The 72,089-nt window shown below is 39.0% G+C and overlaps 1 protein-coding gene across 1 annotated transcript; it reads left to right on the top strand.

Moving 5' to 3' along the window:
* The first annotated feature begins 30,206 nt into the window (after positions 1 to 30,206).
* On the top strand, positions 30,207 to 31,382 carry LOC134287458 (uncharacterized). The gene is made up of 2 exons (XM_062849294.1): positions 30,207 to 30,426; positions 30,493 to 31,382. Exon 2 carries the CDS (start codon positions 30,503 to 30,505, stop codon positions 31,373 to 31,375), a length of 873 nt encoding a protein of 290 aa, XP_062705278.1. The 5' UTR covers positions 30,207 to 30,426; positions 30,493 to 30,502; the 3' UTR covers positions 31,376 to 31,382.
* Positions 31,383 to 72,089: the final 40,707 nt, after the last annotated feature.

Below are 72,089 nucleotides of genomic sequence, written 5' to 3'. Positions count from 1 at the left end.
TGATATAATTTCAGCCCATTACAAGCCAATTATCAGCATTCCTAAACGGGGAAAATTTCCTAAAAGACTTCGTAATTCAACATTCATGAGTGCTAGAAATATACCTATTCGTGGAAGAGACAATAAAACGAAGCGGGCAGTAGCGAAAATGCAAGTATTTAGCAACACTATGCATGATCTATCTGGGTTTAATTACGGGTCAGCCCAGGAATATCTACTTGGCTTTTATGGCCATAGAGAATCTTCGAACTTGCCACCATAGAACAGATAAGCAGAATTTGTGTCAGTTGAGACATCAAGTAAAAAACAGATGTTGTACCAGAGTTGCAAGGATGTCAACAAACTGTTGCATCGAAATGTTAAAGAAAAAAAAAACTTGTTAAATTTGTAAGGACACTTAGCGTAGAGAGATCACTTGAATAAATTCTGGTACATTTTCCAAACAATCTCCTGTCAACTTTCTAAGTATATTCCATAAATGACCAACGAGACACGTGTGGTTCATTTTCGGATAAATGTTTACAAGAATTTTTAACAGTACAGTTTCCAAAAGGATGACTTAAAATATCAAAAAAAAAATCTTGATAACATTCAGAAAGAGCATTTGAAGGACTTTATTGTAAGTTTGCGGAAAGATATCAACATCATTTTTTTTTGTTCAAATCCTCGAAAGATTTTAAGGAAGAATTATACGAGAAATATTTGGCAAATCTATCGTGAAATATTGGGCCAGTGTTGTGAATTCTCAAGATCAGTCATTAATTTCATGTTAAAAACAAACTATCTGGCAAGTCATTTTTTAATTAATTTCCGAGCTTAATAATTATGGGCAATTTTTTTATTACCGTACAAATTGGGCCGAAGGGTCTCAGATTTTCATGAAACTTAATTTTCGTTCTTGAGTTGTGGCAAATTTTGTGAAAAATGATCATATGATATAGGCTTACGTGGTCATTTTTACAAAATTGACCATAACTTAGTTACGCTTATAAAATAACCTTCTCAAAAAAAAATTTTCAAAAATTTTCCTCGAGTTCGGGCATAGTTTTTCCGGCTTTTCTTGACAAATTTTCTCAACCGTGGTAAACTTTTTCCAGTTCATATTTTTTTAAGATTTCTGAGAAAATTTGCTTTCATTTTCTAAAAAAAACTTTGTTTCTACGATGCTTCGTTCTTGAGTTATGATTTTTCAAAGTAAGTAGTGTCAGGGAAAAAAATTCCACCTGAGTTTTCCGAGAAAATAGGCGACCCTGAATTTTTCTCATTTTTTTTTGTTCATATATCCATGAGCCCTGCCTGTGGAAAAAAACTTCATGAAAATCTGAGAACCTTCGGTCCAAACCCCTATGGTAATAAAAAAAAACCTTTTATGATCCCTATGAATACAGCATTTTTTTATTCCTCTTGAAGAAATTCTTCAGAAATTCGTGTGGATGTTCCTTCAAGAGATTCGCCAGAAATTTTCCCAGGTATTTCTTCAGAAGAGATTGCTTAGGATTTGCTCAGATCAACATCCATCTTTAAGTAGAGGGGGGAAATTTACTCTCAAATATAACAGAATATCGAGGAAAAATGAAAGTCTGACGAGTGGGAGGCGTGGTAAAATCGGAACATTACTGTGTTTCAAAGATGCCACTAATTTTTATTTTTTTTTCCAGTGGTTTTTTAAAGAACTCATCCAGGTTTTTTATTTGTTTCAGTACGATTTTTTTCAGCAATTTCTCCTGGCTATAAATTTTAATGTACTTATCCCTCCAGAAAGTCTATAATAAATTCTTTTAAGAATTTCTCCGGATGCATCTTCAGGAGTTCTTCTAAAAATTCCTTCGGATTTTTTTTGTGTTTTTTGCTTGTACCTTTATCCGCAATTTATGCAGACATTTTAAAAACATTCTTAAATTTCTCTACAGATTTTTTTTTCCAAAAATTTCACATGCAATTTTTGAGGTACTTTCAATGTTCCTCAATAAGATCCCGTTCCTGTGCTTTTTCTGAAATTCTCCAAGCCATTTATCCAGGAATTTCTCCTGAGATAATTCCAGAAAATTTGCAAAATTTCTTACACGTATCTCTAAAGGAATCACCAGAATTCCATTTGCAAGTTCTGGAAAAGCTTTATAAGAAATCCCTAGAAAAATACCTAAAACAATTCCTTCAGAAATCTCTACAAGCAATCCAAGATATATTTGTGACAGAATCACAGGAGTAATTTCTAAAAAAATCCTTGTAGGAACTTCTGAAGGAATCTCTGAAGAAATTTCTGTAGGAATCTCTTTAAAGAATCGGAAGGAGTTCTTGCAGAAACCTTTGAAAGAATTCCCGAAAGAACATTCAAAAATTTCTTGGAGAAATTCCAGAAAAAAATATGAAATAAATTTTGAAGAATCCCCCTACTGGAATTTCTTAAGAAATCTCAAAATATCTGAAGAAATTTCAAAAGGAATTCGAGCATGAATTTCTGTAGAAATTTCTAGTGGAATCCTTGTAGAAAGCACAGAAAGTACTATTTCATGAATTTCTACAGGAATATTTAAAAGAATTCCTAGGAAATTTTTAATGGAGACATGCTTGGAGAAACTCCTCGCAAAACCCTTGGTGGAATTCCTGGAAAGTTTAATGTGGATTTTTTTAGGAAATTTACTGGATAAATTTTCAGCAGTAAACCCTGGAGCAGTCTGTGGATATATTTTCAGAAGTAATTAATGTAGGAATACCCGGAGAAATGCCTGAATAAGCTATTGCAAATATCCGTAGAAAAAAATAACTTGAGATTACAAAACTGAAAAAAAAATAATTCCTGTACAAAATATTAGGAAAAATTTAAGAATAAAAAATACTCAAAAATCCCGTAGAAATTACTGGCGCCATTCTTGAAAGAAATTCAGAAGTAATTTCTGGAGAAATTTCAGAGTAGAGGAATATCTGGAGGAAATCCTGAAGGATTATGGATGAATCCCTGTAGAAATTCCTAGACGTATTCCTACGGAAATTTTCAATGCAAACTCTAGGGATTGCAACAAATCTCTGGTTAACTTCTAGAAGAAATGCCTATTTGATTTTTTGTAGGAATTTCTAGAACTTTTGCTGAAGAAACCACTGAAAGAATTTTGAAATTGATTCTCTAGAAAACTGCAGAAATTCGCGAAGGATTTTCTAAACCAACTGCTTGAAGAATTTCTAAAATTATTATTATTATTATTTATTAAAGAGGTTTTAACTTGGGTCGGCAAAAGTCGTCCATACACCGTTTCTTGGTAGCACGCTTCTCAGCTGAGAAAACAGCGAGTGAGTGTAACTCTTTGCAAGTGAGTGTTCCCATCCCTGTGTATCCCATACAAAATTTGGGTGAAAAACATGTATGCCATTGAAAGTTTGTAATTATCAAAGTGTTTATGATAGAATGTACCTCCAGCAAGCTTGAGTACAAGCAGATGGAGGTGATCATTGCGATTCACATACGTGAGAATGTTTTGAGTAAGTAAATATTCTTGAATAATCTTCACAACATTTGCCATTCTTTGCATTAGTCGACTAAACCCCATAAAATTATCCAAACAGTGCATCTCTGTAGGTATGTCTGCAATCTGAATTATCGAACAAGTGAATTATTGTTATATTATTATTATTAGTATTAGCTTTATTAGGGTGATTTTCAGCACGAGTCTGGTTCATCTCCATATTGTTATATTGTTGGTTTATAGCATTCAATCTTGTTCACAGATTGTTTCTGTCGTTTAGGTAAACTTTTTCCCATTATACTAACCATGGAAAATAAGTTCGCCCCATATCATCCTAAAATGATAAAACTCATGTCAAAATAAATTCCATATGTCGAAAACATCACAATAGCATAAACCAAGAAGCAAAACGTGTGAAAATTTGGCGAAATTTTCAAGTCTCAGATTTAGTTGCTAAGTGGATCAATTTTTCTGTCATACCCAATTTTTAAGCTATTTTCTAAATCTTATCAGAAGTCACTTTATTCTCCAAAAATCAAATATTTCTCAACACAGATTACTAAAATCATGTAAAATGTTTGTAGTGCATTCATTGAAACGTACATTTTATCATTTTTGCATGTAGTTTTTATTAGAAACTGTAATCACTATTTGGTAGATCTTTTTGTGCCGGTCACTGTATGTGGAAGACTTCCTGGAAGGAATTCTTGGAGGATTTTAAGGAATCCATGGAGCCATTTCAGAAACGGTTTAATAAAAGAATATCATAAATGTTTCAAGGGAGATCTCTAGAAAACATTGAAGAAAATTTATAAGAAAACCATGATTTTTACAGAACCACACGGAGGAATTTCTGAAAATATTCATGGATTGTTTTCTAAAAAAATCCATTAGTAAATTTCTCAAGAAATCGTACATTTTTTTTAATCGCTAAGAGATTTTTCAAGAAGTTCATGTATCAATTTCTGCAGCAATCCTTGCAAGATTTTCTAAAATAACCTATAGAGAAGTTTCGGAGAAATATAAAGTAAAATATTAGAATTACTCTTTGTAATTAACTGTGGAAATCCCTGTAGAAATTTACCGAATGAATCTTCGATGATTATTTTTAAGAGTCCGTAGAGATAGTTCTTGTTTGAAATACTGAAGAAGGACAAATTTCTGAAAGAATTCTACAAATGTTTCTTTATTTGGAGGGATATCTGAAGAAATCCCTAGAAGAAGCCTCAATAGTCTTCTATGCAAGAAGGGACACAAAAAATTAGGAAAATTCACAAAGGTAGCTTTTTACTTGTATATGAGGGCTCAAAAAACTCTTAGGCTATTTTCTTGAGTCAAGGATGATTAGTAAATTTTTCATAAGGATGGAAACACAAACATTGTTATAGGGAGACTTACGTATTTTCGACAGTTTTGTTGTCTTGGTTATGGGGCATTTTTTGACATTTGTTAAGAGTTGGCCTCAAATTTTTCCCAACCAAGATGAGTTAGGGGAAAGTGGGGCAAAATGCCATTTTTCAAAAATTCATTGTTTTCAATGATGTATAGCCTCATTTGTTAGACTTTCAAAGTGGTAACAGCAACTAGACAATATTTGCTCGATGCTTCAGCAAAGATATTCACTAAATTATAGCATTTTCATCGACTTTTAGCAACGATTTCAACAACTGGTAAAACGGAAGTGGTGCAAAACGGCCATCTGCTATGTGGTAAGATGCCACTTCATGAAAATATTCATAAATTACGTTCATCAGTTTTCTGGCATTTTCGACTCACTCACGTTTTTTTTTTTCATATACTCAATACATGGAGTGTCACCCCCTACCCCGCTAAACGATGGTCGTCATATTTGAATGACCCCTAACATGGATTGCGTAGACATCAACAACCATGCGCTTCCATGGGTGCTTCAATCTCATTGCAAACACTTGGCTGGTAATAAAAACACCCGAAAACCTTAATTACAAGCACGAAAAACCGGAAGTTGCCAATTTTCATTGGGAAATCAAAAGATTTTCCGTGGGTTTGGCAGCCTAGCTTCTAGAAGAATTTTTAATGCAAACATATCTTGACACCATTCACCTATAGCAATGATCAAGTCCCATTCAGAAATGATTTTATGAGTTGGGCCATTTTACCCCATCTTGGCATTTTGGGCTCTGTTCCCCTATATGCCCAAATTTAAGGAAATTTGGTCCACAAAAAGCCCCCATGACAATGAGAACAAACCTGCTGATAATTCCCTTCGACACTCTATTCATATAAATATTACTTTATGTTTGTGAGAGCGCAGACAATTTAGAAAATCATATAAGTGATTTTATTATAAAAAAGATGGCAGAATAAACATTTTCCAGTATGAAAAAGGTGACCTTTTACACCTTTTTAGGTTTTTTTTTCTTATATTTATGAGAGCGCAAACAATTTCTAAAAAAAATCACATGAGCAATCATTATATGTGCATAATTAAGGAGGTTTTCTGCCCTTCCTCTTAAGGCGAAACTGGAAGCATTTTCTCATTTTTTCGGTTTTTGATTTTTTATTAAATAACGAAGCAATATTTTCAAAATCGGTTTTCGTGCACATGTAGAGTATGGGTCAAGGTATCTTCTGATTTTTGTTGAGGTAAAAAATGTTTTCCATTTTTGCAGAAACCATTTTTTTGTAGAATTTTGTTCAAAAATGGTTTCTGCAAAATCGAAAAATATTTTTCACTACAAAAAAATTCAGAAGATACCTTGATCCATACTCTACATGTGCACGAAAACCAATTTTGAAAATATTGCTTCGTTATTTAAGGACAAGGTGTTTGGAGTATATAGCTCAAAATTTCTAGAGCACCGTTTTTTTAAAACCCTTGAACGGATTTGGATGAAAATGTATTACGCTAGTTGTTCAGTGGTTGTCAACAGCGTGATGCATTTTAATCCAAATCCGTTCAACGGTTATAAAAAACGGTGCTCTAGAAATTTTGAGCAATGCACTCCAAATAACTTGTCCTTAATTAAAAATCAAAAACCAAAAAGTGAGGAAATGCTTCCAGTTTCGCCTTAAATTACACACATATAACGATTGCTCGCTCATGTGATGTTTTTACGAAATTGTGTGCGCTCTCATATATATATATATAATATATATACATAATATTAAGATTTTTTTTAATGTTAAAGAAAAAAAACCTGTGCCATTTAAAAATGTCGTGCTTCCCCAAATTGCTAAACAATCATTGGACGAAATGAGGAATTCAGCCAATAGGGGGAACAAAAAAGGCCATCTCAAATCGTTAATCATCTAGAATGACTATGAACACAAGCTCTTCGGAAGACTCAATATAAAACTACTGAAGGTAAATTTTCGTAAATGGAAACTGCAATCCTGGATATGTAACCGATTATAAACATTCAAGCACTTTTACATTTTAAAAATATCAGTCAAGCGTTTTATTCATCATCCAAAAAACAAAATCATATCCTAAATTTTCAAATTCTGTAGATTCTTCAGCGCGGCCAACAACTTCTCATGTTCCGATGCCAGCTCAGAGTCCACTTCATCGGCGGTTGGTGCCGTGCTCGCCTTGGTTGGTTTCACAAACTGTTCGGTTTTCTGCAGAACATCCTCGTACGATGGTGTCCGTTTCTCCGTAGACTCCCCCAGCGCTCCAGCCCGTAGCGCCTCAATGACGGCTCGCTGTTCCTGCAGTAGCTGTTTGGCGTAGTTCAGTGTGTAGCTCTCCCGGCGGCCAACGTCCAGATCCCGTTCGACCTTTTCGCTCAGGTCCTTGAGTTTCTTCTCCAGTCCTTCGCTGGAACGACTCAGCAGCTTGAGGTAGGCCACCATGTCCGTGGCCAACTTTTTCCAGGAGTCACGTTCCTTTTGGGGTTCCTTCGGTGGTTCCTTATTGGGCTTGCTCGGCTCTTTTGGCCTTTCGGCGGCGGCGTGCTGTTCGTGGGAATCGTCTATCCCGGCGATGGTGGCCTGGGCCCGAATGCTCCGGTAGAATTCATCCTCGATTGAGCCGGCAAGGGCAACGCCGAGAAGCGCACCCAACAACACCAGAAATAACGTACTGCGAGAAGCCATCGCCTGTTTCGGGGTGACGTGTGGTTGGATCGGTTTTACGAGCGGTTCTATTTGGTGCATCAGAGAGGAAAGGTTATTTTATATCGCCTTGTGGTAGGCCTGCGATATCGGTGGATGGTGAAAAATGAGAGAAAGTCATTCTTCGATCGGGTGCATCGGGTGTGTATGCAGAGATGTAGTTAGGATAGGGCAATGAATTATCGTTTTAAATTATTAATGTGACTAGTAAGATTGAATATTTTTGTCACGTTTCTTTTTATTTTCTTTAAAAGGTCACTTTGTTGAGGCAGTTCAACCATAACAAGTCACTTTGTAGATCCAAAAACGTTTATTTCTACGACTTGTTGTTATATTACCATTTTCTGAACAGTGTTAACATTATTGAAAGCAACTAATACAAATGATGATGAATTGAAAACTTTACAAGAAGCCTGTATTAGCATCATTGGAGATGTGAGGGTCAATGGTTATTGCGCGGTCAATTAAGAGCATGTCAGTTCCTGAATAGCACTCCAGTACTTCCCAAACTGTGCGCCGCGGCGCCCTGGTGCGCCGCGAACCTTTCCCAGGTGCACCGCAGGATTTTGGCTTTTGTGACGAAACAAAAAAAAAAAACAAACTCTCTGTTTGTATTGCGGAACACCTTTTTTTTATCTTATTAGTAAAACTAGTGTCGCTCACATTTTTTTTTCAATCTTTCCTGACTCTTCGATTGTTCCATAAAGTTTCTGGTATCCTTTTTTAAACATATAAATTGAAACCACATTTTAAAATTTCAAGTTTTTGAAATTGTTTTTGGAATTCTTAAGCTTTAGCTCAGCTTTTGGTTTTACTATAACTTGTCCGAAGATTTTATTTTCAAGAACATTATTTACGTTCTTTTCAGAATAATTACAAGGCATTCGGAACAGCTTAGCCTGCCGCTAAGGTAGTGTGAAGAGCTAGCTTTGACCTTTTTGAACCAGACTGTTTCAACAGTACTGCCGCATCCTCGCTGAACTCGAATAAGTTTGTTATGCTCGATTTCATCAATGGGGTTATATATGGCCAATCCAGACCCAAAGGGTTAAGCTGAAATTTATGAAAATATATTCAATCAAAGCTTACCTGGCAGGTCTTTACAATCTCCTCATGTGTCCCAGTTTGCCGAAATTTTCCAAAATAAATAAAAGTGTTGCTTTGCAATTTCCGCAAAAAGTTAAAGATTTGGTCAAGTTCTGTGTAGTCATTTTCATTTGATAAGAATTCTTTAATTATTGCAAACGCTTTAGAATTTTTGGCTGAATTGTTGAAAATTTTTGAAACTTCTATAATGAAATTAACATGATTTTTGAAATCTTACAAATATTTACATAAACTATCTTTGAGAAATAAATTTAAAAAAATAGTTAGTTTTCCAAATATTGATTTCTGAAAACATGATATTAGAGAAGTGTTTCACGATTTTGTCCTGCACACTGTAAAGTGAAAGTTGCTCAAAAGAAAAAAAAAAATTAAAAACTTTGGTGCGCCGCGAATTTTTTGAAATTGTCAACGGGCGCCGCGATAGCAAAAAGTTTGGGAACCTCTAAAATTTGTATAGTGATATTTATTAGTTCAAGGCGGAAAATAATGCGATGTGATAATTTCGGTAAACAGATGTCAGGCTTTTGTAAATGTATAGAAAGATCAACATTTAATCCACAGTCATAATTGTGCATAACATTTTCTATATAATCCAACAACTTGAACTTGAGTGAATAACTTTATTTAGTAGTGTACTGTAAATAGGTTTGTATCCTTGGGTACGAAAGTGACCCCGTTGGCTTCGTATCCTTCCAGGGTAACATTGGATGCTACGTAGCTAGACCCAGCCAGATTATCGAGGGGCCTCTTGTTGCTGCAACAGAGAAAGCAGACGCTTCTGTAGACACTCCTTGAGGTAGATCTTCCCGTTTACAGTACCGGTAGTCACGGACTCCGTATACCATATAACCAGGTTAAAGTTTAAAGCTACATAAAATCTTTCATCATAGCATTTCCAAAATGCAAAAAAAAAAATTAAACACCACTAGCCATTAACGTGGTTTTTGTTATTCTGATGAAAATCAGGTTAATTTTATGAATTCTGGTTTTTACAATTCATATTTATTTACTACTTTGCCATTAAAAATACAATTGATTTATCTTTTCTTGAAATTGTATGTGAAGAATTATGAAAATAAGTAAAAACGCAAACATTGTTTATCCACCCCCAAACGGATACATATTACGATTCAAGCGCGTTTTATACAATTTTACTGTGTGTTATTTGTTATAAAATGCACAAAAGTGCATAAATATTGATCAGGATCTGAAACCTGATTGGTGAACATCACAGCTACCGTGCTATTGCCGATATGGTTAAGCTTCACACAAGGATACAAGGATAGTTTTCAAAGATATTCTAGGACCTCCAAGAACTTCCGTGAGTACAGGCCTGAGAAGCGTAATCAATTAATTGTTGCAACATTACTGATGCAGTGTATCATCCTACAGATCCATGTAGAATGGTTCTGTAGGAAGCTAATTTCCAAAGATGCTCGAAGTCATCCAAGAGCTTCTGCAAGTAAAGAATTAATCTAAAAGCGTATAGACTTTAGTTACATTACCGATACGGTGTAACATCCTACAAGTCATTTCTGCAAATGAAAAATCTTTCTTTCCTAAATCTTGACCTAATCGCTAAGATTCTCATTCTCTTCTATTACACTAAACGAAAAATCCACCCTTAAAGCGACTGAGAAGCGATACCTTCTCCATGTGCTCAGCAAGCTTGAGGGCTACCACGTGTGCAGTGCTTGAATCCGAGTGAATGTGAAAAATACGACCAGTTATCAGCGCCAACCATCACTACGAACGAACACGCACAGGAAGCATAGAAGATCCGAACCAACCTCTGTCTGGTTGTCTGGTGAAGCAAACTTACTGGAAACCGTTTGTTTCCACCTGCTGCGGTGAGGCTGAAGATGCAGAAATGATTCAGTAGATTTATTTATTGCTCAAAACTTGTAAAAATAATCATTTTGCCGATAATGAAAGACACCGATAAACATATACATTTGGACAAAGGACAAAGAAGTATGGACATAACTGTTTTTTTATAGTTTGCACCACTGTTCAAGAAGAGTGTAGAATTAGCATTTAAGTTAAAATACACATTAATAAAAAAACTGTTCAAGAAGGGCAAAATTTGACTCAAAATGTACGAGAAACTATGAATGTTTGGGGCCACACACTTGGAAAAGTTAATGTAAATTTGCATGACTTAGATGCATATATACAACTCATATGACGTAAATTTTAACGCCCAATCGACGTGTTTTCTGTCACATTTAACTGAATTTTTCGTCATATGAAACGTAATGATTTATGATTCACAAATTGTTTACATCACATTGAACTCAATTTTTTCAAGAATGACATATTATGAAGTCAAAAGACCTATAAATTGCTTTAATTCAGTGCTATTCTGTTACGTTCAAAATTTCATTCAATTCGATTCACTGGTTTCCGAGATATGGCAGTTCAAAAATTAGTTGTCTAAAAATAGTGCTTTAAGAGAATGCACAATGGGGAAAAACCCATGAAAACCAGGAAAAAAATCAATAACTTTTGTCGCAGTGGAGTGAAAATTTCAAACAAAATCATTTCCGCTTGGAAAATGTCTGATAAATCGAATGGAACTAGTGTCGTTCACCGCACGAAACTGTATGTCGACCTACAGAGTCGATATATCATCGGATTCTTGATTTTTCATACTAAAAGATGCGTTTTAACAGTATATCTCATAATATATATTGAAATTATGAGTTTACTGTGTCATACAAATGCTTTAGAATGTACACAAGTAGTATTCGACATAATTTTTTTATGTCGACTCAAGTTGGTTAGTTTGGCGAAAATGATCGATTTTCAAACAAAAATTCATAATTCTGTCGTAGTTACCTAGGAAAACTTAATTATTTACGCAAAGAAAATGTCTGGTAAATCGACTGAAACTAGTGTCGTTCACCGGATGAAACTGTATGTCGACCTACAGAGACGATTTATGACCGGATTCTTGATTTTTTGTTCTAAAATATGCGTTTTGTCAGTATTTCTCATACTATTTATGAATTAACTCTGGCATACAAATCCTTTAGAATGTACACAAGTAGTATTCGATATAAATATTTATTTATGTCGACTTAAGTATTATTTTGGCGAAAATGATCGATTTTCATACAAAAACTCATAATTCTGTCGTTGTTAACTAGGATATTATGAATTTACTCTGACATACAATTCCTTTAGAATGTACACAGATAGTATTCGATATAAATATTTTTTTATGTCGACTCAAATTGGTTATTTTGGCGAAAATGATCGGTTTTCATATAAAAATTCATAATTCTGTCGTTGTTAACTAGGAACACTAAATCGTTTCCGCTAAGAAAACGGCTGGTAAATCGACTGGAACTAGTATCGTTCACCGGACGAAACTATATGTCGACCAACAGAGTCGATTTATCATCATATTCTTGATTTTTCGTACTAAAAGATGCGTTTTGTATTAAAATTATGAATTTATTTTGACATACACATATTTTTGAATGTACACAAGTAGTGTTCGGTACATTTTTTTTTTTATGTCGACTCAAGTAGGTTGTTTTGGTGAAAATGATTAATTTTCTTACAAATGATTAATTTTCATACAAATTAATACTTGTAATAGTTAACAAAGAAGTAAATATTTGAAAACATTTGAATTTTTAACATATGTACACTGTAATTACTTCTGTACTCCAAATTTCTCTCTCTCACTATCTTCTTGGCGTAACGTCCTCACTGGAACAAAGAATGCTTCTCAGCTTAGTGTTATATGAGTATTTCCACAGTTATTAACTGAGAGCTTCCTCTGCCAATGACCTTTTTGCATGTGTATATCGTGTGGCAGGCACGAAGATACTCTATGCCCAAGGAAGTCAAGGACATTTCCTTCACGGAAAGTTCCTGGAGCGATCTGGAATCGAACCCGTCCCCCCAGCATGGTCATGCTGGATACCCATGTCTTTACAGCTGTGGCTATATGGGCCTAAATACTGTATTCCAAGTGTATTTTTATATCGTAAACAGCTATTTTATAACTCGAGTCGATTAAATCGGCTCGCCTGCTATCACAATAGAGTTGAGCAGAAAAGCTAGTACAGAAATCGACTAGCTCGATAGCCGACAGAAGAAGAGTGGTCGAATCGTTATTTTGACAGTTTAGTGAGAGAAATTCCTCAAGGATTTATGGCTTGTCACGTTTTTTCGCGTTCCCGTTTGGTGTGATTTTAATGAAAATTTGGCTGGTGCTACGCCATCCGGAAGCAATACACGTGCTATTAACGGTGTTAGATTCGGCACTGGATAACAGGTTCAATTGGTGCAATAGTGGAAAATAGCCTCTGAATGAACTGGCATGATACTAGCACTTCCCGTAAAAGATGCGAGAATTGTGGAACGAACCTATGGTAAGCCGCAAAATTCTGTGCTATTCAAGTGATATGGAATATGTAATTTGTTTCCATGCATGCGGCAAAATGGCATGAGAAGATTGAAAAAGTGATACATTAGTTGGCCATTCTTAATGAAGAAGATTTAGAATCTGGAAGAAAGTGGCGTCCGTGCGTAAATTTGTGTGTCAATCGAAACGATAAGCCTGTCACGTTTTTTTTTCATGCAGTGATTATAAAATTTACTTGTACATTTACACGTACATGCATCTAACGCGTGATTCGACGATGAGTTGTAATAAGTGTGTCGAGGTGAAATGCAAGAAAATTGCAAGAGGAATCGAATCAATTGCCAGGTGAACGGTAACAATAAAGACAGTGCCATCTTGGATGAATTTTGTTTGAAGAATGTTCCAAATTGCTGAATTCAAGCAACATTGAAGAAAACGGTGGTGTTGCGCAAAGCAATGGTGTTGACGGTGATGGATGATCGCGACAGGATGTTGAAACCGACTTCCGGTTTAAATTTGGTGAGATCAGTCTGATTTTTATTATATCTTTTCTTAAATATATTTTATGACTAAATTTAGAATACATTTGCGAGGGATAGGTTGTATTTTTTTGTTTCATTTCAGAGAGCGAGTGAAGGCGCTTAAGCCTAGGCATATGGGCCAGGACACGGACCAAATACCTGTGTTCCATCCCAGGAAGCGAAAGACCAAGGGGTGACATTAACTTTCTTAGCATCGTCACCCCCATCGATTTTCACGTATTTTACTTTCTAAAAAGCTGAGTGGTTGGTACGAGATGTCCCCACTCCATGGCTTTATTGTAAAACCAATAACGCTGCACAGTAGGCCTGGCCGCTTTAATGCTTGTAATGCATCTCCGATGCACTGTAAGCATTAATAATGACAAGAAAAATGATAGAATTGGTCGATTCTAGCATTTTCCAGGATTCTTTCAATGAATGGCTGTGTATGTGTAGACTAGACTAGACTAGACTAGAAATTCCTCAAGGATTTCCTCCAAAAATTCCTCCAACAAATTTCTCCGCAAATTCCTCCAGGAATTCCTCCGGAAATTCCTCCAAGAATTCCTCCGGAAATTCCTCATGGACTCCCTCCGGAAATTCCTCCAGGATTTTCTCCGGAAATTCCTCAAAGATTTCCTCCGGAAATTCCTCAAAGATTTCCTCCGGAAATTCCTCAAGGATTTTCTCCGGAAATTCCTCCAGGATGTCCTACGGAAATTCCTCCAGGATTTCCTTCGGAAATTCCGCCAGGATTTCCTTCGGAAATTCCTCCAGGATTTTCTTCGGAAATTCCTCCAGGATTTCATCTGGAAAGTCCTCCAAGAATTCTTCCGGAAATTTCTTCAGGAATTCCTCCGGTAATTCCTCCAGGAAGTCTTTCGAAAATTCCTCCAGGAATTCCTTCCGGAAACTCCGGAAACTGGAAATACCTGGAAGAATTCCTGGAGGAACTACCGGAGGGACTCTTATAGGAACTCCTTTAAGAACTTCTGGGAAAATTCCCGGAGGCACTCCTGCAGCCATTTCCGGAAAAGCTCCCGCATGAATTTCCAGGAAAAATTCCCGGAGGTATTTCGGAGGAACTCCTGAAAGAAATTTTGAAGGAATTTCCGGAAAAATTTATAAAGTAACTCCCGGAGGAATTTTCGGAGGAACTCCTGCAGGTACCTTTGGAAGAACTCCCGGGAGAACTTACCTTACCGATCAGGCTAAGGCCGGGTGGCCTCTGCTGTACATAGTAGCCGTTTCCATTCTACTCGGTCCATGGCGATGGTGATAGTAGCGATGATGACAGAAGCAATTACATTGATGCCTGAGGTGACAAGGAAAATCATGGTGACGCGTTTAACAGCACTTAAGCACCATGCGACACACGTTTTTTGAGTGGCTCGGAAGCGCCCAATTGTTTTTCCTTATGTTTTCTGGAAGAAATCCACTCTACTTACCGATATGATCATATTTTTGATTTCCAACAAACTGGAACCAATAGCAATAATTTGGATTGGAGTAGCTCTGAATATCTATGTAGCAACTACCATGGTTGTTTTGTTGATGATACTATAGATATAAAGTTACGAAGACCATAACTCCTGATTATGTGGTTAATGGTTATAAACCATATTCTTTTACTATGTCGAGTGTGTGTTGAGTGAGAGTTTGGTCATGTATTAAAAGTAAAAAAAAATATCCAACTGGCACGAATCCTGGAAGAATTTCCTGAGGAAATCCTGGAGGAATTTCCTGAGGAAATCCTGGAGGAATTTCTGGAGGAATACATGGAGGAATTTCCGAAGGAAATCCTGGAGGAATCTCCGAAAGAAATTCTGGAGGAATTTCCAAAGGAATTCTTAGAGGAATTTCCGGAGAAATTCCTGGAGGAATTTCTGGAGAAATTCCTGGAGGAATTTCCGGAGGAATTCCTGGAGAAATTTCCGGAAGAATTCTTGGAGGACTTTCCAGATGAAATCCTGGAGGAATTTCCGGAGAAAATCCTTGAGGAATTTCCGGAGGAAATCTTTGAGGAATTTCCGGAGGAAATTTTCGAGGAATTTCCGGAGGAAATCTTTGAGGAATTTGCGGAGAAAATCCTGGAGGAATTTCCGGAGGGAGTCCATGAGGAATTTTCGGAGAAATTCTTGGAGGAATTTCCGGAGGAATTCCTAGAGGAATTTGCGGAGGAATTCTTGGAGGAATTGTTGGAGGAAATCCTTGAGGAATTTCTCTCACTAAACTGTCAAAATCATGAATCGACCACTCTCTTCTGTCGGCTATCGAACTAGTCGATTTCTGTACTAGCTTTTCTGCTCGACTCTACTGTGATAGCAGGCGAGCCGATTTAATCGACTCGAGTTATAAAATAGCTGTTTACGATATAAAAATACACTTGGAATACAGTATTTAGGCCCATATAGCCACAGCTGTAAAGACATGGGTATCCAGCATGACCATGCTGGGGGGACGGGTTCGATTCCAGATCGCTCCAGGAACTTTCCGTGAAGGAAATGTCCTTGACTTCCTTGGGCATAGAGTATCTTCGTGCCTGCCACACGATATACACATGCAAAAAGGTCATTGGCAGAGGAAGCTCTCAGTTAATAACTGTGGAAATGCTCATATAACACTAAGCTGAGAAGCATTCTTTGTCCCAGTGAGGACGTTACGCCAAGAAGATAGTGAGAGAGAGAAATTTGGAGTACAGAAGTAATTACAGTGTACATATGTTAAAAATTCAAATGTTTTCAAATATTTACTTCTTTGTTAACTATTACAAGTATTAATTTGTATGAAAATTAATCATTTGTAAGAAAATTAATCATTTTCACCAAAACAACCTACTTGAGTCGACATAAAAAAATGTACCGAACACTACTTGTGTACATTCAAAAATATGTGTATGTCAAAATAAATTCATAATTTTAATACAAAACGCATCTTTTAGTACGAAAAATCAAGAATATGATGATAAATCGACTCTGTTGGTCGACATATAGTTTCGTCCGGTGAACGATACTAGTTCCAGCCGATTTACCAGCCGTTTTCTTAGCGGAAACGATTTAGTGTTCCTAGTTAACAACGACAGAATTATGAATTTTTATATGAAAACCGATCATTTTCGCCAAAATAACCAATTTGAGTCGACATAAAAAAATATTTATATCGAATACTATCTGTGTACATTCTAAAGGAATTGTATGTCAGAGTAAATTCATAATATCCTAGTTAACAACGACAGAATTATGAGATTTTGTATGAAAATCGATCATTTTTGCCAAAATAATACTTAAGTCGACATAAATAAATATTTATATCGAATACTACTTGTGTACATTCTTAAGGATTTGTATGCCAGAGTTAATTCATAAATAGTATGAGAAATACTGACAAAACGCATCTTTTAGTACAAAAAATCAAGAATCCGGTCATAAATCGTCTCTGTAGGTCGACATACAGTTTCATCCGGTGAACGACACTAGTTTCAGTCGATTTACCAGACATTTTCTTTGCGTAAATAATTAAGTTTTCCTAGGTAACTACGACAGAATTATGAATTTTTGTTTGAAAAATCGATCATTTTCGCCAAACTAACCAACTTGAGTCGACATAAAAAAAATATGTCGAATACTACTTGTGTACATTCTAAAGCATTTGTATGACACAGTAAACTCATAATTTCAATATATATTATGAGATATACTGTTAAAACGCATCTTTTAGTATGAAAAATCAAGAATCCGATGATATATCGACTCTGTAGGTCGACATACAGTTTCGTGCGGTGAACGACACTAGTTCCATTCGATTTATCAGACATTTTCCAAGCGAAAATGATTTTGTTTGCAATTTTCACTCCACTGCGACAAAAGTTATTGATGTTTTCCTGGTTTTCATGGGTTTTTCCCCATTGTGGAATGGTTCTAGCTTCGCGGAAGATTATCCAATCGAGCTCAAATTTGTACCAATTGTCTTGAACTTTTTTGCGAAAGAAAAAAAAGGTGCCTATCCCAAACATTTTAGCCACCTTCTGTATGTGTTTTGAAGTAATGAGTTCATTGTCTGTTTGAGGATCTCCAAGACATCCAACAAGGTGTAATCAGAGATTTATTGGAGTATTAGGAATGAAATTTATACTTGCATAGCCCCATACAACTAAATGGAAAATTTATTATCTGTATGAGGAACTCCAAAAAATCTTTTGAAACGCCCTGAAACGCTTTGAAATGACTCTGAAACTCAACCCCATGGAACAACCGTAAAATTTACCTGCGAGTACTGAACCCTCCTGAAACGCCATGAAACGAATTGAAATGCCTCTTGAACCCTCACGAAACTTCCGTAAAATTCACCTGCGAGTCTCTGAAGCCCCCCTAAACCCACTGGAAACCTCCTGAAACGCCTTGCAACGCTTTGTAACGCCTCTTAAACCCCCATGAAAACTCTGCGTAATTCACCTGGATCAAATGCCCCCTGAAGTCCCCTGAAACCTCCTGAAATACCCTGAAACGCAATGGAACGTCTTGAAACACTTTGAAACGTGTTGAAACGATTGTTACACTCCTATAAAATCTTCGTGAAATTCTCCTGAGAGCCTCTGAGGCCCCTAAAATCCCCCCCAGAAGCCCCCTAGAAGCCTCCGTAAACCTCCTGAAATTTCCTGAAACGCCCTGAAACGTTTTGAAACGCATTAAACCGCCTTGAAACGCCTTGAAACGCTTTTGAAACTGCCATTAAACTCCGTGAAATTTACCAGAGAGCCTCTAAAGCCCGCTAAAACCTCTCTCAAACTTCCTAAAACGTCTTGAAATGCTTTGGAACGCCTCTGAAACCCCCATGGACCTCTGCAAAATTAGCCTGAGAACCTCCGCAGCGTTGCCTTTTAAAACACCTCTCAAACGCCTTGAAACGCATTAAAATGCTTTGAAACGTCTCTGAAACCGCTCTGAAACTATCGTGAAGCATACCTGAGAGCATTTGGAGCTCCCTGAAAGCCCTCTGAAACCTCCTGAAGCGCCCTGGAACACCTCTGAACCCCCCTTCAAAATACTCTTTAAACCCCTCTGACCCTATCTCCCTTTACATTTGAAAGCCTTGCCCGTCTCCCCTTTGTACCTGCTAGCCACTTGCGCTTCTCCAATTTCTATGCAATTTTGAAGTCCATTTAGGTAAAAATTCTATTAAGGCAGCCCCGACTCATTACCTGAATGGAGATTTGGGTGTAGTATCTTTCTATACAATGTCAACTCACACCCAATTAGTTGTCAATTTGTCCGATAAAGGCGCTATGAAGTAGTTGAGCGATATACATTCGCCAGCGCACAACAAAATATCACAAAGTTGATGGTGGCGTGGAAGGGAATTCAACACATTGAGCCTGGGATAGAAAAAAAAAACATTTCATTCCTGTACACTTTTTGGGATTCATTTCGTTCCCATATAAACCATGCAATACTTCAGCTCGATCAGAGACAATATATTTTAGCGCCAGCCTTTCTAAGTTTCCATGAAATTTACTATGGGGTTAAACTTTCTAAAAGAAAAATCGCTACAGATTACCCCTTAGCTCCTAAAAATAACGCGATGAACGGTTTTTGTACGTCACGTTATTAATGCCAAGGTTTTCAATGAAAACTAAATGTTCAACAGATAATATTTACTGCAAATTTTATAAGGAATTCGAATATGAAAAGTATTTGCGGTTTACATTCGTATTTTCATTAACTATATTATATAATCTAACCAAAACGGCGTCAAAACGTTGACACGTCACGGTAGAATGTATCAATAGTTTTGCAAGAATATCGAAATTTCAGTTCCGCAGCGCCCATATAATAAACGATTCCTATATAAAACCTACAAACGCTACTGACGAGAGAAAAAAAATCTCCTTTTTGGAAGAAAGTAGATCCCGAGCAGCTTGCCAGCCGTTGTGGCTCAAGGGCAAAAATCGAGTAACAAAAATGTTGCTGTTTTTTTTTGGTGAAAGGTTCGTCTCTTTTTGCTCACATCTCACGCATGGCCGACCGACCCAACTGGGAGGTCATATAAAACCGTTCATGTCGTCTCTCACGTGTTTCAATATTGCGGTAAACATTCGAGGTGGTAAGTCTGATATTGATGTATGCAATGTAAATTGTTCATTACTTTGTTCATCCCACTATTGCAGAAAAGTGCACCATGCCAGGCAGTAAACTGCATCTAGCACTCTTCGGAGTGATCCTTCTTCTAGGAGTGGTTCTAGCCACCCAACAAACCAACCAGCAGGACATGACAGCGATGCACAAAAATCGCCGAATTGCCGTAGTGAACGAGCTCATCAAGGCGCAGGATCAAATCCAGAAAGCACTGAAGAAAATGTACAACTCGGTGGCCCCTGAGGGAGGTCCCGGTCACGGCCAAGGAGGTGGAGGTAACAACTGCGACAGTGACGAGAGTAAGGAATCTGGGGGGCATCATTCTAGTGAGGAACAAGCCTACGATCAGATGAAGCAGCAACAGATCAAGGACGCTCGCAAGCAGATCCACGAATATACCCACCAGCTGGCGGTTAGCATGCTGAACGTTGACAAATCTATCGAGAAAATTGACCGAAAGGTGGACAAGGAGATCAAGGATAACAAAACGGTGGTGAACTATACTTTGTTCTATAACAAGCCTGCTAGGCCGCAGCACCATCACCATCACAGTCAGCACAGCAGCGAGGAACATTCCGATGAGCGGGGCTACAGGCGTAGGAGTATTCGCCCTATGGCGTCGAGGATGGGCCGGCAGTTGGGGGATCCTGAAGTACCCAGTGTGAATGAACAGATTTTGGAAGCGGCGAATGGGGAAGAGGTTGTAAAAACTCTGCCGGAACTAAATACTGTGGAAGAAACGCATTGATATGATTTTAAGATTGCACCGCTAAAGCTAAATGATTATGTTGACGATATGTGAAATAAAGTACTTCGAGGAAAACTGGATATATCTAATTTAACATGATGTGTTAAATTCACTCTCCATAGTATTCCAAAGTGCGAGGAAAATTTACAATCTATCACGCCTAGATTGAAAAAAAAATGTTGAGGTTTTTCTATGTATCTGCAAAGAATGAACGAAGAAATATACCAACGATAGGTATAGCCAGAATATTTCCAATAAAAATTCTAAAAAAAATATCAATAATATTATTTTCAAGAACTGCTCAGAAAATCTCCATAGGATTCGCGTAGGATCTGGGAAAAATATATCAATGAACTCTCAAGTAGTGCTGAAAATATCATTTCGACATACACCCGATTCTTTTTCGCACGGGTGGGGTTTTTTCTGTAACTCAGTCAATTTTGACCCGATTCTAGTCGGTAGTCGATGACGTTTACTTTAAATATTAGAGATAAAGCGTTTTTTTTTTTCGTGACTTTCTTGTAAAACTGGTCTAGCCACACAAGTTCTTCATAATTTCAGGTTCAGCTGCTGAAATGAGCTGTAAGTGATTGAATGTAGATATGTCGAAATGACTTTTTCTGCACTGCTCTCAAGTAATTTACCATACAACTTCCTGAAGATCAGTGCAACTTTAACCCTCCTAATATGTTAAGCTAGGCGCACCACGATGGTGTAGTGCATGATCAGCGAGCCTGTCTGGGTCATATTAACCCCAAGATCCTACTAGGGTTAATCCTATACATACACTACCCGTCATAAGTACGGACTCACTTGAAAAAGTATTGCAACACTCAGTTGAATATTGCATCACCTCAAAACAACTACATATGTGCTGCTATTGTATCTCAAATTTCTGAAAATATGCAAAGGTATGATCTTCGGCAAAGTTGTTCGGATGGTCGTTGGCATCACAATGGCAAGCAGTTTGATTAGCAGTTCTACCACTAGGTGACGCTAGTGAGCATGGAAAATGAGCATTTTTGACTATAGTTCTATCTTGTGATCCTGATGAGGAATGTTCAAATCTTCGGCAAAGTTGTTCGGAAGGTCGTGGACATGATAATGACAAGCAGTTCATCCACTTTATATTCAATAGGTTTAGGTCTGATTCACTTAATGTTCATGTGATTCAGGTGTATGTCATTTTGATCCTAGTGATTCGGATTCACTAGATATTCAAGAGGTTCAAGTCTGATTCATCACATGTTCAATCTGATTCACTTAAAATTCAAATGATTCATGTCTGATTCACTTCATACTCAAGTGATTTAAATCTGATTCACTTGAAATTCATGATATTCAAGTGGTTCAGGTCTGACTTATTTCATAATCAAGTGATTTAGGTCTGATTCACTTCATGTTCAAGTGATTCAAGGCTCATTCACTTCATATTCAAGTGATTCAGGTCTGAGTCATTTTAATCCAAATGATTCCGGTCTGATTTACTTCATATTCAAGTGATTCAGGTCTGATTTACTTTATAATCAAGCGATTCAAATCTGGTTCACTTGATATCCATGATATTCAAGTGATTCTGATCTGACTCCCTTCATTATCAAGTGATTCAGGTCTGATTCACTTTATGTTCAAGTAATTCAAGGCTCATTCACTTCATTTACAAGTGATTCAGGTCTGAGTCATTTTAATCCAAGTGATTCAGGTCTGATTTACTTCATATTCAAGTGATTCAGGTCTGATTCATTTCATGTTCAAATGATTCAGGTCTGATTCAGGTCGGATACAGTTCATATTGAAGTGATTCAGTTTTGATTAAGTTCATATTCCAAAGGTTCACTTCATATTCAACAGGTTCAGGTCGGATTCACTTCATGTTCAAGGTATTCAGATCTAATACATATTCATTAGGATTAGGTCTGATTTAATTCATGTTCCTATGATTCAGGTCTGATTCACTTCATATTTAAGAGGTTAAGGTCTGATTCACTTCATATTCAAGTGATTCAGGTCTAATTCACTTCATATTCAAGTGATTCAGGTTCCATTCACTTCATATTCAAGTGATTGAGGTCTGATTCACTTTATGTTCAAGGGGTCCAGCTCTGATACATTTTATGTTCTAGTAATTCAGGTCTGCGTCATTTCAATCCAAGTGATTCGGGTCGGATTCACTTCATGTTGATGTGATTCAGGTCGGATTTACTTCATGTTGAAGTGATTCAGGTCTGTGTCATTTTAGTTCTAGTGATTCAGGTCTGACTCACTTGATATTCATGTGATTCAGGTCGGATTCACTTCATGTCCAAGTGATTTAGGTTCACTCACTGATTCATTTCTTATTCAAGTAATTCAGGTTCCATTCACTTCATAATTTATTGAGGTCTGATTCACTTCATATTCATATGCAAGTGATACAGATCTGATTCACTTGATATTCAAGTAATTCAGCTCTGGTTCATTTAATGTTCAAGTGACTCAGGGCTGATTCACTTGATATTTAAGTGATTTAGGCTTGATTCACTTGATATTCAAGTGATTCAGGTCTGATTCACTTCATAAACTGATTGTCATTGGCAAATACTCATATTTTCATGCTCACTAGCGTCACCTAGCGGCAGAATAGTGCACCAAACTTATTGTAATTACGATGTCCATGACTTTCCGAACAACTTCGCCGAAGACTTGAATTTTCTATCTCATCAGGATCACGAGATAAATTTTGTAAGAAATGCTCCTTTTCCATGCTCACTAGCGTCACCTAGCGGCAGAATTGTGAACCAAACTGCTTGTCATTAAGATGCCCTTGACTTTCCGAACAACTTTTCCGAAGACTTGAACTTTCTATCTCATCAGGATCACGCCCAAGCAACACAGAAAACATCTTTGGTTATCCAAATTTTTAAAGATGATTTTTAGGCGTATTATAAGCGACACAAAATACATCTTGTGTTGTTACCTAGTTGTAAATATGCTATGCCAAAACAAACAGCACAGAAAAATATCATGTATGGTACCACGCATAAAATACTTAGAAATTACAACTAAACAACAGAATAATCTAGCACACGAATAACTTTAATCAAATCAAAATGCTATAAAGAAAAACAAGAAGAAGCAACCAATGCTTGTAATGGAATAGAATATTTTTAGGATGCTGTTGCCAATGGATTATCCGTTTCATTGGCGTTAGACAGCGAGCGATTCAAATCAGCTTCTTTCAAGTACCAATGAGTTTTCAATAATGGCCACAAATATGTCGTGCTTTATTATATTTTGACCAGTGATTGCGTCTTGGTCGAACCACCATCAATGTTCAGTTTATCACATAACCTGTCAACCCAAACAGAGAATGATTATGATGGTTCCGCCACATACCATCACAAAGAAACTAGGGGAACAGAGCCCAAAATGCCAAGATGGGGTAAAATGGCCCAACTCATAAAATCATTCCTGAATGGGACTTGATCATTAGTATTGGTGAATGGTGTCAAGATACGTTTGCATCGAACATTCTTCTAGAAGCTAAGCCACGAAACCCACGAAAAATCGTTTGCTTTCCCAATGAAAACTGGCAACTTCCGGTTTTTCGTGCTTGCAATTAAGGTTTTCTGGTGATTTTATTACCAGCCAAGTGTTTCCAATGAGATTGAGGCACGCATGGAGACGCATGGTTGTTGATGTCTACGCTTTTCATGTTAGGGGTCATTCAAATATTACGACCATCGTTTTGCGGGGAGGGGGGTAACACTCCATTTATTGAGTATACGAAAAAGCGGGACAGAGGGGGGAAAAGGAGTCGGAAATGCCCGAAAACTGATGGACGTAATTTTTGAATGTTTTCATGAAGTGGCATCTTACCCCACGGCAGATGGTCGTTTTGCACCACTTCCGTTTTACGAATCATTTTTTAAATTCGCTAAAAATCGATGAAAATACAATAATTTAGTGAATATTTTTGCTGAAGTATCGAGCAAATATTGTCTAGTTGCTGTTACCACTTTGAAAGCCTAACAAATGAGACTAATTATCATTGAAAACGATGAAAGTTTGAAAAATGGCATTTTACCCCACTTGACCCTATAGTTAAATCTGGCCAGCATACGCAAAGACAAAACAACATCCTGAGTCTAACTGGCCTCTCCAGTAATATCGACGTAGGTTGAATAAAATACCTTCCAAAAATTAAGAACAAACTGTGCTGCAGAATAATTTCGTTGATCCAGTTTTAATCAATCGATGGAAACCAATTTCTGACACCTCCGGCGCTGCTTTACATGGTTACACACTCGACCACTGGCTGACATGAAACCCTCCGGGACCCTGTCTTAGGCTGCGTAGTTTTTCGTAACTATCCACAGAAAAAGTGAAAATTAATCGTCATGTAAGCCGCAAAATAATGGAAATAATGGTCATGTAATCGAGAATCTATTGTAACATTCTGTCAATTATAATGCACATGATTGGCGAAATGACTGTTGATGAATATTCCAATATACTGAAATCGAAATTAGTATGACAACTTTACTTTGTGCCTGCAGCATCTTGAATTTGCAAACGGACATAATATTTGTATGAAAAAGTCGCGAATATTACATGACCATAATGTAAAGATACGCTAGTTCAGCTGAATGCATGACAAGTGGATCAAAACAAACACGGCTACTGTGTTGGAACGGATTGCTGCAGGAGAGCTCCCGAAAAGTTGAAGTTTCCAGAGGATTTTGCCACGGGTTTCAACTTGAAGTAAGTATTTCAAATGATCTATTAACAGCCGTTGGAGGAAGAAACGGACCAAGGTGCTGTCTTCGATGGATTTCCGCTTGAACTTTTTTTCATTACGGACTCCTGTGGCTGCTGCTGCTGCTACTAGTGCGGCTCATAAACAGATATTTTTCACTCCAGATAATGTGTGGATTTCCCAAAAAACATGTTATTATTAGAAGAAAATAAACATAAAACTTATTTCTAAATCAGTGCTTGAAAACTTTTGTAAAAGTGAAATTACATTTCATTCTTTTTCTGAAGCATTGTTGGTTATACTGGAAAAACTTGTAATTATAAGGCACGAAATGTTGCTAATTGAAAAATTGAGAGATGAAATTTGTGAAAAAAATCGCGTTCTGGTGGGATTCGAACCCACGACTCCGTATTTGCTAGACCGGCGCTTTAACCAACTAAGCCACAGAACAGGTAATGGTTCTGCGGAATAGAAAGCCAAACTGACTCCGAAGCCGCACCGTGAACACTTCTATTTCACAAACTCATCTCTCTTTTCGGCTTAGATGCCAATCCACAACACAAGCCTCGGCTTCATATAAATAATTCGCTCGCACTTGTCGTTAGTGGGCACAAACAGGAGTGTGTTGTGGATTGGCATCTAAGCCGAAAAGAGAGATGAGTTTGTGAAATAGAAGTGTTCACGGGGCGGCTTCGGAGTCAGTTTGGCTTTCTATTCCGCAGAACCATTACCTGTTCTGTGGCTTAGTTGGTTAAAGCGCCGGTCTAGCGAATACGGAGTCGTGGGTTCGAATCCCACCAGAACGCGATTTTTTTCACAAATTTCATCTCTCAATTTGTCAATTAGCAACATTTCGTGCCTTCTAATTACAAGTTTTTCCAGTATGTTTCAGACATACCAGCAAACCTGGTAATATGCCAGTAAAATGGGCAATATGTATCATTGTATCGTTGGTTATAATAGAAACTTACGTTAGGCCATACGAACTTTACATGATATCACAAGCTTAGAATATCATGTAAAGGTACATGATTTATCACGCTCCAATTATGTGCATGATATATCATGTATTTGTACATTATATTTTCGAACTGTGTCGACTACCTAGAATCCTCCGGCAATTATAAACTTCAGTCGGGCCACCGAGACCAACTAGCAACACTAGTGAAATTGGCAATGTTTTGATATTTTGACAGCTGCTGCTCTGTTAAGCATATAGCTCTATATAAGTTATTTTTACGTTCTGAAGATTTCCACAAAACAGAAATATGGCCGTCTTTGTGTTTGTTTCGTATCAATGTCAATTATCAAATTTCTATATTCGTTGGTCTGTCACTGTTCTTGTTTGGTGCACTCTTAACTGTTTAACTGGTAAATGTCAAATGTAGCTTGGTTCGATGTTTTTTTTTCGTCAGATATGTGCCTCTAATATTAGTATGCAAAATTGCAATGAGATTTCTTGATGTTTCACCTTAATGACTTCAAGAAAAAACAATACTTTGAGATTAATATTTATCGCAGATCTACGTTAGAAGGCACACAATTCAATTATTCCACACACCTATCCTCTCGATTTTTTGTTATTTTTTTGTAGAAAACTGACATTCAATAAAAAATTGGCCAAGCAGCCTTACTTTTTTACTTTTTTTTTTGGATTTTCATCGATTTTAAGCATAAGGGAACTTTTTTTTATATTTTGAATAGCTATCCGATGATGTACTAGTTCCGCATTATCTCGATGGAAAATATATTATTTCCAATCGGCCACCGACGGACATAAAGCATTGTCCAGTTAGAATCCGGACGCAGATAATCACTTATATCTCAGAGTTGGAATAACAAACAGAAAAGGTGAAGCCCTCAAAACAAAGATAATTTACTGTAGTTTCATGGAAAAATATCATTAAAATTATTTAATTTAATTTTCAATACATTTTCTCATTTTTTTCGTGATTACTTCCTTAAAAATCTGCACAATGGTAGTAAATTTTAACATCAACCCCTTCGGCGGATTTGTTTAACAATCAGGTCATCTCTGTAGTGTCCTGAGACCCTCTACCAATCTGATTAGGATTCCAAAGAAACTTTGCCAAATATTTCTCTTCTTGCGAAATTAAGGGCTATTCAGTGAATTCCAAAGAAGCGAAATTTGAGTGTTTTTTCGTTTATAAACACTATCCAACAGTGATGACACCACTATACATCTCAGGCTGTCGTGATAGCTCACCAAATTAGCTCAAACCTCTACAGATCCCTTGTGGGCATTTTTGAAAAGCAGCACGCGATTCTTGAGGTTATCATCTTTGTACACATTTGGTGTCAAAATCGTGATGTGAGAAAACGATGTCCAGAGCTCGAACTTCCTGGCAAATCTTGGAATTCCAAGCAGATTTATCCATGAACATAAACTTCAATCTTCTTTGAGCACTTCCTCATGGCATAGTTAACAACATCTGTGCACATCACACATAATGGTTATGGAGATATTAACATTTTTCGCGACTGTCGTACCTGACCACGCTTAATTTTCAGCGTGTTTGTGCAAGATTTTTTTCCTTCACTTGTCTTCAATCTGAAATAACTTTTCACTCGTAGCAAGAAAATCGATGAAATTTTCACCATCAATAGAGGACTTGTTTATGATCAGACTGCTGTAAAACAAATATGATTATGATCATTGAGAGCGTCACAATAAATTATCATTTGCGTCCGGATTCTAACTGGACAATGCTTTACAACTAGCTGAAATGGAATCAAATACACAAATTATTAAACTAGATTAACTAGAACTAAAATAAACATTTATCAAATGAATGTCAGTAAAAAAGAAAATCGCGTTAAGTACCGTAAACCGGGGTGAAATTGATCATTTGGGTACTACATTGTAATTGCATACCAGGAAATTCCAAGCGTCGCAATGATCTCAAACCTCTAACCTCATCTAGTTCATAGATTTCTAGAGATGAGTTTAATCTTTTATTTTTTTAGAAAAAAGTTAGTTTTGCCTTATTTTTTTAAGGAATTTGCAATGTATTTCTCACTCAGCTGAAATCATTGCTTCTATACAATCGATTGCCTCTAGGACTTCCCGTATTTTTTTGTTTTAACATTTTTGTGGAGCCTTGGTAGGCAAGTTATGAAGCTATTCTGAATATGAATAAGCTAAAAAAAAGTTCTTTTTTGACGAAAACGTCATTTATTGTAACAGAAATCACTTATTCCAATGGAAATTTCCTACCTTTAGGCGTTAAGCGGAGAAATTTCCTAATTTAATTTTGCATTTTAAGTGTCAAATTCACTAGTTGTAAGAGTTTTGATGCGTTATTCGGGTTTAGAAGAGCGAAATTAAGTGGATAAGGATTTTTTTTCTTTTTAACCGATGCTTTAATTGTATACTGATCAATTTCACCCCAAAGTGGCATCTTCAATTTTTTGCTTTTTGAAGTAATTAACTAAAAGTTTAAATTTGTTGAACAAAATTCTGTCACATGGTTTCATAGAGATCCACTGGGTACTTATTTTACATAAATTCTTCTGGCAATATTTGAATTACCACTAATGTTATCAGCAAAAGTTGTTTTAAAGTGATCAATTTGAATCCGGATTACGATACTGTTCCTTTGAATTCCACTAAGAATTTGCATCCTTTGACACATACGTATTTCGACCTCAACTGTAAGGTCGTCTTCAGTGTCTTGTATTGATTATCAAATGTAAATAAGAATATAAGAATGGTTATACTAAATCACAAAATAAAACGAAAACCGTGAACTCTAATCTTCCACGAACATGTTCGATGCTTAATTACGAGCTGCTTTCGATACCGTGCTTCAGAGAATTTGAGGCAGGACAATTTTTGAATTTTACCTCATAATTAAGCTCTACAGTTTCCAAAAAAATATAATTTACGGAATTTCAAGTACCTTGAGTTTCAGTCATCGAATTTCCAATATATTTGCAAGAATAGAAAGCTGGATATAATATCATTTGACCATTCAAACACAACTCTGACGATTGATGGAAGTCGAGATATCGGTGGAGATAAGGAAAAATATCCTTGAACTTAAGAAAAAAAAATCAAAGAATAATGTAGATTTGTTTTGACAAAGAAACGAATAAAAAAAGTTGAATATTTTCTCTCAAAAAAAATTCTTTTACGACGTGTACTTTTGAAGTATAAAATGTTACTTTTACAAGTACTGCAAAAATAGCATGTTAATCGGTGCATTAGATACGGAGAGTCGGATGTTTGAAGAGACTTTGAAGCTCTTTAAAGGAAGCACGACACAAGACAACCGACAAGCATGCAATGCTCAGTGGCACAGCCAAAAACTATTCCTGGCTGCTGCGACGAGAATCAAACCCACGCTCCTCAGCACGATGCAACTAAAGACTTGGTGACACCAAAAACCATTAAAAACCATCAGTAATTTGGTTTGCATCTCTATTACTTTACCAACTATCTTTTACACTACTTTGGCAAAGCTCATCCATGAGGTTCGCTTTAAACAATAATCTGATCCAAGCTCACTTCTGCTCATCCAATGCTTAGTTTACATTTATGTTTAAAAATACACAGTTAGTAATTTTATTATTATGGTTTGAAAATGTTTAACTATAAAAATTCTCAGGATTGTATGCGAAAAATTAAGTAAATCATAAAAACATAATTTAAAAAATGGCTTTAGAAAACCCTTCTACAGGCATTACAGAACACATAATTCGTTTCCTCAACAATGGACCACTAAAAACTACAACTTTAACAACAGCAAGTGAAAAACTTGCATAAAGATACAATTCAAGAAAATAGAAAAAAAAAACAACACCTGCATAATTTGTTTATGTCTTTTATGTTCTTCGTGAAAACATGAAATCGGTGATAACATGCAATTTGTCAAGTCTGTGGTTCAAATCATCTTATTTGACCTGTCAAAAGACATCTACTCGTTATTTATAACGTGTTCGGTAGTATGTGAAAACTGCAGTCCAATGGGTATGTATAACGTGGGAGAAGAATCATTCGTCGCAGTCGTTTTTGGATTCCTACATCGAGCACATCCCTCTAGTATAGGCGATCGAATTGCGACAACAACGGAGAAAGTAGCAATTTTCGACAGTTACCCAAAGAGAAGTTCAAACTGAAATAGAGAAAGCATATAAAACTGACCAGCTAGGGAGAAGCACGATTTATTCTTTGCACTTTGTCCTGCTTGAACGGTTATCGATAGCCGGAAAATTGGGGTAACGATCACAAACTCAGATGCTATCTGGGGATTTTATTACACTCCGATTGATTTTCATTCTCAGACACTAAGAAATGAACGCCAGATGGACGCTCCTGCTCTACGGAGCACTGATGCTTCTCGGTGCCGTTTGTGGCGACGGTGGCGGACATCCATCGATGAGTGACTCCGAAAAGCGTCGAGTTCTTCGGAGTATGCTGGAAGCGCAGAAAGACATCCGGAAGGCCCTCTTCAAAATCCGCAGTCAAATTGAGGGCGATATAAACTCAACCGGTCATCACGGGGGTCCCGTTCCGGACGATTCGGATGAGGATGATATCGACGACATGATGGGCGGCGGAGAGATGTCCAGCGAGGAGGAGGATGAGTTCTCCAAGGAGCGGCAGAAGAAAATCCGCGAAGCCAGAGAGCAACTGGAGAAATGCGTCAAGCAGATTGGGCAGTCGCTCATCGCCATCAAGAAGTACATCGAACGGATCGACAAAAAGGTCGACGAAGCAATTCGGGCGTCCCGTGAGAAACATTACACAGCAACCTACCATTTTAACCATAAACCAAGTGGACCATATCCTCCTCACCATGCCGGGAGCAGCGAAGGACCAACTGCACCGATAGTGCATCAAACAGTGGTGGCAGTCCCGCAAGCCGACATCCCTGCATCGTACAGCATCGGATACTATAAAAACAATTTTGGAGTTTTCAAAGCAGAAGCATCAACAACAGAACAAACTGTGACAGAAGATGAACCATTTAGACCTATGGTGGCACCCAAGAGAAACAAGAAACCCGGTCGTAAGCATCGCAACGACCGATCGTTGGGAGAAACCGTCCCCACGGTGGTTTCGGACCAGTTGAGTAGTCCGGACATTCCAAGCGTCGCTGGGTACGATGGACCCGTTCAACAGGTGGTAGAATATCAGTTAAATCAACAGCAGATTGAACAGTAAAGAACTTTGGGGACAAATGAATAAAAAGACCTTCACACATTTGGGCAAATTAGACATTTATTTCTGTACGCATATTCGTAAGTTCATTGTTATATTCCTGGAGTTGCATAAGAAGCTCCTCCAACCGCAGGACGTATTCAATTGGAACCGGTGTCATCTGGGTTAATTCGCTGTTCGCCCGACTTGGTCTGATGGAAGTGGTCGTTGGCTCCATAGTCGCTGTCGATTCCGAACTTCTCTTGATTTCCGTTGGTAACGTACTTACAATGGCAACCGATAGTTCCTTAGGTGTGACGGTGACTTTCTCCGGGGTCACCGATGTTTGTAGAATTGTCTTTTCCGTAGTAATTGCCTTCGCAGTAGTAGTTTTCAGCTTCCCAATCTTCGTTGGCTTCGCAGCCACCGGGTGGTAAGCCATCGGCTTCACAGCTTCAGGCGGTTTGAAGTTTACCATCGTGGGTTTAACCGTCCCCGACCCAGCTTTAACCGGTCTCACACCCGGCTTGGGCGTAGAGATTCTACCAGCTTGCACCAACGGTGCCTTCGTCGTCGCCGTTGCAACTGGTTTCGATTCTGCTCCGGAAAACGACGACCAAATCCCGGAAATAGCATCCAGTGCCGGTTGAATCAGGGGAATCTGTTTAACTTCACCAGCTTCAGAGATTTCCAACATCATTTCGGCGGGGTCGGGTTTTCGCTTCTGATGGGATGGAGTTATTTGCGCGGTAAAGACGAACACCGTCAACATGGTCCAGTTGAGAATGGACAGAATCATTTTGCACCGCAAGTTCGAACAGATCCTTCTGATGGTCAATGTCGTACTGATTGAGGTATGAATTTTGGAAGCGTCAAAAGCGACTGCAGCGAAAGAGAATGTATTTTGGATGGGAACCGGTTTGGGCCAACGCGAAAGCATGGCATTTTTTAGGGATGCAACTGAAGCGAGAGCATGCAGTTTAAAAATATCATGTTGTTGACCTGCAGCAATCAAAAATTCGCCATCTGGTAACCTGTTTCAAGATAAATAAGTCAATATTATAACTGGATCAGTGACCGAGAGATGCAATTAACTGCACACAAAATTAAAATTGATCAACCTTGCTGAAAAATAATTCAAATCTAAAAAAAGCGAAACATCCGACACATGCGTGGTCGATCACAACTACCTGCACCACGCTGATGCTGTGTAAAAAAAAATAAATATAAAAAATAAAATCAAGAACGAAGCATCATAGGAACAAAGGTTTTTTTTTTTGGAAAATAAAAGCAAATTTTCTCACAAATTAAAAAAAAATATGAACTGGAAAAAGTTTTCCACAAAATTTTCCACAGTTGAGAAAATTCGTAAAGAAAAGCCGGAAAAAATTTCAAAAAAATATTTTCGAGAAGGTACTTTCATAAGCTCTAATCGCTGATATTTTTGGAATGCGCCTTTTTCCGTTTTTGTGTTATGGCCAATTTTGTTGAAAAATGTCCAAATGTTACATATAAGCCTTTTCTTTGAAAAATTATAACTCAAGAACGAAGCATCATAGAAACAAAGTTTTTTTTGATGAAAATGAAAGCAAATTTTCTTAGGAATAATAAAAAATTAAATTTTTCACCGTTGAGAAAATTCAAAAAGAAAAGCCGGAAAAACTATTCCCGAACTTCCCGAAATTCCCGCGGGAAATTTTTAAAAAATATTTTTGAGAAGGTGATTTCATAAGCTTTGATCGCTGAAAATTTGGAGTGGACTTTTTAATTTCCGAGTTATGGTCAATTTTGTGAAAAATAACCATGTACGCATATATTATATGGTCATTTTTCACATAATTGGCCATAACTCAAGAACGAAAAACAAGTGCATTCCAAAAATTTCAGCCATCAAAGCTTATGAAACTACCTTCTCAAAAATATGTTTTTAGAAAACTTCCCGCGAGTTCGGGAATAGTTTTCCGGCTTTTTTTCACGAATTTTCTCAACTGTGGAAGATTTTGTGGAAAACTTCTTCCAGTTCATATTTTTTTTTGAGAAATTTTGCTTTCATTTTGTAAAAAAAAAAACTTTGTTTCTACAATGCTTCGATCTTGAGTTATGATTTTTCAAAGTGAGTAGTGTCAGGGGAAAAAATTTTCATGAAAATCTGAGACCATTCTGACCAAACCCGTACTGTAATAAAAAAAATCCCCTATTGTATCTTGTACGTATATTATACGTAAAAAAGGTTTAACCCTCGAGCGATCGCGCTGTTGTATTTTGTACAACACGTTGAAAAAATCTCGGTTTTTGTTCTCAGCCCTAGCGTAGTGCTGGCGGTGTTGGTCAACCGCGCGAGTTACGGAAGGTTGACGAGAGTGCGAGAAAACACATTTTCGTTATAGCTTTTTAGTTTTTCAGTATTCTTCAACCAGCTTTTGACGACACAAGATGCACATATCCTTCTCTTTTAGGGGTTTCCTAGGGATTGTTGGAATGTCCACCTGGTTCCGAAGTTATTGCAGAATCAAATGGGTCAAATTGGAAGTGACCATGTTGGAAAAAGCTAATTTTCGATGTGAGAACAGTTTAGTTTTCAGGCCTAAGTGAACTAGAATGATGAAACAATATGTCTGAAAGTCCGTCCCGGTCACTAAGTGCCGTGGAACCAGTTTTACGAATGATCCGAGGAACCAGTTCCAGGTCAATTTTTTAGTATGATTTAATACCATCACGCAACACCTCAAACTTCGTGATTTTCGAATGGGGCTGTTCATAAACCACGTAGACCAAATTTTGGCCATCTTAGACCCCCCCTCCCCCCTCGTAGACTTTTGTCCATACAAAAATTTTAAAATTTGTATGGAGCGTAGACTTTGGTCAGAAACCCCCCCAAAAAGTCTACGTGGTTAATGAACGGGCCCATATGTAGCATTCTGAGCTATTTTTTAGGATATCCGAAATACTTTTGGTCATTTTTGAACCGATTATGGTGATTTTCCGGAGTCGGTTACAATGATGGATGCCATATACACATTTATCTGTATTATACAGAATTTTGAGAATCCATTTTGTTTTATATGAACACAGATTTTTGAACTAGAGGAGCTATTTTATTTTTGTGTGGGATAAAGATTTTTCAGCTAGATTTTGAATGAGATATGTGCAGATTTTATAAAAATGTGATACAGATTTTTCGATAAATCATCTGGCATCCCTGGTAACGCTGATCCCGGGGTTTATTTTTCTACGATAAAAAACACTATCTTGCGACATATCAAACTTCATGATTTTGAAATTTGTAGCATATTATCACGATGGTTGTCCACTTCGAATACATTTGGCTATTTCTGGTCTTATTATTCAAGACAATCTTTCTGGGAGCCTTCCAAAAGTTCCTCCTATAATTCTTCCAGAGATTTTTTCATGGATTTTATGCAGCGTTTTCTCCAAAAACTCCTCATGAGATTCCTTCAAGAGCTCGGTTTGGCCTACCTCCCGGAAATTCAGCTGGGATTCTTTAACCCTCGAGCAGTCGCGTCTTTGACTACCTGCAGCGACACCGGGCTCACGCTGTGTGCCACAAGCACACGGGTTAAGCAATATTAACTGCGGTTCTTCAAACTATGCTATCTCCAGAAAATCTTTTAGAAATTTCTCTAGGAATTTTTATTGGAACTCTTTCAGCTGGAACTCCTAGAGGAAGGCAAAGGAGGAATTTCATGAGTAATTTCTTCAGTTATTCATCGATAAAATCTGTGGGGGAATTTCTGGATGAGTTTTTAGAAAAAAAAAATCCCTGGAAGAATCACCAATGCCGTTTCAGGAAGTATCCTAGGAAGACAGTTTGAAAGAATCCCTAGAAGGATACCTGCAGGTATCAGTGTAAAAAAAATCTACCCCCTGGGAGTACTAGGAGCAGAGCGTTAATGATTAATCATAAATTTAATCATGATTAATGATTAATGATTAAGATTAATCAAAATCATTAATCATAATCACAAAAAAATCTCATTTAATCATTAATCATTCATCTTCATCACACTATTTTTGCAATCTAATCATTAATCAGTAATCATAATCATAAGAAAAAATATTAATCAATCATTAATCATTCATCATCAAAAATGATTCATCATATAAAATTTATGATCCAATTTAAATTGGTTCAAATGCTGTTCTAAATAATGTAATTTTTGATTCTTTTTTCAAAAATCTCCCGGACAGAGTTACATTTTACTTTTGAAACTTCAAAAACATGTTAAACAATAAATATATTTTAATCATTTCCAGTTTTTTGTGATTGATTAATCATGATTAATCATGATTTTTAATCAATGAGCCATTTTAATCATTAATCATAATCAATAATCACTGATAAAACCAATTTTAATCATTAATCATAATCTTTAATCAGCCTAAAAATCAAATTAATCATTAATCACAATCAATAATCACCAAAATTGGAATTTTAATCATCAATGATTAATCATGATTAAAATTTTTGTTAATCATGAACGCTCTGACTAGGAGGCATTCCTGGAGGAATCACAGCAGGAACCGTTTGTATTCCACAGCCATCTGGAGCTCCTGAGTGAAGATCAAGAGAAGTTTCTAGAGGAATCCCAGGATAACATATCTGGAGGAAATATCGAAGAAACTTTTGGAGAATCCTAGAAAGATTGCCTTGAATCACCTCAGCAAGAGTTGTTGAAGGAATCCCTGGAGAAATTATTAGAGAAATCCCTAGAAAAATTCCGGGAGGTATTACAGTAAAAATTTCTGGATCATTCCTAGAAGGCAGAGGTTCTCAAACTTTTTGCTATCGCGTTGCCTTTTCAAATTATCGAAAATATAGAAGCGTACCAGCATCCCTTTACAGAGAGTTTTAATTAATTCAGAACAATTTTCAGTTTTAATATTTAAATGCAAAATTCTAAAGAATTTTCAGTACCTTGTTTTTTTTTTTAATCTGAATAAGGCCGTTACAAATATTTATTTCACTTTTTGTCCCACCACTCTTTGACTGGTCGAGGGGGGGGGGGATAAAAATAATAAAGCATTTAATTTGAAAAATATTTAAAACTCATCGGATTTGTTAAAGAATTTTGAGCAAGACCCGAAATTTTGATAAATATTTTTTTATCTGCCCCCTCAAAATGCGAAATCCAGTAAAAAAATTTTGAAGGGGGGGGAGACAAAAAGTCAAAATAAAATTTGTATCAGCCTAAACTTAAGTTTCTGAATATGTCTATTAAGATAAATTACATAAGTGTTTTTTTTAAATATCAGGAATATTTCAAAATAAAAAAATTTGAGGAAAACTTCCACATCTTAAGCAAGCTGCTGATTCCTAATAATTCAACAAAAAAAAATAAAAATGGTGGAAAATTTTGATAATTCCGGATCAATTAAAAAAAAAATTACAGGATTTTATGGAAAACTTTCAGAGGTGGTTAGTAAGGAATGTAGTGTGGATATTTTTAGCAAACTTAAACACAAAAATATAATGTTCAAGAGTTCAGGACCGTCATCATCAGGATCATCAGCCTGATGGATCACTCATTACCATGCGTTAGATCATTATGTACTGTGCTCTTTAATCTTTCACATGAAAAAGTTGATTAACATTAACGAGTACCTTTAGTGCTCTTAATTCATAAAACATGTCTTTCCATCATTATCTCATATAGAATCATTTTTGTACTTACACGAAACCGACAATTTTCAGAAATATTCTGTGATAAGTAACGTTAGTAAAAAATGTCATCCCGAAAAACAAAAGACAACATAAAGACCAGGAGACTGACGGAGAATTAAAAAAAATCTTTTGAATATTCTTCCCAGAATAACTTTTGAAAGATTTTTTAAATCTTTACTTTTATTTCCATGTTGTTTTATTATTATTAGCTTTCTTTACGAAGCTTCCAGCCCTAGGCAGGTTCACTTCAGAATTCCATGTTGTTGGTCAAATTGAAAACTCATTTAATGTATTGAAGATCTAATGATATATTTAAGAATTTTAACAAAAATTTCTCAATACTTCGAAAATTTAAAAAAAAATCTAAAATAGCGAAATATTCACGGTGCACCAGGGCGCCGCGGCGCACAGTTTGGGAAACACTGCTAGAAGGAATCGCTGGAAGAACCACAGCAGAAATTGCTTATGGAAAAACCACAGGAGGAGTTCTTTGAAGAATCCTTGGAGGAATACCAGGATGAGTTTCTGCAGAAATTCTGCCTCCATTATGTCCATTATGAATAGGAAACCATGCAAATATGGGACTGATATGTGATCAAAGGCATAATTCCTTCGGAAATTTCTGGAGGAATCTTTGGATAAAATCTCTGGAGGAAGTCCTGGATGACTCCTTGGAGAAATCCCTGAAAGAACAACCGCAAAATTTTCTACAGGGGGATCCCAGCAAAGCAAGAGCAGTAAGAATTCCTGGTGGAGTTCTAGGAGGAATTGTTGGAAGAACCACTGCTCCAATTCCTGGATAAAATGTCTAAAAAATTTGCCAGAAGTTATGCAATGCAAAGAAAACTATCTACAAACTTCTAAATTAATATTTTCAATTTTTTTCTTGTATTACATGCAAAATAATAGGCATTTTGTCTTGTATTAAGACCACCTTTTCCACTATTGCCTACGAAAGATTCCACCCCCAGGTGATAGTAAAAATTGTAATCTTTCAAATGCCGACTGAGTCATCTGCGCCATTTTGCGCCAGTGATAGTTACTTCAGGTGAAAGATGACCTAAAAATATGATAAATTTGCCTGCAACTTTTTTGTATTGAGATATACTGACTTCACCCCTTCGAAAGATATGTGTATTTGGGTGTTCTGAACAATTTTGAGAAGGTCACAAAAGTGTAGGAGTTTATCTGTTGTAGCTACACTTAAAAAACTAGTTTCATGGGTACTTCACACAAAACGCTCCACATCCCGAAAACCGAAAGTGGTTTGAAAACATTGAAAAAAAAAATTGAAAAAATAATGTTTTTATTTCACTTCTAGGGGGATTAACCATCAATTAATGTTATCAAAAGAAACATGCCGAAAAACTTTGTAGAACACGCCAAACCTCTAGAACCAACCAAAAAAGTTGAGGGGGTTAGAAGCAAAGGGGTGTTAGCATGAGCATGAGCATAGATGACCGTACTATTCGTAGTTGCTACTCCGTGATTGACCAGAACAATCGAAGTTGCACAAGGAACCAACAGACGGAGCTTGGGAGTAGCTTACCGTCCTCAATGTGCATCTTCGAGAATTCCAAACTTTATTAGGTCAATAACGGCGCCGGCCACGTCCTTACGGTCATCGAGGAAGGAAAGGAATGTTATTATGACGTGCGTTGCTTACTAAAGACCGAGATCACCTCTGCGTCTCCACGTCTGTCATGGGAAGGACTTTTTGTTAGTGGGGAGGGGAAAGGGCGCATGATATGAGTTCACTTTGGTAAGTGGAGTGATTCATGCAACCCTATTAATATCAAACCACTTATTTTCATTTGGACTAAAACAAAACACATGCCGACATCGAAGATGACGAACCATTCAGATATTTTCGAAGTGCGAAAATTAACGAAAGAGAAAATAAAGTGATTTGAACCAATGTGGCTTTGGAACTTGGGCCGACACTTGACGTGACGAACATTTCAATGTCTGTTGACTAAAATCGCAAAAAATGTTGTTTGTTGCATTATCGTATCATAAATCGCCCCGTACGAAGATGAGCAGTCAAATAGACGACGACGACGACGACGACGTGCGCGCGGACGATCCGAATGAAAACGCGGCCTGTACACTTTGCCACCAAAAACTCACTAAATCGCCCCGTACGAAGATGAGCAGTCAAATGGACGACGACGACGACCGAATGAAAATGCGGCCTGTACACTTTGCCTCCAAAAACTCACTCTCGTCGGGGCCCGCAGAGAAAAGAGAAAAAAATCGCAAAAATCTAGCAAAGCCAGCGCGCGATGCTTTGCTGCTGCCGAACTAGAACTACCGCACACTACTGACTGCTTGGCGTCCCGTCGTCGGAGCCCCGCAGAGAAAAGAGAAAAAAAATCGCAAAAATCTAGCAAAGCCAGCGCGCGATGCTTTGCTGCTGCCGAACTACCGCACACTACTGACTGCTTGGTGTCCCGTCGTCGGAGCCCCGCAGAGAAAAGAGAAAAAATCGCAAAAATCTAGCAAAGCCAGCGCGCGATGCTTTGCTGCTGCCGAACTACCGCACACTACTGACTGCTTGGCGTCCCGTCGTCGGAGCCCGCAGAGAAAAGAGAAAAAATCGCAAAAATCTAGCAAAGCCAGCGCGCGATGCTTTGCTGCTGCCGAACTACCTCACACTACTGACTGCTTGGCGTCCCGTCGTCGGAGCCCCGCAGAGAAAAGAGAAAAAATCGCAAAAATCTAGCAAAGCCAGCGCGCGATGCTTTGCTGCTGCCGAACTACCTCACACTACTGACTGCTTGGCGTCCCGTCGTCGGAGCCCGCAGAGAAAAGAGAAAAAATCGCAAAAATCTAGCAAAGCCAGCGCGCGATGCTTTGCTGCTGCCGAACTACCTCACACTACTGACTGCTTGGCGTCCCGTCGTCGGAGCCCCGCAGAGAAAAGAGAAAAAATCGCAAAAATCTAGCAAAGCCAGCGCGCGATGCTTTGCTGCTGCCGAACTAGAACTACCGCACACTACTGACTGCTTGGCGTCCCGTCGTCGGAGCCCCGCAGAGAAAAGAGAAAAAATCGCAAAAATCTAGCAAAGCCAGCGCGCGATGCTTTGCTGCTGCCGAACTAGAACTACCGCACACTACTGACTGCTTGGCGTCCCGTCGTCGGAGCCCCGCAGAGAAAAGAGAAAAAAATCGCAAAAATCTAGCAAAGCCAGCGCGCGATGCTTTGCTGCTGCCGAACTACCGCACACTACTGACTGCTTGGTGTCCCGTCGTCGGAGCCCCGCAGAGAAAAGAGAAAAAATCGCAAAAATCTAGCAAAGCCAGCGCGCGATGCTTTGCTGCTGCCGAACTAGAACTACCGCACACTACTGACTGCTTGGCGTCCCGTCGTCGGAGCCCCGCAGAGAAAAGAGAAAAAAATCGCAAAAATCTAGCAAAGCCAGCGCGCGATGCTTTGCTGCTGCCGAACTACCGCACACTACTGACTGCTTGGTGTCCCGTCGTCGGAGCCCCGCAGAGAAAAGAGAAAAAATCGCAAAAATCTAGCAAAGCCAGCGCGCGATGCTTTGCTGCTGCCGAACTACCGCACACTACTGACTGCTTGGCGTCCCGTCGTCGGAGCCCGCAGAGAAAAGAGAAAAAATCGCAAAAATCTAGCAAAGCCAGCGCGCGATGCTTTGCTGCTGCCGAACTACCTCACACTACTGACTGCTTGGCGTCCCGTCGTCGGAGCCCCGCAGAGAAAAGAGAAAAAATCGCAAAAATCTAGCAAAGCCAGCGCGCGATGCTTTGCTGCTGCCGAACTACCTCACACTACTGACTGCTTGGCGTCCCGTCGTCGGAGCCCCGCAGAGAAAAGAGAAAAAATCGCAAAAATCTAGCAAAGCCAGCGCGCGATGCTTTGCTGCTGCCGAACTACCGCACACTACTGACTGCTTGGTGTCCCGTCGTCGGAGCCCCGCAGAGAAGAGAAAAAATCGCAAAAATCTAGCAAAGCCAGCGCGCGATGCTTTGCTGCTGCCGAACTACCTCACACTACTGACTGCTTGGCGTCCCGTCGTCGGAGCCCCGCAGAGAAGAGAAAAAATCGCAAAAATCTAGCAAAGCCAGCGCGCGATGCTTTGCTGCTGCCGAACTAGAACTACCGCACACTACTGACTGCTTGGCGTCCCGTCGTCGGAGCCCGCAGAGAAAAGAGAAAAAATCGCAAAAATCTAGCAAAGCCAGCGCGCGATGCTTTGCTGCTGCCGAACTACCGCACACTACTGACTGCTTGGTGTCCCGTCGTCGGAGCCCCGCAGAGAAGAGAAAAAATCGCAAAAATCTAGCAAAGCCAGCGCGCGATGCTTTGCTGCTGCCGAACTACCTCACACTCTGAGGGGGTTAGAAGCAAAGGGGTGTTAGTGACAAAAACTAATGTTTGAGTAAATTAAGTTTGAAGTTTTTCATCAATTTTTCATCCCAAATGTATGGAACAGCAAAATCAACCCATTTTTCGCAGATTTATTGTACTTTTTCTAATCATCTAAAAAAGATTCTTAGAAAAGTTCTTAACAGTTTGACCCGAGCAGAAGAAAATATCAACAGCATAATAAAATATGTTATTTTGGCTTAATAACCAGTGAAGAGAACTGTCAGACAAAAGAGGCACAAAACAAGCAACAAAGAAGATGCGGCGATTACTCTTTATCCCAACTGGTAACAGATAATGACATGATCTCGAATTTTTATGTTGCAGACAAAACGGAAGCTGAATTTGTTGCGTACTTTTCAACTTGTGAATAATTAATTATGACTAAACCAAAATCGAAAGTTTTTGATGATACATCTTTAGCAGCGATGCAGTGTTTACCGACTCGAAGTTACCGCTCGAAAATCACAATGCAAGGCTAAATCTCTAATCTCGTGGTGCACGATCTTTGTCCTATTCTGTTCAAGATGGGACAAGCCTATGTCGCATTGGGTAGAATGTCGCAACAAATTCAGGTTGCGACATTGTCGTTATTGTTGCGCGATGGTTGAATTTTGATTCACTGTTAATAACTGAATAATGGAATCGGTAATTTTTATGTAATTAGCATAACATGATATGTTATAAACTTGTCTGTCATAAGCGGCAAAATAACAAATCGGCACCAACATTTCAAAAGGGCGTAACTGCATTTGGAAGTAATACCTTCTTTCAAAGCTGTAGGTCGTACTGCCTCCCTTACACTCAAACTACCGTGGTTGTCGGAAAGAGGAGAGTTTTTCCCATCTGGTACTTGTTGTGAAAAACATGGAAATCATAACACATGATCCACAGCTTTAAAAGAAGGTGATGATTCCAAAAGCAGTTACGCCCTTTTGAAATGTACGTGTCGAAATATCATAACAAAAAAATGTTCCTGGAAGACTTATTCAATAACATGATTCGTTAGATCAATTACAACTTAATAACAGGAAATTTGTGAATTTGTTATTGTTGTGTTATTGTTCATCACATGTTTGTACATTCTCTATAGTAGAACAATAACTAAACTTGTTCTACAACAAAATATATTATTAAAATGATATCTTGTGGTTATATCTCAAAATCTTGAAAACAACAAAATAAGATTGCCCAACCAAACATGTTATTAAAATGAAATATTTTGATAAGTTAACAATAACAATTGATGATATAAAAGCAGGCTATGTGATTCTGTTGTTATAAGTTGCTCGGGGAAAAACAGTTTGACAAAATGGCCACTTACATCCCTTTGCATCTGGGTTTCTCAGTTGTTCATGGAAGGTAAACAACAGATACCGCTAACGCTTTTTTGTATGAATATCCTTAATTTTTTGTATGGGCTGTAACGCTTGGCCGTCCTTCCCCTAGAGCGTTACGTAATTTGTGGTCGGCGCCTTATAACAACGCTGAGTAAACTTTGCCCTATGAATCCCTTATTGCAAGTTTGAAAAAGGACCAATAAATAATCCGTCATTCAATAAAAAATGTATGCACATAATACCTATTTACATAAAAACAATATACCTACATACATATAGATTACGAGATATTTTACGGAAGCATCGTTTCGTTTCAAAATGTAGCGTGTCAATCTAGATTTCGTATCGATCTCCCGATGGCTAATTTCTAATTTCGTTTCGTTTTGTACAGCATCTTGTCAAAAATTTTGCAAATCATTTCGTTTCGAATCGCTTTGGAAAACCCCCATACCGCATACCTTGACATTTAAGTATTCTGACTTCTTCTCCTTTCGACCCAACTGGGACTTTCCAACCGGGCTTTACAGCTTAGTAGCCCTTTCTCTACCTATGACAATTTTGAATGTTTCATGGTTTTGCAGTGGTTCAAATCCCAAAAAAATAATAATGAATACCCACGCCTTTACAAGTTATAAATTACAACTGTGGCTGTTTGGACCCCAAAGTATAATCTATAAACCAAAAGTTTCAGAATTTCAGTCTCTCTCCCTCCACCGTGTAACGATTTTTATACCCGAACGGCTTTTATTATTACAAAAATGAGTTTTCATGTACACAGTTAGAAAAAATCACCGACTTCGGTAATGTTTCACCGAAATCTCAACCGTTAAGTTTGTTTTACAGGAAAAAATCGGTAAAGGTAGCAACTTCTACCGAAGTTCGTTGGAGTTTGACAGATAAACGATAACATTTTACCGAAATTTGTTATTTTTTTACAGAATTTCGTTAAAAATCCATTACCGAACGCTCAGCGGTTGAGATTTCGGTAAAAATTACCGAACGCGATTAGCTGTGTATTCAGGGGTTCAGCTTTTTGATAATATAAAAGAAATATCCCAGTTACAGAAAACACGATCACAAAATAACAAGCATGTACTTAGTACGTTGGATCGAAAGACATGGGCTAAGCGACGAACTTCGAAAAAAGTTTAGCGCAATTCAGAGAGCAAGAAAGCTTTGACTTCCTTGAGTGGTAATGCAAACATGAAAAGGCGAGTAATGCAAGAAGCCTGGATTTAGGCGCAGAGTATTATATCCGAATAAAGTAAATGGTCTTGCGTGGAAGTCATGACGTTATGAAAGATCATTACAGTTAAGTCTCCTAAATATGAGACACTGACACTAACTTTTTGCCTACTTTTGCTTCCTAGCTACAACATAGGACAATAAAAATGCACCAAAGCCATTCTCCCGTGCAAACTAGCCCACTATAAGGTGCCATATCTCAGTCATTTCTCAAAATTATGCACTGTTCGTAACGTAGACTAACTTTTAGTCACCTCAGACCCCTTCGCACTTCCTTTCATCTCGTAGACTTTTGTGCATTTATATTTTTTTTTGAGCTTGTATGGAGCGTAAAATTTGGCCAGAACCCCCCTCCCCCTATGAGTCCACGGTGATTATGGACAGGCCCTAATGAATGTATGTGAAAATTATCGTAAAAATTACAGATAAAGATTTTCATAGATAGTGTTTACATATTTTAACTAGCTTACTCGGGAAATTCAAAATGACTATCAAAAAATCTTAAAGTTCTTCCACAAGAGCTACTGTTGTTATTATTGTTTTAATCGTCGCGATTTGATGTACTGCTTGTTCATCGATTAGTTTTCGGCAGGAATATATAAAAACTTGTTTTTGCCTTTCTCGTACACCAAGGTGTACGAAAGGCTATATGTTCACTCCAAAAACGAAAATTTGATAGAGCCTCCGGAGGGGTCAAGTCTTATATACCAATCGACCCAGCTCGACGAATTGAGGTGATGTCTGTGTGTGTGTGTATGTGTGTATGTGTGTATGTGTGTGTGTGTGTATGTGTGTATGTGTGTGTGTGTGTATGTGTGTGTACAAAAAAACTCACATCACTTTTTGGCAGTAAACCTCAACCGATTTTATTGACCGACGGTTCATTCGACGCGGAATCTGGTCCCATTGTTTCCTATTGAAAATGGTTCAGATCGGTCCAGCCGTTCCGGAGTTATGGCCATTTAGGTGTTCCGGACCGGTACTCCTGGAAGGGCCAGACATGAAAATGCTGCAAAGCCATGCATGCGACACATCAAACTGCGGCATTTTCGATAACCTGACGAACGATAAGCATTAAAATAGTCTCAGACCATATCTGAACCGGTAGTGTCCCGGAACCGGTTCCGGATGTCTCGCCGGAAGTGACCAAACATAAAAGTGAACTAAACCCATGCATGCGACATATCAAACCGCGGCTTTTTCGATAACGTGGTGAACAGTAAGCAGGAAAACATTCTCAGACCATATCGGAACCGGTAGTGTTCCGGAACCAGTTGCAAATGTCCCGCCGGAAGTGGCCAAGTATTAAAGATAACCAAACCCATGCATGCGACATATAAAATAGTGGCTTTTTTGATATCCTGATGAACAGTAAGCAGGATAATATTCTCAGACCATATCTGAACCGGTTGTGTCCCGGAACCGGTTCCGGGTGTCCCGTCGGAAGTGGCCAGATATAAAATTGAAATAAAACCATGCATGTGACATATCAAACCACAGCTTTTTCGATAACCTGATGAACAGTAAGCAGGAAAGCATTCTCAGACCAGATCGGAACCGGTTCCAGATGTTCCGCCGGAGGTGGTAAAGTATAAAAGTTAATTAAACCCATGCAAGGGACATATCAAATCGTGGCTTTTTTGATATCCTGATGAACAGTAAGCAGGAAAATATTTTCAGAACATATCTGAATCGGTTGTGATCCAGAACCGGTTCCGGGTGTCCCACCGGAAATGGCTAAATATAAAAGGGAATTAAACCCATGCACATCAAATCGCGGATTTTAAGGCATCTTGATTTGACAAAAAAAAAGTTTCCGGCCATAATGGGGACAACCGGTAGTGTTCCGCAACCGATTACGGTTACGCCATCGGAAGTGGTCAAATGTAAAGGAGAACCAAACCCATAAATTCGACACGTTTAATGACTTTTTAGGTAAGCTGATGAACAGTTAACAAAAAAAATCATAGACCATACTTTGGAAAACCAATAGTGTGCCGAAACCGGTTCCAGGTGCCCCGACGGAAGTGGTCAAATGTAGAAAAAAAAAAACCAAACGCATACACGCAGCACACTAAGTAACGGCTTCTTCGATAACGCGAAGAACGGTCAGCAAGAAAATAGTCTCAGGTCAGTAGTGTTCCGGAACCAGATTGGAGTGCCTCGCCGGAACTGGCGAAATGCACGAATGAACCAAACCCATACATGCATTACATCAATTTGCGACTTTTTAGGAGAACTGATAAATAATTTGCATGAAATAATAATTTGCATGAATACCGGGCTTGGTGGTCTAGTGGCTACCGCTTCTGATTCGTATGCAGAAGGTCATGGGTTCAATCCCTGGCCCGTCCTTTTCATCCTACTTTGTATCTTTCTATCCACTTTCTCTCGCTCTCTCTTCTCTACATATACAACTCATGTATATTCATATGTTCGTAGCCATCGCTAGAACCAGAAACGAATTGAAAAAAAAATCGTTTCCCTCCCTTCCAACTTCCACTCACAGCACAGTGTATATATAACGCCTATAAGTTATGCAACCAAAGCGTGCTGTGCCGCTTGACCTTATTCACCTTATTCACCACACAATCTATCACGAACACTAGAAATAACCCTATCCATGGATCGCATCACCGACCCAACGGTGACTCCCAGATCTCCCATCCTTTCCGTCTAACAAATACCGCAGTCCGTGCAGGTTGTGGGGACGCAGAGTGCTCTCGGTCTCTAGTAGCAACAACCAGTACACTCTAACATTCCTTACCATGATTGACGGGCTTGGTGGTCTAGTGGCTACCGCTTCTGATTCGTATGCAGAAGGTCATGGGTTCAATCCCTGGCTCGTCCTTTTCATCCTACTTTGTATCTTTCTATCCACTTTCTCTCGCTCTCTTTTCTCTACATATACAACTCATGTATATTCATATGTTCATAGCCATCGCTAGAACCAGAAACGAATTGAAAAAAAAAGTCGTTTCCCTCCCTTCCAACTTCTACTCACAGCACAGTCTATATATAACGCCTATAAGTTATGCAACCAAAGCGTGCTGTGCCGCTTGACCTTATTCACCTTATTCACCACACAATCTATCACGAACACTATAAATAACCCCTATCCATGGATCGCATCACCGACCCAACGGTGACTCCCAGATCTCCCATCCTTTCCGTCTAACAAAATACCACAGTCCGTGCGGGTTGTGGGGACGCAGAGTGCTCTCGGTCTCTAGTAGCAACAACCAGTACACTTTAACATTCCTTTCCTTTCCCAGCTGACTATAAGGACTTGGCCGGCGCCGTTATTGATCAAATATGCATGAGCTGCTAAAATTGCACTTTGAGAATAAGTGGAATGTCCCAGCCCCTTGTTCAGTTGGATCTCAGTGCAATTGGTACCAGTTCAGATCAATCACGGAGGAGCAACCATTGACATGTATAGTCAGAATTGATCGTTTTTTTGATCGAACTGATAAATAATTTGCATGAAACTAGTCTAAGAACAGGGACAATCGGTAAGTGGTAAAATGTGGACCGAAGGTTGTAAATGTGAAATTGAATCAAATCCATGCGTGTCGTACCATAAAACCACGCTAATTCGACAATGATTGCTGTCAAATAACCTGTATAAACTTTCAATCCGATAAACTAACTCTATTTTAGTTTTGTTTAGATTGTATGATTTGTTTTTGAACACAAATCTCACAGATATTGTGGTGGTACGAATTGATAGCTTGTACATTTTACGATTGTTGGCTTCCGAGGTTCACTGCGGTTGATCACCAAACGGATCAGGTGTCGGAATGCACCAAATTAGAACTTTCGGAAGTAGCAGCTGCACGAGGAGCCGCTGCGGGTGTAAGTAACATCACAATATCGAATCATTCGTATTTACAGTGTATTACACTGTGACATTTGATCATTTTTTAATTCAACAAATTTCGAATGAGCGGGGTACAAGTTAAAAAGTGTCTTATTAAAGAGTGATGAATACGCGGGGTTTGACAGTACATCAAATAACAGCTTTTTTGATAACTTCTTCTTCTTCTTTATAGCTCGACGTTCGCATTGGAACTTGGCCTGCCTCTCTTCTACTTAGTGTTCTTGAGAGCACTTCCACAGTTAATTGAAGGGTTTTCTTTGCCCGCCATTGCATGAATTTGTATATTGTGAGGCAAGTTCAATGATACACTATGCTCAGGAAGTCGAGAAAATGTTCCCGACCGGAACGGGAATCAAACCCGCCGTTTCCGGATTGGCGATTCATAGCCTTAACCACTAGGCCAACTGGAGACCCTTTTTTGATAACACGATGATCGATTAGTAAGAACATAGCCTCAGACCATTTTTTAGACAACCGGTAGTGTCCCGAAACTAGTTTTTTTTAGGTAACCTGATGTACGTTAGCAATGATATTGCCTCAGACTATATTTGAGAGACCCGGTGGTGCTCCGGAACCTGTTCCGGAAAGTAACCAAATGTACCATGCGACACATCACATCACGGTTTTTTTAATAACCTGAGGAACGGTTAACTGGAAAATAGGCTCATACCACATTAGAGACGACTGGTAGGGTTGCACAACCAGCCAGCGTTTGATGCTTCGCCGGAACTACGAAAGTAAATAAAATCAATGCAAGCGATAAATATGTGTAAGAGAACAAAATCTTGACATATTTAACCCACATACAAACAGACGTCTCACTATACTCACTACGTTCTTGTTTTAAACGGTCAATAAAATATAACCTAGAATGTGCAGAAAAAACTTTATCGAAGACCGCAAAGTGATCTGTGAATGTGTAAAAAGTTATATCTTAGCTTGTTAGTATCGTCTTGATATTGATCAGCTCCCAATGTTGATGAAGGTACTCAAGCAGTCAACTGAGAAATCTGATATTATTCAGCTCTGCTTTTACGCTGAACACAACGTCGGAGTATGTGCCATCAATAAGTTTTAAGTCAATTGAATGATGGCTTTGATAAAATGCTTGCTTTTCTTAAAAAATATCAGGATTCAGGAACACTTTGACTTACGTCGACGGAAAGATCGTGAGAACATATACGACGAGAAAGGCACTATCGCCTCTAGGTGGATTAATTTGGGTTTTTTTTTGTAAAAAATAACTTTAAAAAAATCTTGAAAGCTTGAAATCTGAAGAATTTTTTGATATGCTTGGTCACTTACACCCCTTCGCATCTGAGTCCCTCAAATATTGAAATAAAACGTTGAAGAACATTGGGCAAAGTTTTAAACCATTTTTTACTCTACTGGAGTTACTTGCAGTTTAGCATGAGAATGTTTTTTTTTTTAAAGAATTGAAATACTAAGGCTTGATGTTTTCTTTCAAAATACTCTACGTTCGATGTATGAAACAATATTATCTCCTTTACCGAAACATTTTTAGAAAACTTTCAGACGCACTTTTAACAGATTTTTTTTCTATTTTTTAATGGAACAATTGAGAGTTTTGAAAAATCTATTTGCATGCTTCTGATATAATCTGAACTTAATATTTGTGTACGACTGATGAAGGTCAAGATATTGATGAGCAAATGGGACGATCTCCAAAACCCTCTAATACCCAACCCCGTCTTTGGACGGTGTATAGTTTGAGAATTTTTGTATTTTTTTCGGATCGTGGTATTACGTTTGCGGGAAGGAAACGTCAGTTCCGTTGCAAATTTCGGATTCGAGTGATTGTCTTTCTGTTAGTTGGGTTGCGTAATCGCGTATTTGTTTTTTTTTTCGGTGTATTCTTCGTTGGGCGACCGGAGACTCAGCGAATGGTGTGAACGAGTGAACATTCAATATGGTTTGGAGAGCATTCTGAATAGGATTATCCGGTGTGCTCATTCCTTGCTATTCCCTTTAAAATTTGAACATGACCTACTTGGGAATTTCGGATGGGGGGTTAGCCTAAGGAAGCTAAATTTACTGGCTACATGGCAAAACCAGGGGTTTCTAGCGTATTAGAAATAGTGTGTATATTTGTGGTTATGACACTTACAGTTAAATAGAGTAGAATTCAGCAATCAGTCATTTTTATCTCATTTCCGTCCTCTTTCGCACTTAATATAAAGAACTGATTTAGTATGCAATTCATATACCATTTTCTACCTTTAGAGTGTAACTTTGTCTATAACCTAAATTTTGAACATTCCATAATCATTTCTGTGTCTTGCCTTTCAACTACTAAAGAAGGAATTGGAGTTGAACCAAAAAAAAAATGACGATTTGAATTAAATCCGATTCAAAATTCATTTGTAAGGTGATCCAAAACTTTTGCACGGTGACTTGTAAATCTAACTCGATAATTTAAATTATGTTATGCATGTTTCCGCTAAAATCTATTGAGTAGCTCTCAAAGAGGATAGAAATAAGGGTTCTAATTCAACTTGCATATAAAAATTTGGTCGACCAAATTTTGAATTACACGGAAAACAGTTTTTCACACGGATTTAGAAAAATACGTAAGTTTAGGTAAACTTTTTAAACCAAAAATTGTGTATGAAATTCGTGATAAGTACCTACAAATCAAATCTTACTCTTTATCTTTCGATAGAGTCTAAGAACGAGTGGATTAAATGAAAGATGACTGAGATATAACCGAAAAACCTTTCCATGTTTTTGAGGGAGTGACCCCAAACTTTTGCACGGGAGTGTACATATAACTAGCAGACATACGAGCATAAGACTAGGAGTAAATAATAGCTCGATCAAACAGTTGCGGAACATGTAGAAGTAAGATCATTAAAGACATCATAGAACGTTTATATCGACTTTTCAATGGATTATCTATCTATATGAATAAAAATGGAAAGGTGTTTGTATGTCACGAATAGGCTCAGGAAATGGTCAACGAATTGACTTAATTCTTTCACTTTTGCATTCGTGCAGGGCTCCGACGTGTTCGTGCGAAAAAAAAAATTGGAAAAAGTGTCCAGGAAGGCAAGAAAAAAAGGAAAATCTGATATTCCATTTTGAGCGGCTCTTTTCTATGGAACTGGATGTCAAAAACACAGTAGGCAGGCAGTACGACGTTTGGCGGGACAGCTAGTTATTAATCTTGCCTTGTTTACTTTGCTCCCGCAACAAATGCTGATTTGTATTTTGCAAGAGACAAAAAATGTTTGCTCTACTGTAATTTTTTCTTCCACTTTTTCGAACACAGTGTATGATTCTACACTTCAAACGGTGATCAACTTGTAGAGTTCAAAAATTCACTGATCACTTGGAATAAATAAAAAAAACTTTGAAAAACAACATGTTCCATTAAGGTTGAAGAATCCGTCATTGAAATAATCGTCATCTTTAAAAATGCAAAAGCAGTTTTCTCGTTCAAAATTGAACCGCTTGCAGTGAAAATGTATTCACTGTCAGTCCTGCAAAATATCAGTCTCAGTGCCTGTTTTTCAGCCGAAAATGAATGACTGCGGCGGTCGTTTTCAGTTCCTCGATGTGAGAACTGACAGAGTCCGAGAGCTCCATTCGTGAGCGCCCCAACAAGATCAATTCCCAATCATCCACACACTACTCATGCTGAAAGGCCATTCGTCTCAAGCGTTGGCTTGTGAGAGTGAGTGCCCTATACGCTACCACGGGTGAAAACACTCAACTACAGAAAATTGAATGGAAATATAGTCCTGTCAGCTCTCGCTTTCAGCACGCTGCGTGCGAGTGTGAGTACCTATTTCATTTCGCTCTCGTGTTGCTGATCGGAAAGCAACATTGACAGGAAAACCAAAACGGAGAAAATGAAAAAAGCAAAATATCGCTATCACAAAGGCCTGTCGAAAAATTGCAGCACTGTTCACTGTACTGTATTCTCTACCAGCAACATAGTGAATACATTTTCACTGCGGAAATTTCAGTTTTGAAGGAGAAAATAGCTTTCAATGACGACTATTATATCAATGACGAATCCTTCTGCCTTAACATTGCCAAGAATAACGTATTTGCTCTTACGAAAGTATTTTGTACATACATAAATATGGAATCAAAAAAAAATGTATCTACTCATTTTGATATAAGTGGTTGTTTAAACATTTCTGTGATAGTGTTTATGCGAGTTGTTCTAACAAGAGTTAAGGTAAAGGCGATGTCCCCGACGATTTCAAACGCACTTTCTTTTTATATTTTATACAAGGAACAATGCAAAATCTAAAGCCTTTCTGGTAATGAACCAGTGGAGTGACCAAAAAAGACCCTTAAAGGCACGAATTCTGTCATTTGCGGACCATATTTGAACTGCTTACGCCTATGGCCTCCTCGCTACACCACTGGCCCATCACTCGGAAGGCTTCAGTTTTTTCATATTTCCACGTATGAAATCTAAAAATAGTACGTAGAAATCCCCGGGAGACACCATCGTAACCTTGCCTTGTAAGTACACTTTACGTTTCAGTTTCATCAAAAAACTGTTGCGTCAGAGATGCCAAGAGCTACACGATCTCGAGATCAAAAGGTGCTTCTGTAATTAATCGATTCCTCTCAAATACACCACACTCATCCAAACCGATAACCTCAACCATCCCGAAGAAAACAAGGTTACATCATTATTTATTTCCGAATAATTTATTGACCACTAGAATATTCACACCGAAAACGTGCAAACGCAAATCTCATGATTTCAACTGTTGGTTCATACAACATTCTGTATTTTTTCCCCGATCTCATGTCACTTTTCCTGCCACTTAAGTTCGGTTGCACATTTTCGCACAATCAAATGTTCGAATTCAGTCCTTGACTCTCTTATTCCGGCAGCTAACGAACAACTCCCCTTCCCCCCAAAAAAGCCCGCTCACTTCACACTTCAGTTATTTTCCTTCTGGTGCTCGGCGATGTCAATCAGCTCACTGTTAGAGTTGGTTCCGGAAGACGAACCCGCTGAGGACGCAGCCGACGACGACGAGAACGACGACTGTGCCTTGAATTCGAAAGTTTTCTCGTGTTCCACCAGTGGGGCCGTCTTCTGCGGGATCGGTGGCTGGGTGCTCACTTCAACGACTTTCTTGTCGACCTGGACGTCAACGTTGGCGGTCTTGACCGGGGTGTAGTTGATCGAAATGGTCTTCGTGAACGGTTGCTGGTTTGAGCTGTAGTTATAGTTGTAGCTCTTGGTCTTTGCATTCATGAATGCATTCCAGAGGTTGTTCTTGAACTCCATCTTCTGCCGGACCAGATTCGAAAGGATGTCGGCGAAGTTCGGTCCATCGTAGTTCTTGTTGACGGTGACCTGAACGTATTTTCCCCAAGGGTTCGATTCAACGGCGACGACGCACAGAAGCGCCAAAAGCGCACATCCAATTACGATCTTCATGGTGATGGCTCGAGCTCTTCTAATGCCTTAGGCAAAGATTATCTAATCGCAACGAACGAGTTTACGCGAGACTACCACGAGCAGCGTCCAAACCGTACCGGATACCGACTGCGAATGCTGTCGAAAGAGCGGGGTGAATCGTTTTGTGGTTTGGGATCATTATTTTATTTCGGAGGTTCGTCTTCCATCGTTGCTATGAATTGTAGCCTACCGCGCTCGTTCCCGGCTTAGACGGCGGGCTGGCTGACCAATTTCGCAGGCGCAGACGCAACGGTCGGCGCGTATGAATGTGTGGGAAGGGTTTTGGGACCCACTTTTGCGGGAGATGATGCTTTCCATAGTCGATGAGCTAGCGACGACGGCGGCGGTCGGCGATCATGTGGAACTTGTTTGGAATAGCAAATAAATCGCGCAAGCACTGCTTATTGTGATCTAGGGTGACCAGACCAGGTGTGAATCAGACATTAGGGGCTTGATAGTTGGGTGTTGGCTTTTTGGGCTTGGTACAGCTTTTTTTTAAGTTACAGATATACGATTCGACAAAACAATAGGACCACTTACTTGATGTATTAGTGCCAAAATTAAGAATACTATTTAAACATGAGGACACTTCTACTTATATTGACCACTTATATAACCGACAATAAAAAGGTGGTCTTATTGTTCTGTCATACCGTGCATCTGTAACTTTGGATTCATTCATTCATTTATTTAGTATTACATCAAATTCAAGATAAAACTGAATCAACAATATTTTCCCATAATACACGATTCGTGGCTGCCGCTCTCCATCCTTGGTCGCGTCCGATGCTCGCCAAGTCACGCTCCACCCTCCACGCCTTCTTGTGCCAACCGGATCAGTTGCAAACACTAGCTTTGCAGGGTTGTTGTCCGGCATTCTTGCAACATGCCCTGTCCACCGTATCCTTCCGGCTTTGGCCACCTTCTGGATGCTGGGTTCGCCGTAAAGTGCAGCGAGCTCGTGGTTCATCCTTCTCCGGCACACACTGTTCTCCTGCACACTGCCGAAGATCGTCCTTAGCACGCGTCGCTCGAAAACTCCGAGTGCTTGCAGGTCCTCCTCGAGCATAGTCCATGTCTCGTGCCCGTAGGATTACCGGTCTTATTAGCGTTTTGTACATGGCGCATTTGGTGCGTGGGTGAATCTTTTTCGACCGCAGTTTCTTCTGGAGCCCGTAGTAGGCCCGACTTCCGCTGATGATACACCTCCGAATTTCACGGCTCACGTCGTTGTCAGCCGTCAGTAAGGATCCGAGGTAGACGAATTCCTCCACCACCTCGAAAGTATCCCCGTCTATCGTAACATTACTACCCAGACGGATCCGGTCGTGTTCGGTTCCGCCTACCAGCATGTACTTTGGATATAATGAACAAAACTCAGTCAATTGAAGATAAATTTAAATACGCGTAATTCAATGGTGATTGTCAACATTTAAGCCATATCGGGTTACTAGAAACCATATCATCAAACCTGGACTGTTTGTATGAAAAAACTACTTATTGTTTTGTCCGACACTGTAAATGATACTTGAGATGACCTTGAAATTCGTAGTTGCTATTACGAACAATCGAAATGGCACATGGAATCGGGGAGCAGCTTACCGTTCTCAATGTGCACCTACGAGAAATGAGGGGGTTAGAAACAAAGGGATGTGTCACACTCTGACTTAGATGCAATCAAATCCAACCAACTTTCTATAGAAAAAGGAATTATAAGTTAATGCCGTTAAATATCCGGGGCCCGTAGCGTAGTGGCTACACGTTCACTTCATACGGGATGGTCATGGGTTCGATCCCAGCCCCGGCACTTGCAATTTTTCGTCAGTTACTCTTCCCCCCCCGAGAGCAGCTGACGCCTGACCCTCTTCTGAGATCATGGCTCAAATGGACCCGGATTCTTGGACATCGGCGAACGGCAACTCATGATGGACCCCCAATCGTACTGGAAAAAGGAACAACCAACAGCCACACATCAACATCTTCATGCTCATCATTTTACCATGATAGGGTAGAAAGTGAAAGCAGCGCAACGGCAACCGATTCGATATAGCAAAAACAATTAGAATAGAATACATTTAGGCGCTGTACAAAGTGTAAGTACAGCTACCAATTGGAATCACTCACGCAGTGCCCAAGTGGACTGTGTATTATGTGATTGAAAAATTAAAAAAAATCCAAGAACGAACTTTTAGAAAAATTGTTTGAAGGATTGCACAAAATAGAAATTTCTAATAAAAATCCTTGAAGGAATTTTCAAAGGAATCCTCTGGATAATTGCTGATGGAATCATGTGGTAATCTCAAAGGAATCGTTTTTGGAAATCTCTAGGAAAATCTTTATGTAATTCTTGGGAATATTACTGAAAAGAAACTCCCGGATGAATCGCAAAAATATCAAGGAAAGAATTCTTGTGTTTGAGAAGTTCTTTGAGGAATATTTGGAAAAACTATACTTGATGGAATCGTTAGAAAAATTTCTTAGATGTTTTGTGAAAAAATCAGAAGAATCCAGAAATCTTTGAAGAAATGAAAAAATGCAGGAATTCCAGAATCCTTGAAAGTATTATTAAAGGAATTTTTAGAGCATTTCTAGCAAAAATAAACAAAGTATCCTATTGAGCAATTCCTAAACAATTGCTTGGAAAGGTTTGAGCAAGAATCTTCGCAAAAAAATTGCAGGAGTAATTGTAGTAGAAATTGATAACTAAATCCTTACCTGAAAGAACTCCCGAAGGATTTCTTGGTGGATTTTTTTTACAAAACAATTGCTAAAATTGCTGGGGAAATCGTGCAGGAAATTTCTAATGGTATCATTGGAGAATTGCTTGATGAAGTAATTTTGAGAAATTTTAAAAGAGCACTTTAATTAATTCTGAAAAAAATCTTTAGAGAAAACGCAAGAGATTAATAGAATGAACTACTAATTTTTTTTTGGAAAAGTTCCTGAAGAAATTTTGAGATGAATTTCTCCAGGCATTTTTGAAGGATTTTCTTCAGAAGTTCATATAAACCTTGGTAGAAATCTAAGAGCAATCCCTGGAAATATCCTTAATTTTTTTCTCGGTAAAACCTTTGGAGAAATAACTTAGAAAATTAAGCAAGATATGCTTGGATGAAGGATTGATGAAATCTTCGAAAACATTTCTTAGAAGATCCTCGATGAAATTCTGAAAAAAAAATTATATAAATTTCAGAAGATTTTTTTAAAGGAATGCTCAAGAAATCGTTGGAAAAATTTCCGAAAAAATTCTTAAAATGATCCCTGAAGAATTTCCGATGAACATTCCATTATAAAATCCTAGCCTTAGGATTTTCACATCACGATGACGCAGTGCACGTTCAGCGTGCCTGTCTGGGTCATATTGGCCCCAACATCCTACTAGCGTCTAGGCATTCTTGAGGGGCTGCAAAACGGTGAGTGGATAAGGAGAGCGTCCAACATAGCTCTGTTCCTCACAAGTTGCTACCTCATTCTTCCACGGGTCAAGCGATGACAAAACCGCTAGCTAAGAGTTGTGTGCTTAGCTGGTAGTGCAGCCTGGGCACTGTTGTCCTTCTGACTTCAGCTAGATTGAGGAGGTACGACCCGAGCGTCATTTCACCAAGGAGGTGCGGCACAAACAGCGTCTGTTCTGGCATCGAGCGGCTGAGTAAGAAACGATGCACTACGCCCAGCTAGATCCAAGGTGGTAGCCCCATCAGCGTGGTCATCCCAGTGTTGGTTGGGACGTTAAACAGAACGTGCACGATGGCCCTCCGGCGAGACAGGAGTGTTGGCGTAGGCCCAATAAGCCACTCGTAAAAATCCCCATTGCGAATAACATAGGAGAAAATACGACTCGATACAATCGGCAAAGACCCACGCGACGAAATAAGGACTACGATTGGAAACTTGGTATTTGGGAGGAGGAAGTATTACCGGAGGAATGGATGGAAGATATCGAGTGTCCCATCTACAAAAAGGGCGACACGTTAGATTGCGGGAACTACCGCGCGATCACACTACTGAGCGCTGCCTACAAGATACTCTCTCAAATATTATGGCGCCGTCTATCACCGATTGCAAGAGAATTCGTGGGGCAATACCAGACTGGATTCATGGGTGAACGCGCTACAACGGACCAGATGTTCGCCATACGCCAGATGTTGCAGAAATGCCGCGAATACAACGTGCCCACACATCACTTGTTCATCGATTTCAAATCGGCGTATGATACAATCGATCGAGAACAGCTATCGCAGATTATGCACGAATACGGATTCCCGGATAAACTGATACAATTGATCGAGTGATGTGCGTAGTTCGAGTATCAGGGACACTCTCGAGTCCCTTTGAATCTCGCAGAGGGTTACGGCAAGGTGCTGTTCAACATTGCTTTAGAGCGGGGATAAACACGAGTGGAACGATTTTCATGAAGTCCGTTCAGCTGCTTGGTTTCGCTGATGATATTGATATTATTGCTCGCAAATTTGAGACGATAGCGGAAATGTACATCCAACTAAAGAATGAAACCAGGCGAATCAAATTAGTCATTAATGTGTCGAAGACAAAGTACATGATGGCAAAGGGCTCCAGGGAGGAATCACCGCGCCCGTCACCCCGAATTTCCATTGACGGTGATGAAATCGAGGCGGTTGAAGAATTCATGTACTTGGGCTCACTGGTGATCGCCGACAACGACACCAGCGCAGCAGAGAAATTCAGAGGCGCATATTGGCAGGAAATAGAGCTTACTTTGGACTCCGCAGAACGCTACGAATGAACAAAGTTTGCCGTCACACGAAGTTAACTATCTACAAAATGCTGATTAGACCGGTAGTCCTCTATGGGTATGAAGCATGGACTCTACGTGCAGAGGACCAACGCGCTCCTGGAGTTATTGAACGGAAGGTGCTGCGTACCATCTACGGCGGAGTGCAGATGGAAGTCGGGACTTGGAGAAGGCGAATGAACCACGAGCTGCATCAGCTGCTGAGAAAACCAACCATCTTCCATACCGCGAAAATCGGGAGGCTACGGTGGGCGGGTTGTCAGGATCAGGATAAGGATGTCGGATAGCAACCCGACTAAACTGGTTCTCGAGAGTCATCCGGTCGGTACAAGAAGACGAAGAGCGCAGCGAGCTAGGTGGGTCGACCAAGTGGAAGACGATCTGCGGACCCTATGCAGAGTGCGGAACTGGGGACAAAAAGCCATGGACCGAGTGAAATGGAGACGGCTACTATGTACAGCAGAGGCCACCCCGGCCTTAGCCTGATCGGTAGGAAGGTAAGTAAGCCTATCGGTATCCTTATCAGTGGCCAGTGTGCAATGGTTTAGAGGAAACGGCGGAACACGTTTTGTTCGTGTGTCGCGTTTTCGCACAATGCGTGATCGCATGCTTGCCACACGCGTGGAGACACAACTTCGGACAATTTGGTCCAGAGGATGTGTAGGGATGAGGTTAGCTGGAACGCCGTTTCAACGGCTATCACCCATATCGTCTGGGAGCTACAGAGGAGGTGGTGCGTGGACTCAGAGAATGGCTAGTTCAGATGCGGTACAAGAGGTGGTCCAGGGGTTCGGAGTCGGTCATACCGGTGCCCTGCGGTCGAGATCGACCCTTACAGCGATTAAGTGGCCGCGGAGAGGAAGTCCCGGTAGCGGTGCTGTCGTGGCGTCGGTCTACTTGGTTGGATCCGAGCCCGCGGTTGGAAAGGGGTCCCCGGCAAGGGTCGGGGTAGGTGAGACCCTGCTGTCTGCAACCTTCGGGTGCATCTGATAGGGCCTGAAGGGTAGTGATACCCTTCCTTACGGGCAGGTCAGATCAGCTTGCACGTGGGCATCAGCTCTTGATGTCTGCCAAGCAGTTGGGCGCGGGCGGGGTTGACCCTGCCCACCTTCCGAGGACAAAGGGAGTGGCGAGGACCACGAGAATTCTTCGCTTAATGTTGTGTCCCCGGATTGGGAAAGAAATAAGACACACACTTCGATGCTTACGGAATAAATAAACGGCTGAAGCCGCTAGGAAATAAAAATGCAAATACGCAGTACCAATTTACACAAAAATGACATAACTGCACAATTCCACGAAACTTATCCGAAAATTTCGTTTTGAATATCGTTTCGTTTCGTACCGCATGGTAACAGAAATTTTGAATATCGTTTCGAATCGTTTTGAAAATACCGTACCGCATACCCTTAACTTTGACCTACTTTACCGAAAACAAACCTTCTCGTGAACAACAGGAGCTCAAGAATATGTATAACCATATTTTTTTTAGCAAGCCGACGAGCTGGCTGGCATCGGCAGGAACAGCCCCCTCCTTACACCGAAAACCCCAGCAGACGACGTGAAAAAGTGGGTCAGGTTACACCATATGGCGGTCCTGGTCCGACGAATGGAGGCGGGACAGGATTCTGTTCCTACGAAAATCTAAACCATCCACGGGGCCCGGCGAAGGCCTGCCAAACCGGCGGGAACAAACTGTCCTCTCTCGGCTCAGAACGGGACACACTCGTGTGTCACATAGTATGACCACCAACAGCTCCGGCTTCCACCGACAATGCGAAATCTGTGTCACACCAAACATTGTCGAGCACTTCTTGTGCACCTGCCCAGTTTACGAGGCCCTCCCGTCAGACGCACCAGGTGACAGACGTCCCCAGGTCACTGGCCAACGACAAAGTCAACGAGCGCCAAGTAATCAACTACCTCAAGGAAGCTGGACTCTTTGACAACATTTGAGCGATCGGCGTAAGGACCCTGGTCGTGGGCACCTCGGCCCTCTCGGATTCCCCGGGACCCGAGTGGTAAGCCCCACTCCAAGCGACCCACAACCACGACCAGCCTGGTCGGAAGAGCCCGATGCAGCTCGACTCCAGGACCCGAGCAGCTAGCCCGTAATCCTCGAAGAGCATCCCCTACCAATCACCAGCCGGCAAAATTGATAAATATATTGCGAATTCTTAGATAAATGGCGAGTAAAATAAGAACTAGTTTTTTTTTTTAAATATGATGGTGAATAATTTTGCAATTATTACAAACACCTTCGAGTTAATGTTAATTTTGAGTTTTAAGGAAATAATTAGAAAACTCAACTGTTCTTCAAAATGTATCAAAATGTAATGATATGTCGAGGGAAACAATATGCGGTATGATTAAGTAAATAAACAAAAATTGTCAAAACAATTCATTTTGTTCAATAAACAAAGTGAATTTAAAATTTATACAGCATCAAAGGTCTATAGTCAAGGATTTCTTGGTTGCCCTATCTTTTCATAGAGAACAAATGGTACAGATCAGCGCACAGATCCAGTGCTGTGCGCCGCGAAGCGATGATGCCAATGAAGAGACTTCCATCCGTATTGTCTTTTCCCATGGTGTGTGGTGGATAAGCAAAAACATCCTACCGGCAGCGACCTAAAGACGAACTCGAACGGGGTATGGATGGACAATGTTTTAGAATGACACGATTTGTTGGCACGCCGGGCGGTGAATCAATTATTGTCGTTCCGTTAAATCACATCTTCGGGCTACCGGATAAACAGTGTAGAATAAAGTCGGCTTAAAAGATTTAGTGGTAGAGCGTAGAAAAAACTGTTTATGATCGATTAGAACACTGGATACGGACGAAGATTTGTCGTTTTTTCGGGCGCTTTGAATTAAATTGAATGGACACACTAATTATCCGAGAAAAAAAGAGGATCCGATGGCGGCAGCGCTTTGGATTAGAACAGAACGTTTGCGTCAACATTGGACCTCACGGGCGGGTGAGCGGCAGCCAAAGTCTTCCGCGTGAGATTTTGCATTCTGTTTGCATTTGCGTCAATCGAAAAGGTCAAACCCACTCGCCTTGCGCGGTGGGAGTTACTGGTTTGGCTCCGAAGAGGTACTCCAAATACCATTTCGATATCGGTCGGGAGATTGCTGGATCGAGTGTGAAAATATGGGGTGTGGGATCGTTACACAGACCTTTCACACTCCGAACTCAGTCAGTTTCAGACCATTTGAGAATGTTTGCGGCTTGATACTGTACGCATCTTCCCGTGTAGAAAAAAATTAAGTCAGTTGGTACAAAATAGTCTTAGTTAAGCGTAAATTGCCAAAATAGGCTCCCATGCCCAAATGGCCATGGACCTTGTTGTCGGTGCCGCAGAATTTGGGGAATAACGTGTCTATCATGTTTGAGTTTTGTTTCTAAACATTTTGGTGATGATATTCAATGTGTGTACCTACATAAATGCGAGTCATGTAGCGATTCACTTCCAAAATGGGTATTCTTTTAATCTCTTCCGCACCTATAATATAAAAAATCGTTTCTTAATGACAGCACTATTTACGCAAATTTACTGTGGATAGAAACAAAATACTGACGTCAATAAATGTTTCTACATGTGAGTAAGGAAGATTCGAGTGTAATGACTATAAGAGCAATTTCTATTAGCAAACAAAGTTGAAGATGTGTGCCACACACTTAACAACAGAAAGCAAAGTGATCAATTTAGTATTCATTCTTTCCCAAGCATTCTGAAGTATAGTAGACGTTCATTAAGGGTCTCAAGCCTAACTTTACCAAACACCCGGTCTCCGGTCGTTGATTTTGTTAGATACGGTGTTTGGTAAAGTTAGGCTTGAATTTACATGCCGTGCCTCGAGCATGCTACTTTAGAATAACGTCAACAGTATGTTGAACCTTTTCCTTGGGGTAAGCGAGTTCACAGACAAACAGACGTAACACCTTGAACGATTTTCATGGAAATCCATCACCCAGTTCACACTACCATCATCTGGTGGAAAAGTTGCACGAATCACTGTGTTGCGTTGTGTAATATCGTTAACAGAAGGCGCTAGTGTGAAACGTCAAACGCATAGAAAAACGATGCGCGCGCCTCTGGTTGTGAAAGCCACAACTATGAAAATTTAAAATGATCGTTTAAAGCGTGGTCGATGGAAATTTCGCAAGTGTTACGTCTGTTTGTCTGTGGCGAGTTGTTGGATATTGTTTTCAGTATCTTTCCGCTGATTTTTGGCAGTGTTGCTATGATAATAACATCATCTGAAGTAACCTTATAAGGTGGCCCAGTTTGAGTTCATGGCATAGAACTTAACAAAGAATTGCACCAAACCTAACTTTGCTAACTCAAGCTCAGGAAACGATGAGGTTAGCTTAGAGTACATAAGTTGTGTGCCAATTTTAAACTTTTGCAAACGCAAATAAATTCTAGTTCAAATCAACCGATGTTTTAGTTTACTTTAGCGACAAACTGATGTTTAGTCTAAATTGAATAAATTAAACTGTTTGATAATTAAAGTTTTGTAATTTTTCGAATTTCAACAAATGGAATTAAGCCAAATGGGGTAGACCCATGTAACCGAGCATAACAAACGTGTTCGAAGCAAGCGAGGTTGCGGCAACTGTGACGAACACGGTGTGTCTGGTAGAACAAATTTATTACAAAAAAATGGGCATCGCTAATTTTTACGCTACGTGAAAGTTGACGCTACCAGCTTTCATTCAAGCCAAACATCGAAATATTCCATCGGGGGAACTTTTTCATACAAAAATTGGGTATGTTTGTTAAGTAGAAATAGGGATTAATTTGGAACCGTGCATTTTGTATGGGGAAAAACAGTATTCTGAAAAGGTTGTTCGGGATCCCTCGGTGGATTTTTTTGAGGGACCCTGCAAATGAAAGCTGAAAGCCTCTATTTTTGAATAGCGAAAAATTTGACGATGCCCATTTTTTTGTTATAAACTTTTCCCATACACACGCCGTGCGAAATGATTCCGCTTCAAAGGGTTAAAAAAGCGTAATTTTTCTGCGAGAATGCTATCAATATTATGGTTTGGCGCTACCGTAGCTCTTCTGTAGCATGTGTGCTGCTTGAATACTTCAGTTACGGAAATACTTGAAACCACTCAAAAGTTGGTGTTAGATGTGGAATTTACACTAAAAGTTTGATCTGGATTTTACCAGAATAGACTTAAATTCATCTTGCACTTATTCACAAAAAATAACCATTTTGAGCAATTTTTGTATCTCCGAACGCAGAATCTTGTTTAATTCCACATTTCTTGAGATTTTATGTGAGTTATCTGTGGTTTCAAAAAGAGTGGGTCGTGGCAGGCTGTGCGCACGAGTGGCAGCGTTTCCAAAACTTTCACGAGTTGTTTTGAAAAGACCAAAACGGCTGATGGTATGTTTCGTCTAAAAGTGCTTGCAAATATACCGGTTTTTAACATTTTTTACTTATTTAGCGGATCACGTAGCGTTGAGTATTTGGTGAGTTTGTTTCTGCACATCGTTTTAGTACCTTAACGTAGACCAAACGTATCCTTGTGCAATAACCCTTCTACTCACAATAGGCAAGTTCCCGTGAAGCCTGGGCTAGAGAGAATGTAGAGTGTGCGTTGAAGCACATTTCACCGGCTACGGCGATATTGGGCACTGCATTGTTATGATTTTGTATGGGATTTTGAAGTTTCTTGGCCTTTTTGTTTACAAAATTTCTGTAAGAGTGAAATAGAAGGAAAGATTTTCATGCAGTGCCATACAGTAATTTAAGGTGAAGATATGACGAAGCCACACCTCAAAATTTCAAGAGTACAAATATGAAGAACCAAATGACGGTTTGCTCTGAAAAGTTGATCGGTTGGCCACCACCAGCGGGTAAGTAAACGATCAAATTTTCAGCGCAAACAGACATACGGTTCGTCTGATCTGTGCTCTTGAATATTTGAGGTGTGGCTTCGTCATATCTTCATTATTACACCAACGAACCTAACCTAAAAATGACTGACAATTCACAGGTCATTTTGACAGATGCAACATGAGCATGAAAAGGACGGCAACAAGATCGATAAAGTAGAATATATGATCCGTCTTTTTCCTGCATGTGTGTCGTCTGTCAAAATGACCTCAGAAGTGTCAAACATTTTCATGGCTTGCTTTGTTGGTGTAATGAAGAATAAGGCAGCAGCGGCGGCGACACTGACGTCACGCCGTACACCATATAGGGCACTGCATTGTTTTGATCTTGTATGGGATTTTGACGTTTCTTGGCCTTGTTGTTTACAGAGTTTCTCTAAGAGAAGGAGCGAAGTTCATGCAGTGCCCTATTCGGCGGCGGCAGCGGTGGTGGCAGCGTAATCAGCGTAATTTCTTTTCATGGATTGCTACTGCTAGTACATTTTTCGCTTGCCTTGTTAGAAAGCTTTGAACGTAAGGAAATCAAGGGTTCGAATAGAACTACCCTCACAGGAGTTTTGTTAAAGATTTTTGAGAGATTCCTTAACGACGTTCACTAGGATATTTATAAAGGATTCTTTTAACCCTCGAGTGAAAGCGCTGTTGAACTTTGTACAACACGTTAAAAAAATCTCGCTGTTTGTACTCAGCATTGCACATTGGGCAAAATCAAGGCCACAGGTGGAAAAAATAATAACTTTCTCAATACAAGAACCTATGTGACCATCGATCCTTAAGAATTGGTTGGTAGATTATTAATGTACGGGCAACTACTCTGTAGCGAGTTATAGTGCCCGTTTTACCCTAGTTCCCCCTCAAATTTGAGAATTTCTGTTATTTTACGGCATTTGTTATGATTTTAATAATTATTTCGCTGGGATACCATCGCCCCAATTCCATTGAGTAACGTTACATACAAGAAGTCATTAAAATGTTGAAATTTTAGGGTATTGTGGGGTCAATTAGGCAGGGGTGTATTTTCAAGGTAGAAATTCATTTTTTATTCTTAATAATATTTTTTCCGTGACAATAACTAAACAAATAATCGAATACACATGGACTATTCCCAAAGAAATTATTTTTGGCGCGTTTGATCTGAAAGTATTGTTAATATTTGAGTTTTCATGCATACAAATATGAGTAGTTCTCTGCCTGGTTCTATAACATTTACCCGAAAACCATTTACCCGAACGTCATTTACCCGAATGCGCCAAATACCCGAATGCGACAAATACCCGAATGCGACAAATACCCGAATACGTCATTTACCCGAATGCAACACTTAACCGAAAATTAAAAAAAAAAAAATGGTGTACTTGATCCCCATATAATTTGACAATAATGAATATGTTATGGATATAGGGCCCATATAGCCGAGGCGGTAAACGCTCGGGTATTCAGCATGACCATGCTGAGGGTGAAGGGTTCGATTCCCGGTCGGTCCAGGATCTTTTCGTAAAGGAAATTTCCTTGACTTCCTTGGGCATAGAGTATCTTCGTGCCTGCCACACGATATACGCATGCAAAATGGTCATTGGCAGAGGAAGCTCTCAGTCAATAACTGTGGAAGTGCTCATGGAACACTAAGCTGAAAAGCAGGCTTTGTCCCAGTAAGGACGTTACGCCAAGAAGAGAGAGAGAGAGAAGAGGAAATATGTTGTGGCCCGCTATCATTTAGCAGGCTTTGGTTAGACCTAATAATCATCAGACTGAGTGATCATCAAGCACTCTGATTCAGGATTAACTGGCGGTCACAATGCTGTTTCAATCAGAGGATTTTTTTTAAATATTCTGTTCTTTTACGGCTCCAACCAATTAGCCCGAAAATAGAAATACACTAGAACTCCAATGGCGCTGTAGTCATGTTTCGTATTTAATTATTTTAATAACTTTAATTGCAATAATTTACTATTTTCAAGTGTCCATCTTGTAGAGGACCTTTTGTTATTGTAAACAAAATTAACTTGACACTTCTAGTACCGCTGCTGACGCTGTAAGGGCGTGGCAAACTAGATGTTAGTCACACGAACAGTCACGACATTGGACTTCTGTGGCTAGTTGTTCTACTAGCCCGAACGCCAATCCGAATCAATCAGGAGATCGCCCAAAAATGCTCGCTGTGGATAACTTATTAAAAGTTGAAGAAAAAGTAAGTTAGAAAATGGTAATCCTTGGGGTAATCTGTAACAACGTTGTGTTTCATGAACAAGAAAGGTTTGCGGAAACGTTTTTAGCGTAACTGAAGAACATCTGAATGTGATGACTTTTTCATTACCAAGCTATTACATTTTATATATTACATTACATTACATTACAAACTTATATACACGGTCATAAACTGGCAGCCATACTGCAAGAATTCTCCACTTCTTCTAAGATTTGCCTTCTTTTTAAAATCAGCTGTTCTTTCGAATTTACATTGTCCACCCGTGAACTGTTGATGAGTTGGTCGGCTGGTACTGGCCTAACGGATAATTTCTCCATAGAAGTTATTCCTTCTATTCATGAGAGGCAACTTTTTCGAGTTAGAATGTTATATAGTTTGCTTACAGATGAACTACTAACTCCATAGGAGATTTGTCCTTCTTTGAATAATAAGCTGTTCTTTCAAGTTAAGATTTTCACAATTGACTGGTGGCCAAATTAGCAACTTTATCCGATATTTCCCTTTCTTTTAACAATAGAATGTTCTTTCGAGGCCTGCTAATTGATCGATCTATCATTTATTCGGTCTAATAACAATGATTGCTATGTTAGTATGCTGGGCTGCTATGATTCACTTGACATATAAACTCATTATTTTGATTGAGTCTATCAGTAAGCATTAACTGTGGTCCTATAATGATGAACTGCCCTGTGCTGAATCACATTTAAGTTAAAATTCTCTGCTTATTTTATAATTTTATTGAAAGTGCGAAAAACAAATGAGAGAATGATAAAAAGGGAACCCGTGTATTCATCTTTTTACCTATATCCTTAAGGGAACTAAAATACTTATCTATCGGGGTAATGACTCATTCGGGGTAATGGCTTTTGGGATAATGTCCTATTCGAGGTTATGATGGCATTCGGGGAAATGTGGTACAGTTTCCTTTACAGAAATAGTGTCACTGAGTTGTTTGGTGGCCAAACTATTACCTATTGTGCTGGATGAGTACAACTGGAATATATTGATTCCAGAATGCTGGCTTCTCAGTTTTGGGTAAATCAAAACGGCAAGGGAAAGGCAAACTTGCAGTTTTGATATACCCAAGACTGAGAAAGCCAGCATTCCGGAAACTATTACCTATCCTTCGAAGATATTCTTTTCTTCTCTTCAAAGGCTGTTCTTTCGAGTTGCACTGCTGTATATTTTGTTGGCGTTCGAACTACTAACTGCCCAACAAACATTGTTGCTATACAATAGACGAATAAGCCATTCATAAGCTTATTTTTTTTAAGTTTTGGTTGAATAAGCTGTTATTTAGCTATCATTGTTAGGATGTACATTTTCAATTACACTTACATGTTTGAGTGATGGATTCCAAGTCTACATCTAAGATTTTTCTTTCTCTCAATAATAGGATGTTCTGATGGTGAAAAATCTGCAAACTTCTCTGTCAAAAATGTTTCTCTTATGATATGTTGATTTTCCAAGGGCTGTTTTCTAATAGTATTGAGCTAATGACCATTTGGCCTACAAACAGAGATTTCCCCTTTTTAAAATCATAAACTGCTCTTTACTTATCGAAAGAACAGCTTATGAATCAAAGAAGGGTAAATATCTAGAGTGAATGCTAACAGCGATAACACAAAAAAAAATTAAGCTGCAGTGTTTAGTTTCATTCAAGCATATGCTCTGTGAATTCCTATCGCGGGTCATTTCAAAGAAAATTTTATAAAATGGGTTCTTGAGGAACTTTATACTAAAAATGCTTTTCTGATTCACAATATAAAAAAATACATGTACATTTACATTCGGGTAAGTGTCGCATTCGGGTAAATGTCGCATTCGGGTATTTGTCATTCGGGTATATGTTACATTCGGGTTAATGATTTTCGGGTAAATGTCTTTCGGGTAAATGTTATAGAACCGTTTTGTGTGTGTAAATATTTCATTTGTAAGTTTATTGTCTTTGACGTTTTGGTCGTCTATTTGTCTATGAAAATGCCATAATAAAATTTAAAAAAAACTCATAATACAGCCATTCCATAGAAAAACGTTACAGTGCATATCCGATTGTCGTGGGCTTGTAGTTCTTCGGAAATAATTAGACCCGTATTTTTTTATTTCGTCATTAGGGTGACCAATTTTCATATAGGTTTTTAAGGTTTTTCAAAACTAAAAATTTTCAAAAAATCGTAACTTTTGAACCATTTGACCGATTTTAAACTTCTTTTTTTTTTTGTTTGAAAGCTATTGAATTGTAGTTTTCAGGAAAAATACGTTAAAGGGGCTAAAATGTAAAAAGTACTATAAAATATGCAAATATATTAGTTTTTTCACGTTTTCATGGTGTCGGGACCAAAGAGGTACCCTGGTTTTATATTTTTATCAGAAAATGCAATTGGCGTAACATATCAAAAAATCAGAAATGTATGTTGTTTTGTTTTTGAGATATGGTTTTTTTGAATATCGATCGCCATATATTTTAGTACTAGCTACTCTGAAATTGCTTGAAATTGCAAATTCTCATAAAACTATGCATAGTATTGCTTTTTAAAGTGATTCCTGGTGGTTTTGGTATCCATAATATTATAAGGAATGAAAATATAATCAAATTTAAAAAAGTGTCTTGTATGGAAAAAATTGACCTTTTATTTTAGTTCATGGTGTGGGTTTGGTGTCATTTTGGCTTTCTATTCCACAGAACCGTTACCTGTTCTATGGCTTAATTTCCCCAACAGGGGAGGAAAAAAAAATGGCTTAGTTGGTTACAGCGCCGGTCTAACGAACACGGAAGCATGGGTTCGAATCCCACCAGAATGCGATTTTTTTACATAGTTTCATCTCATCTCGCCTTTCTTATTTTCTGAGTTTTGAGACCTTCAGATGATGTAATTATCATAGCAATCGGAGGAATTTGGCACTCTCATTTCATTCTGCGCAACTTTTCGGCCATGACCTTTTTCGTTCGGTTTTAAAAACTGAGAGTGCCATTTTTCTCCGATGGTCATTGTTGCCACAAAACTCTACAAACAGCTCTCCGTTCTTGCTCCTTTTCTCGAGACCATGACGTCCGAGTTCTCGGAATTAACCTTCGCGTTGAAGTCGCTCATGAGGATCTTGACATCACCTTATGATCTTATCCACTACAGCATTCAGTTAGCTGTAAAAGTTTTCTTTGACTCGCACTTCGGCAGCATCGTTTGGTGCGACACATTGGATAAAAATATGGGGATTTTAGGTAGATATCAGGGATTTTGAGAGGTTTCAGAGCAAGTTTCAAAAAGTTTCAGGGGTGATCAGAGTTCTCATCAACTATTTTCGATAATCTTGATATGTTTGTAATGAGTAATTTTCCTTGGCTGATTCCAGTAATTTCTGAAGAAATGAACTTTAGCTAATCATCAACCTTAATCGTTTCTATAACTGATTTATTCGAATGGCATAGTCATAAAATTGTGATGCACCTGCAAAAATGAATCTCATACTTACTTTTCAAATATTTATTCTCATACCAACTCCTAATTTTGCAACCTTGGCCTTCTGCTCCTCCAAAACCCTTGCAAAGAACCAATCAATTTGCCTCGCAGCATTTCAAGCGGTGCATCCACGCGTCAACGATAATTACTCGAACCGGTTGGTTTGGTAGCACCGATCGATCGCGATCACCCAAAATCTTCCGGGTTTATTTCGAGCAGCAGATTTTACTGTGTCGTCGCTTCTGAAAGAAACGTGTCGATTGCAACGGGTTAGATTAATTCCACTGGCACCAGCAAATTAGAGGACCTGTTTTCTACCCGCAGTCATGCGGGTGCCATCTCGTCCGTAATATTTGCCTAAAAATTCTCATTCTGGAGGCGCTCAAGGCAAACAACTGATGGAGGAGAAAACGCTTGTCACACCTTCTCCGCCTTTTCTCACGTTAGAATTATGTGAATCTTTGGCGGACCAGGAAACAGTCCGTTGGTGTGTCACACTTTGGGGCTCTAGCGACGTGTAGGCAGGTACCGAGACTTCGTATGGGATTTATTGAGTTGCTAATGATAGGTACACACACGACGGAGCCCACTTATGGATTCCCTTCGCGAGCAAGCTCATCCTCTCCAATGCCAATATACGTACCTGATGTTTGATCGGTGGCAGAAAGATAGGTCACGGAACCTGTTCTGTTTTTTTTTCGATAGTTCATTGTTTATTGTTTGTCGATTCCGGAACGTTACGTGGCGGTGATGGCGGGCCGGTTGGGACGCGATGCCGGTAAGATGGTCTGAGCGCGTTGAGAATTTGTATGCAAATTTAGTCGGTTTTCGAAACGGTTAGAATGGCAATAGTGCTGATTTCATTTTTGGAAAAGGATAAGAATAGAAATTCAAAAACATGCAGCTGAAGCTATTCTTGTTTGTAGGCATTCTAGATAAGTTATACAAGATGTGGAGTCACTGATGACCAACACTGGCAACTTTGCTACCCATTACGCGATTCTTTTAGGAATTCCTTCCGCAATTGCTTTGACAATTCTTTTGTGAATTCTTTCAGTTATACCTATACAATTTGTTCGTCAATTCCCTTGGGAATTTATTGGAAAAATGTTTAGAAAACATTTCGTCCATTCCATTGGAACTCCTTCGTCATATTTTTGGGAGTTCATTGGCAAAAAATGGAATTACTGGATTTTGTTCAACAATTCCTTTGGGAATTTCTTTGGAAATTTCAATGGAAATTCCTAAAATTCCTTCTTGCGGTGATTGATTTGGGTATTCGAAATGATTTTGTTCATTTCTTCGATAATATGGTTCGAAAATCTATGAACTTTATTGAATATATATGTGTGCCTCCAAAAACTGCTTTGGCAATAGGACAGATCGGTGAAGTACTAGATTTGTAGTACAGAGGCGTTTCAGTTTTATCACTAGTCGTTTTAATCACTACTCGCCCGAATTCACGCTTTTTTAGTCGATTTTATCACGATTTCCGTTTCGTTTTTATCACACTTGTTCTAAAACATTCCGAAATCAAAATAAAATCAATACTGCATTGCCCAGTCCACCAAAACTGTTAAAAAATGTGAACTACGACTCATATATATTACAGCTGAACGATTTTGAATGAAAAATTTTTTTTTTTTTTCGTTTCACCAAATTCACGGTTTCGTTTATATCACGGTAAAAATTTTTTTGATCGTGATAAAACCGAAAAACCACTGTAATGAGCTGAATTTTAGTATGGTGAGAAGATCAATTCTCCGTTTCTGCAATGAAATGGTGCAAAAAGCGTGGGTATTATGATTCCTTGCCTAATTTGATGCTGTTTGAGCAAAACTTTGAGCAACAGTGTTGTTGTTTTCTCCATTTCTTGCAACATAAACAACATAGTTGTCCAAAGTTTTGCTCAAACAGCATCATATTAGGCAAAGAATCATAATACCCACACTTTTTGCACCATTTCATTGCAGAAACGGAGAATTGACCTTCTCATCATACAAAAATTCAGCTCATCACTACAAATCTAGTACTTCATCGAAAGTGCCCCATTACTTAAACTATACCTTCGAAAATTTCTGTGCAAATGTCTTCAGAAATTTATTTGTGAATTTATTAATTCCTTTATTTTTTTATTGAAATGGACTACATGCAAGGGGCACGATCACGGTAATCAGCAAATCATTTTATTTTGTTTGGCAAAAAGCATTAAAACTCAAATTCATCAAAATTGTATGCAAACAATTATTTAGTAAGCACCACAGGAGTCATCATTGTGCACAACCGCTACCAACCGCTGGCTGTTTCGAATAATGTGTTTCACTTTGAGAAATTCACCTTTAGACGCTATTCACCATACAATATTTTTAGGATTTTC

This window comes from Aedes albopictus, chromosome 2 (genome assembly GCF_035046485.1).
Source record: "Aedes albopictus strain Foshan chromosome 2, AalbF5, whole genome shotgun sequence".
NCBI lineage: Eukaryota > Metazoa > Arthropoda > Insecta > Diptera > Culicidae > Aedes > Aedes albopictus.
The sequence above is the reverse complement of the archived record's forward strand: the minus strand, read 5'-3'. Positions and strand labels throughout refer to the sequence as shown.

What these genes read in the sequence shown, in the direction of transcription:
- LOC134287458 (XM_062849294.1), top strand. Translation starts at nt 30,503, where the DNA reads ATGAACGCCAGATGGACGCTCCTGCTCTACGGAGCACTGATGCTTCTC.